Source organism: Phyllobates terribilis, unplaced genomic scaffold (assembly GCF_046119375.1).
Source record: "Phyllobates terribilis strain yellow unplaced genomic scaffold, ASM4611937v1 Scaffold_8__6_contigs__length_399053987, whole genome shotgun sequence".
NCBI lineage: Eukaryota > Metazoa > Chordata > Amphibia > Anura > Dendrobatidae > Phyllobates > Phyllobates terribilis.
Window position 1 is genome coordinate 353974469 of NW_027362768.1, and position 72089 is coordinate 354046557.

Here is a 72089-nt window from a genome sequence, read left to right on the forward strand (position 1 = left end):
CCCACAGTACAGTGAATGGAGCAGTGATGTTCAGATCTTCAAACTATTTACATCTGAGCGTTGCAAACTGATGCTGCCAGTGCCGCGTGTCGGAGCCCACCGATCTGATATTGATAACCCATCCCCAGGATGGCAGCTCAGTAGATACCATACCAGGATGGGGGACATTATGCTAGAATGGGTACATTATACCAGAATGGGGACATTATATCAGAATTAGGTCATTATGCCAGAATGTGAGACACTGTAACAGAATGGAGTGCATTGTACCAGGATGGGGGACATTAAAGCAGGACGAGGGACATTAAACCAGTATGATGGTCATTAAACCAGGATGGGGGGCATTATACCAGGATGGGGACATTATACCAGAATGGGGACACTATACTAGTATGTGGACATTTTACCAAGATGAAGGACACTATATCAGAATGGAGACAATATACCAGGAAGGGGGACATGAAATCAGAATGGGGACATTATATCAGAATTAGGTCATTATGCCAGAATGTGAGACACTGTAACAGAATGGAGTGCATTGTATCAGGATGGGGGGCATTAAACCAGGACGAGGGACATTAAACCAGTATGATGGTCATTAAACCAGGATGGGGGGCATTATACCAGGATGGGGACATTATACCAGAATGGGGACACTATACTAGTATGGGGACATTTTACCAAGATGAAGGACACTATATCAGAATGGGGACAATATATCAGAAAGGGGACAATATACCAGGAAGGGGGGCATTAAATCAGAATGGGGGCATTATATCAGAATGGGGAAATTATATCAGAATTGGGAACATTATACCAGAATAAGGGACACTATACCAGAATGGGGTACACCATAACCGAATGGGTGACTCTATATCAGAATGGGGACATTATATCGCAATGATGATGTTATACCAGGATGGGGGACATTATATCACAATGATGATATTATACCAGTATGGGGGATATTATGGCAGCATGGGGGACATTATGCCAGAACTGGAGATACTATACCAGGATGTGGGGCATTATACCAGCTTTGGGGACATTATAGCAGAATTGGGAGCATTACACCAGCATGGGGGATATTATACCAGGTTAGAGACATTATACCAAAATGGGGACATTATATCAGAATGGGGACACTATACCAGGATGGGGACATTAAACCAGAATGAAGGAAATGATGCCAGAATGGGGACATTACCAGAGAGGGGCACAGGTGGGGGAAAATGTTATAGCATAAGGCCCAGCATGTGGGAGATTATTACAAGAAGGAGCCAGGATGGGGGACATTACTACATAGGGAGAGAACACATATATCTTTATAGGATCCAGAACGCTACAAGGGCCCATACATCTGTCCAACATGCAGGTGGGGGCCTATCAGACTCTAGTTACTCCACTGTGTGGGACCAGATCATTTCCAGGACTCCTTGCTCTTTACATTGAAGATAATTCTTAATGACATTGGCTGTACGTTTGGGGTTGTTGTTCTGCTGAAGAAAACATTTGGATCCAATCAGACACCTCCCTGATGATATTGCATGATGGATAAGTATCTGCCTCTATATCTCAGCATTGAGGGAACCAATAATTCTGACCCAATTTCCACCTCCATTTGCTGAAATGCAGCCCCAAACTTACAGGACCCTTCACCGTGTTTATGCATCACTGTTGCCCACAGACACTCATTATTGTACTGCTCTCCAGCCCTTCAGTGAACAAAATCTCTTCTGTAATAACAACATTTTTCATATTTTGACTCAACCGTCCAGAGCACATCCTGCCAATTTTCTACACCCTGGTTCCTCTGTTTTAATGCATAGTTGAGTCACTTGGCCTTGTTTTGATGTGGAAGATATGGCTTTTTCGCCACAATTCTGCGATGAAGACCACTTCTGGCCTGTCTTCTCTGAACAGTAGATGAGTGAAGCTGAGTCCCACTGGTTGCTGCCAGTTCTGAGCTGATGGCACTGCTGGACATCTTCCGCTTTTGAAGGAAAGTAACCATAATGTGTCATACATCTGCTGCACTAAGTTTCCTTGGCCGACCACTGCATCTACTGACCTCAACGTTGCACATTTTCTTGTGCTTCTTCATAAGTGCTTGAATGACACATCTTGAACCCTCAATCTGCTTTGAAATTTGTACCTTAGAGACCTTGCTGATGTAGTATAACTTCCTTGTGTATTCTTGCTCAGTCTTGCCATGGTGTATGACCAGACACCTGACTGTATTATTACAAAATCCCTGACTTTGCGCAGGTGTACCTAGAAGAACTGATGCTGTTTTAAAGTGAAAAGTTGGTCACATGAAATATTGATTGGATCTAGATTTTTCGTTTGTTCATTCACTTGTATTTTGTTAATTGATTAAATAAATCATTAACATTTCTATTTTTGAAGCGTTTTTACTTTACAGCATTTTTTCTACACCTTTCTAAAAATTATTTTTATGTGATTGTGTCTTTTATTTGCTCATTAATATTCTGATATATCTTTTGGTATTTTGTGTATAGTTGTTTTTTTGCTGTTGGGGTAAATTGTAGGATATTGATTTCAGAGTGGTTTCCTGATCCTTTGATTGTAGGAATGAGTGGTATATATGTGCTAATAAATTAGGACAAAACATAGGAAATTTAGGAAAAAACTGAACATCTCAGCAGTAATAACATGCTGATTGTGATGTCATGAAGATGACTTGAATTTCCACCAATCAGAGATCAGCATGTTTCAGGTCACTCAGATAGAACAGTCCATGAAACATGAGTCACGGCCACTGTGAGGTCATAATGCTGATTAGAATTTCCACCAGTCAGAAAACAGAACCGCCCAGAAGAACCACCCAGGAGGTATGAGTCATCACCACTGTGAGGTCATAATGCTGACCAATCACAGAGCAGCCACACCCAGATTTTCCACCATTCAGAGAGTAGCCGCACCCAGATTTTCCACCAATCAGAGATCAGCAGTGGGTATAAATAGCCGCTGCAGCCTGCCCAGCTTAGCCTTGCATTGGTTGGGTCTCTCTTTTTTTCTCTCTCTTGGTATCTCCCGGTATCTCTCCCTCCTCTCTCTCTTCTCTCTCTCTCTCTCTTTGACCCAACGGCCCTCTTAAGGGCTACCCCAAATGTGTAAAAGATAGAACCAATATTTGTGTTGTTTGTCCGTTTTATGAGCCTGTGATTAACCCCTTCCCACTCTTTGCCATATATATATATTATATACATAGTATGTGTAGGTGGGCCTTAAAGGGAATTTCCAGGACAAACATATTGATGGCCTATCCCCTGGTTAGCTCATTAATATCAGATTTGTGGGGGTCTGGCACGTGCCACCCCCACTACTCAGTTGTTTGAAACTCTGGCAGAGGTCAGATGTAAACATTGTTGAGGAGCTGAACATCACAGCTCTGGTCACTGTGTAGTGGCTGCTACCTGGTGCTGCAGATCAGCTCCTATTACATGAATATTAGCTGACTTGCAGGACCCACAGTACAGTGAATGGAGCAGTGATGTTTAGATCTTCAAACTATTTACATCTGAGCGTTGCAAACAACTGATGGGTAAAGCCAGTGCCGCGTGTCGGAGCCCACCGACCTGATATTGATAACCCATCCCCAGGATGGCAGCTCAGTAGATACCATACCAGGATGGGGGACATTATGCCAGAATGGGTACATTATACCAGAATGGGGACATTATATCAGAATTAGGTCATTATGCCAGAATGTGAGACACTGTAACAGAATGGAGTGCATTGTACCAGGATGGGGGACATTAAACCAGTATGATGGTCATTAAACCAGGATGGGCGGCATTACACCAGGATGGGGGACATTAAACCAGGGCGAGGGACATTAGACCAGTATGATGGTCATTAAACCAGGATGGGGGGCATTATACCAGGATGGGGACATTATACCAGAATGGGGACACTATACTAGCATGGGGACATTTTACCAAGATGAAGGACACTATATCAAAATGGGGACAATATATCAGAATGGGGACAATATACTAGGAAGGGGGACATTAAATCAGACTGGGGACATTATATCGGAATGGGGAAATTATACCAGAATTGGGGACATTATACCAGAATAAGGGACACTATACCAGAATGGGGTACACCATACCCGGATGGGTGACACTATATCAGAATGGGGACATTATATCACAATGATGATGTTATACCAGGATGGGGACATTATATCACAATGATGATGTTATACCAGGATGGGGGACATTATATCCCAATGATGATATTATACCCGTTTGGGGGATATTATAGCAGCATGGGGGTCATTATGCCTGAACTGGAGATACTATACCAGGATGTGGGGCATTATACCAGCTTTGGGGACATTATAGCAGAATTGGGAGCATTACACCAGCATGGGGGATATTATACCAGGTTAGAGACATTATACCAAAATGGGGACATTATATCAGAATGGGGACACTATACCAGGATGGGGACATTAAACCAGAATGAAGGAAATGATGCCAGAATGGGGACATTACCAGACAGGGGCACAGGTGGGGGAAAATGTTATAGTATAAGGCCCAGCATGTGGGAGATTATTACAAGAAGGAGCCAGGATGGGGGACATTACTACATAGGGAGAGAACACATATATCTTTATAGGATCCAGAGCGCTACAAGGGCCCATACATCTGACCAACATGCAGGTGGGGGCCTATCAGACTCTAGTTACTCCACTGGGTGGGACCAGATCATTTCCAGGACTCCTTGTTCTTTACATTGAAGATAATTCTTAATGACATTGGCAGTACGTTTGGGGTTGTTGTTCTGCTGAAGAAAACATTTGGATCCAATCAGACACCTACCTGATGATATTGCATGATGGATAAGCATCTGCCTCTATATCTCAGCATTGAGGTGACCAATAATTCTGACCCAATTTCCACCTCCATTTGCTGAAATGCAGCCCCAAACTTACAGGACCCTCCACCGTGCTTATGCATCACTATTGCCCACAGACACTCATTATTGTACTGCTCTCCAGCCCTTCAGTGAACAAAGTCTCTTCTGTAATAACAACATTTTTCATATTTTGACTCAACCGTCCAGAGCACATCCTGCCAATTTTCTACACCCTGGTTCCTCTGTTTTAATGCATAGTTGAGTCACTTGGCCTTGTTTTGATGTGGAAGATATGGCTTTTTCGCCACAATTCTGCGATGAAGACCACTTCTGGCCTGTCTTCTCTGAACAGTAGATGAGTGAAGCTGAGTCCCACTGGTTGCTGCCAGTTCTGAGCTGATGGCACTGCTGGACATCTTCCGCTTTTGAAGGAAAGTAACTATAATGTGTCATACATCTGCTGCACTAAGTTTCCTTGGCCAACCACTGCATCTACTGACCTCAACGTTGCACATTTTCTTGTGCTTCTTCATAAGTGCTTGAATGACACATCTTGAACCCTCAATCTGCTTTGAAATTTGTGCCTTAGAGACCTTGCTGATGTAGTATTACTTCCTTGTGTATTCTTGCTCAGTCTTGCCATGGTGTATGACCAGACACCTGACTGTATTATTACAAAATCCCTGACTTTGCGCAGGTGTACCTAGAAGAACTGATGCTGTTTTAAAGTGAAAAGTTGGTCACACCAAATATTGATTGGATCTAGATTTTTCGTTTGTTCATTCTCTTGTATTTTGTTAATTGATTAAATAAATCATTAACATTTCTATTTTTGAAGCGTTCTTACTTTACAGCATTTTTTCTACACCTTTCTAAAAATTATTTTTATGTGATTGTGTCTTTTAGTTGCTCATTAATATCGGATATATCTTTTGGTATTTTGTGTATAGTTGTTTTTTTTGCTGTTGGGGTAAATTGTAGGATATTGATTTCAGAGTGGCTTCCTGATCCTTTGATTGTAGGAATGAGTGGTATATATGTGCTAATAAATTAGGACAAAACGTAGGAAATTTAGGAAAAAACTGAACATCTCAGCAGTAATAACATGCTGATTGTGATGTCATGAAGATGACTTGAATTTCCACCAATCAGAGATCAGCATGTTTCAGGTCACCCAGAGAGAACAGTCCATGAAACATGAGTCACGGCCACTGTGAGGTCATAATGCTGATTAGAATTTCCACCAGTCAGAAAACAGAACCGCCCAAAAGAACCACCCAGGAGGTATGAGTCATCACCACTGTGAGGTCATAATGCTGACCAATCACAGAGCAGCCACACCCAGATTTTCCACCAATCAGAGAGCAGCCGCACTCAGATTTTCCACCAATCAGAGATCAGCAGTGGGTATAAATAGCTGCTACCACCTGCCCGGCTTAGCCTTGCACTGGTTGGGTCTCTCTTTTTTTCTCTCTCTTGGTATCTCCCGGTATCTCTCCCTCCCCTCTCTCTTCTCTCTCTCTCTCTCTTTGACCCAACAGCCCTCTTAAGGGCTACCCCAAATGTGTAAAAGATAGAACCAATATTTGTGTTGTTTGTCCGTCTTGTAAGCCTGTGATTAACCCCTTTCACCCTGTGCTATATATATATATATATATGTTACACATAGTATGTGCAGATGGACCTTAAAGGGATTTTCCTGGACAAACATATTGATGGCCTATCCCCTGGTTAGCTCATTAATATCAGATTTCTGGGGGTCCAGCACACGGCACCTCCACTAATCAGCTGTTTGCAGCTTCGGCAGAGGTCAGATGTAAACAGTGTGGAGGAGCTGAACATCACTGATCTGTTCACTGTGTAGTGGCCGCTCCCTGGTGCTGCAGATCAGCTCCTATTACATGAATATTAGCTGATCTGCAGGACCCGCAGTACAGTGAATGGAGCGGTGATGTTCAATCTTCACACTATTTACACTTGATCGCTGCAATCAGCTGATGGGTAGAGGCGGTGCCACGTGTCGGAGCCCACCGATCTGATACTGATAACCCATCCCCAGGATAAATCATCATTATTATACTACTGGAAACTCCATTAATGGATTGTCTGGGATTAATAACACGAGCCCCTTCTTTAAGAAAAAACAGTCCCTAACTGGTCACAGGATAAATGTGGGATTTCAGGTCACCCATTTACTGCAGTGTAGCTGGCAATGCCACCCAGCGGAGCTAAGCAAGTCCCGGGACCGCAACAATATACAGCCAGTGCCCGAGTATAGGATGGAAGATTAAAAAAAATCTTCAAAAATATATTTTGTATGAGGCATACATCAAAAATACATGCAATGCTTTTCCTGACACTGAGTTTTATAATGTGGAAAAAAACATTAAAAAAAAACACTGTGTGAACACACCCCTAGCTGCATTGTGACTGTATATATACATATATAAGCTGCCCCTCCCTCACCATGTGAGCATTCTCAGCATGTACTGACCAATGCTGTCCACCAGGTGGCATCAGCAGGAAATTACAGCGATGAGACAAGCACTGCATGACAGCCCCGCCCCAATCTGCCCTATACCAGACACGCCCCCTACCAACGCCCCACCTCTGCTGCCATGACAACCAAATTATTTAATGGCAGAAAGAGAGACCTAATATGAGCAGAGAAGTAGCGGCCGGAGCGCGGGGTCCGCACAGGTGAGCGCCCCCATAACACAGTGTATGTACTGCACGTCAGCTCTATGGCAGACTGTCACCTGTGCTGGGTCCAGTACGTGTTACACTTATATCTGTACAGAGACACAGAGGACGCAGCGGGGCCCTGTAGCTATATATATGTGTGTGTGTATATACAGTATATATATATGTGTGTGTGTATATACAGTATATATATATGTGTGTGCGTGTATATATGTATACTGTATATGTGTGTATATATATATATATATGTGTGTGTGTGTATAAATACAGTATATATATGTGTATATATATGCTGTATTACTGTATATATGCGTGTATATACTCTACTAGCTATTGAACCCATTCTGCGCCCGGGTGGCGAGCATTTTTATTGGTATATGGTCTCCCATCCTGGTATTTGTGCTGCCCCATCCTATTGTGGTATGCATGTCACCCCTCACCCACAATCCTGGTATGCATGTCACCCCTCACCCACAATCCTGGTATGCATGGCACCCCTCACCCCCTAATCCTGGTATGCATGGTCCCCTCACCCCCAATCCTGGTATGCATGGTCCCCTCACCCCCTAATCCTGGTATGCATGGCACCCCTCATTCCCCAATCCTGGTATGCATGGCACCCCTCATCCCCTAATCCTGGTATGCATGGTCCCCTCTCCCCCCAATCCTGGTATGCATGGCACCCCTCACCCCCTAATCCTGGTATGCATGGCACCCCTCACCCCCAATCCTTGTATGCATGTCACCCCTCACCCCCTAATCCTGGTATGCATGGTCCCCTCACCCCCCAATCCTGGTATGCATGGTCCCCTCACCCCCCAATCCTGGTATGCATGGCACCCCTCATTCCCCAATCCTGGTATGCATGGTCCCCTCACCCCCTAATCCTGGTATGCATGGTCCCCTCACCCCCCAATCCTGGTATGCATGGTCCCCTCACCCCCCAATCCTGGTATGCATGGCACCCCTCATTCCCCAATCCTGGTATGCATGGTCCCCTCACCCCCCAATCCTGGTATGCATGACACCCCTCATTCCCCAATCCTGGTATGGATAGTCCCCTCACCCGCCAATCCTGGTATGTATGGTCCTCTCACCCCCCAATCCTGGTATGTATGGCACCCCTCACCCCCCAATCCTGGTATGGATAGTCCCCTCACCCCCCAATCCTGGTATGTATGGCACCCCTCATCCCTATCATGCTGCACACACATACAAGAAAATAAACACTTATACTCACCTTTCTTCCCTGTGCTCCAGCGCTGTTTCCCGTTCTGCTGGAGGCCGGGGGAGGAGTGCGGCGACGAAGTATTCTCGTGCCTATACCACGCTGTCCGACTCCATTTTGTTGAAGACACATTGCAAATGTGTCTTCAGTAAAATGGCGCCGGATAGCGCTATGCGCATGCGCCGATTCCGACGCCTCCCTCTTCCCCCAGCCTCCGGACCGAACAGAGGTGCCGCGGTAACGCTCATCCCGGTCAGGTAAGTAAGGCGCCGGAGATCGCGGTATGTGTTCAGTGTATATGCATACCTCGATCTCCAGCGCCATACACTCCTCTTACCTGTAACGGCTCCATGCGTTCTTCAGTCTGGAGCCAGACTGTGCAGGCGTGTCGCACTAGCGCAGACTATAAAGGCTTCAGACAGAGGGACGCTTGTAGCGTTATATTATAGATATTGTATATGTATGTATATATATGTATACTGTATGTGTGTATATATGTGTATACTGTATATGTGTGTATATACTGTATATGTATACTGTATATGGGTGTATATATATATATGTATACTGTATATGGGTGTATATATATATATGTATACTGTATATGGCTGTGTATATATGCATACTGTATATGTGTGTATATATGTATACTGTATATGTGTGTATATATGTATACTGTATGTGTATATATACAGTACAGACCAAAGGTTTGGACACACCTTCTCATTTAAAGATTTTTCTGTATTTTCATGACTATGAAAATTGTACATTCACACTGAAGGCATCAAAACTATGAATTAACACATGTGGAATTATATACTTAACAAAAAAGTGTGAAACAACTGAAAATATGTCTTATATTCTAGGTTCTTCAAAGTAGCCACCTTTTGCTTTGATGACTGCTTTGCACACTTTTGGCATTCTCTTGATGAGCTTCAAGAGGTAGTCACCGGAAATGGTTTTCCAACAATCTTGAAGGAGTTCCCAGAGATGCTTAGCACTTGTTGGCCCTTTTGCCTTCACTCTGCGGTCCAGCTCACCCCAAACCATCTCGATTGGGTTCAGGTCTGGTGACTGTGGAGGCCAGGTCATCTGGCGTAGCACCCCATCACTCTCCTTCTTGGTCAAATAGCCCTTACACAGTCTGGAGGTGTGTTTGGGGTCATTGTCCTGTTGAAAAATAAATGATGGTCCAACTAAACGCAAACTGGATGGAATAGCATGCCGCTGCGAAATGCTGTGGTAGCCATGCTGGTTCAGTATGCCTTCAATTTTGAATAAATCCCCAACAGTGTCACCAGCAAAGCACCCCCACACCATCACACCTCCTCCTTCATGCTTCACGGTGGGAACCAAGCATGTAGAGTCCGTCCGTTCACCTTTTCTGTGTCGCACAAAGACACTGTGGTTGGAACCAAAGATCTCAAATTTGGATTCATCAGACCAAAGCACAGATTTCCACTGGTCTAATGTCCATTCCTTGTGTTCTTTAGCCCAAACAAGTCTCTTCTGCTTGTCGCCTGTCCTTAGCAGTGGTTTCCTAGCAGCTATTTTACCATGAAGGCCTGCTGCACAAAGTCTCCTCTTAACAGTTGTTGTAGAGATGTGTCTGCTGCTAGAACTCTGTGTGGCATTGATCTGGTCTCTAATATGAGCTGCTGTTACCCTGTGATTTCTGAGGCTGGTGACTCGGATAAACTTATCCTCAGAAGCAGAGGTGACTCTTGGTCTTCCTTTCCTGGGGCGGTCCTCATGTGAGCCAGTTTCTTTGTAGCGCTTGATGGTTTTTGCAACTGCACTTGGGGACACTTTCAAAGTTTGCCCAATTTTTCGCACTGACTGACCTTCATTTCTTAAAGTAGTGATGGCCACTCGTTTTTCTTTACTTAGCTGCTTTTTTCTTGCCATAATACAAATTCTAACAGTCTATTCAGTAGGACTATCAGCTGTTTATCCACCAGACTTCTGCACAACACAACTGATGGTCCCAACCCCATTTATAAGGCAAGAAATCCCACTTATTAAACCTGACAGGGCACACCTGTGAAGTGAAAACCATTTCCGGTGACTGCCTCTTGAAGCTCATCAAGAGAATGCCAAGAGTGTGCAAAGCAGTCATCAAAGCAAAAGGTGGCTACTTTGAAGAACCTAGAATATAAGACATATTTTCAGTTGTTTCACACTTTTTTGTTAAGTATATAATTCCACATGTGTTAATTCATCGTCTTGATGCTTTCAGTGTGAATGTACAATTTTCATAGTCATGAAAATACAGAAAAATCTTTAAATGAGAAGGTGTGTCCAAACTTTTGGTCTGTACTGTGCGTATACTGTATATGGGTGTATATATGTATACTGTATATGTGTGTGTATATATGTATACTGTATATGTGTGTGTGTATATATATACAGTACAGACCAAAAGTTTGGACACACCTTCTCATTTAAAGATTTTTCTGTATTTTCTTGACTATGAAAATTGTACATTCACACTGAAGGCATCAAAACTATGAATTAACACATGTGGAATTATATACTTAACAAAAAAGTGTGAAACAACTGAAAATATGTCTTATATTCTAGGTTCTTCAAAGTAGCCACCTTTTGCTTTGATGACTGCTTTGCACACTCTTGGCATTCTCTTGATGAGCTTCGAGAGGAAGTCATCGGAAATGGTTTTCACTTCACAGGTGTGCCCTGTCAGGTTTAATAAGTGGGATTTCTTGCCTTATAAATGGGGTTGGGACCATCAGTTGTGTTGTGCCGAAGTCTAGTGGATACACAGCTGATAGTCCTACTGAATAGACTGTTAGAATTTGTATTATGGCAAGAAAAAAGCAGCTAAGTAAAGAAAAACGAGTGGCCATCATTACTTTAAGAAATGAAGGTCAGTCAGTCCGAAAAATTGGGCAAACTTTGAAAGTGTCCCCAAATGCAGTTGCAAAAACCATCAAGCGCTACAAAGAAACTTGCTCACATGAGGACCGCCCCAGGAAAGGAAGACCAAGAGTCACCTCTGCTTCTGAGCATAAGTTTATCCGAGTCACCAGCCTCAGAAATCGCAGGTTAACAGCAGCTCAGATTAGAGACCAGGTCAATGCCACACAGAGTTCTAGCAGCAGACACATCTCTGCAACAACTGTTAAGAGGAGACTTTGTGCAGCAGGCCTTCATGGTAAAATAGCTGCTAGGAAACCACTGCTAAGGACAGGCAACAAGCAGAAGAGACTTGATTTGGCTAAAGAACACAAGGAATGGACATTAGACCAGTGGAAATCTGTGCTTTGGTCTGATGAGTCCAAATTTGAGATCTTTGTTTCCAACCACCGTGTCTTTGTGCGACGCAAAAAAGGTGAACGGATGGACTCTACATGCCTGGTTCCCACCGTGAAGCATGGAGGAGGAAGTGTGATGGTGTGGGGGTGCATTGCTGGTGACATTGTTGGGGATTCATTCAAAATTGAAGGCATACTGAACCAGCATGGCTACCACGGCATCTTGCAGCGGCATGCTATTCCATCTGGTTTGCGTTTAGTTGGACCATCATTTATTTATCAACAGGACAATGACCCCAAACACACCTCCAGGCTGTGTAAGGGCTATTTGACCAAGGAGGAGAGTGATGGGGTGCTACGCCAGATGACCTGGCCTCCACAGTCACCAGACCTGAACCCAATCAAGATGGTTTGGGGTGAGCTGGACCGCAGAGTTGAAGGCAAAAGGGCCAACAAGTGCTAAGCATCTCTGGGAACTCCTTCAAGATTGTTGGAAGACCATTTCCGGTGACTACCTCTTGAAGCTCATCAAGAGAATGCCAAGAGTGTGCAAAGCAGTCATCAAAGCAAAAGGTGGCTACTTTGAAGAACCTAGAATATAAGACATATTTTCAGTTGTTTCACACTTTTTTGTTAAGTATATAATTCCACATGTGTTAATTCATAGTTTTGATGCCTTCAGTGTGAATGTACAATTTTCATAGTCATGAAAATACAGAAAAAGCTTTAAATGAGAAGGTGTGTCCAAACTTTTGGTCTGTACTGTATGTATACTGTATATGGGTGTATATATATGTATACTGTATATGGGTGTATATATATGTATACTGTATATATGTATACTGTATGTGTGTATATATATGTATACTGTATATGGGTGTATATATATGTATACTGTATATGGGTGTATATATATGTATACTGTATATATGTATATATGTATACTGTATATGTGTGTGTATATATATGTATACTGTATATGGGTGTATATATATGTATACTGTATATATGTATATATGTATACTGTATGTGTGTATATATATGTATACTGTATATGGGTGTATATATATGTATACTGTATATATGTATACTGTATGTGTGTATATATATGTATACTGTATATGTGTGTGTATATATTTATACTGTATATGTGTGTATATATGTATACTGTATATGGGCGTATATATGTATAGTGTATATGGGTGTGTATATATGTATACTGTATATGGGTGTATATATGTATTCTGTATATGTGTTTGTATATATGTATACTGTATATTGGTGTATATATGTATGCTGTATATGGGTGTATATATACAGTACAGACCAAAAGTTTGGACACACCTTCTCATTTAAAGATTTTTCTGTATTTTCATGACTATGAATATTGTACATTCACACTGAAGGCATCAAAACTATGAATTAACACATGTGGAACTATATACTTAACAAAAAAGTGTGAAACAACTGAAAATATGTCTTATATACTAGGTTCTTCAAAGTAGTCACCTTTTGCTTTGATGACTGCTTTGCACTCTCTTGGCATTATCTTGATGAGCTTCAAGAGGTAGTCACCGGAAATGGTTTTCACTTCACAGGTGTGCCCTGTCAGGTTTAATAAGTGGGATTTCTTGCCTTATAAATGGGGTTGGGACCATCAGTTGTGTTGTGCAGAAGTCTGGTGGATACACAGCTGATAGTCCTACTGAATAGACTGTTAGAATTTGTATTATGGCAAGAAAAAAGCAGCTAAGTAAAGAAAAACGAGTGGACATCATTACTTTAAGAAATGAAGGTCAATCAGTTCGAAAAATTGGGAAAACTTTGAAAGTGTCCCCAAGTGCAGTTGCAAAAACTATCAAGAGCTACAAAGAAACTGGTTTACATGAGGACTGCCCCAGGAAAGGAAGACCAAGAGTCACCTCTGCTTCTGAGGATAAGCTTATCCGAGTCATCAGCCTCAGAAATCGCAGGTTAACAGCAGCTCAGATTAGAGACCAGGTCAATGCCACACAGAGTTCTAGCAGCAGACACATCTCTACAACAACTGTTAAGAGGAGACTTTGTGCAGCTGGCCTTCGTGGTAAAATAGCTGCTAGGAAACCACTGCTAAGGACAGGCAACAAGCAGAAGAGACTTGTTTGGGCTAAAGAACACAAGGAATGGACTTTAGATCAGTGGAAATTTGTGCTTTGGTCTGATGAGTCCAAAGTTGAGATCTTTGGTTCCAACCACCGTGTCTTTGTGCGACACAGAAAAGGTGAACGGATGGACTCTACATGCCTGGTTCCCACCGTGAAGCATGGAGGAGGAGGTGTGATGGTGTGGGGGTGCTTTGCTGGTGACACTGTTGGGGATTTATTCAAAATTGAAGGCATACTGAACCAGCATGGCTACCACAACATCTTGCAGCGGAATGCTATTCCATCCGGTTTGCGTTTAGTTGGACCATCATTTATTTTTCAACAGGACAATGACCCCAAACACACCTCCAGGCTATGTAAGGGCTATTTGACCAATAAGGAGAGTGATGGGGTCCTACGCCAGATGACCTGGCCTCCACAGTCACCAGACCTGAACCCAATCGAGATGGTTTGGGGTGAGCTGGACTACAGAGTGAAGGCAAAAGGGCCAACAAGTGCTAAGCATCTCTGGGAACTCCTTCAAGATTGTTGGAAGACCATATCCGATGACTACCTCTTGAAGCTCATCAAGAGAATGCCAAGGAGTGTGCAAATCAGTCATCAAAGCAAAAGGTGGCTACTTTGAAGAACCTAGAATATAAGACATATTTTCAGTTGTTTCACACTTTTTTGTTAAGTATATAATTCCACATGTGTTACTTCATAGTTTTGATGCCTTCAGTGTGAATGTACAATTTTCATAGTTATGAAAATACAGAAAAATCTTTAAATGAGAAGGTGTGTCCAAACTTTTGGTCTGTACTGTATGTATACTCTATATGGGTGTGTTTATATTTATACTGTATATATGTGTGCATATATGTATACTGTATATGGGTGTATATATAGGTATACTGTATATGTGTGTATATATAGGAATACTGTATATGTGTGTATATATATTTATACTGTATATGTGTGTATATATATGTATACTGTATATGTGTATATATATGTATACTGTATATGTGTGTATATATGTATACTGTATATGTGTATATATATGTATACTGTATATGTGTGTATATATGTATACTGTATATGGGTGTGTATATATGTATACTGTATATGTGTGTATATATATGTGTACTGTATATGTGTGTGTATATATATGTATACTGTATATGTGTATATATATATACAGTATATATACTGTATATATGTGTATATATGTATATATGTGTATATATATATATGTATACTGTATATGTGTGTATATATGTATTCTGTATATGGGTGTGTATATATTTATCCTGTATATATGTATACTATATATATGTATGTATATATATATATGTATACTGTATATGGGTGTACATATATGTATACTGTATATGGGTGTGTATATATGTATACTGTATATGTGTGTATATGAATACTGTATATGGGTATGTATATGTATACTGTATATGTGTGTATATATGTATACTATATATGGGTGTATATATGTATACTGTATATGTGTGTATATATATATGTATACTGTATATGTGTGTATATATGTATTGTTATGTTCTGCTACCAGAGCTAAGGAAAGAGGGGAGATCTGTCCCTACGATAGAACTCAGCTTGATCCCTACGATGTAACAGGGAACCTGATCCTGCGATCAGACCTGCTAAAGTCCTCAGCTAGTCTGTACGGAGACCTATAGATGTGGGGAAGGAATCCCTACAAGTGCTAGGGACTGGGAGCAAAATGGACACCTCCTAACAGAAATAGTAGCAGACAGACGAACAAACAAAATATATAGAACACAGAGGTCCGAAGACCAAGCAAACTAACAGAGTTAGATACAGAGCACAGGCTAGCTAAAGAGTAGTAATACAATGAAGTCCAGCAAAGCCAGAAGGGCGGAGCAGGACTAAATAGGCCAACAAGGTCATGTGACCAGCAATAGAAAAAACCTAAGAGCAAGGTTCTAACAGTACCCCCCCCCCCTTCTAAGAGGATCCTCCGGATCCCCTAGGACCAGGCTTATCAGGAAATCTCCTGTGAAACGCTCTGATAAGTCTGGACGCGGAAACATCATCCGACCTCACCCATGAGTTATCCTCGGGTCCGAAACCTTTCCAGGCCACGAGATACTGCAAACTACCTCTATACCGTCTAGAATTAAGGATGCGAGAAATTTCATATTCCCCGTCCTCCACCACCGGAGGAACAGAGGCAGAGGCGTCACAATCCGACACAACAGCTTTTTTTTAACAGAGAGACATGAAACACCGGATTAATTCTCCAGGAGGTAGGAACCTCCAACCTAACAGCAGATTGGTTGACAACCTGAAGCACCTTAAAGGGCCCTACAAACTTGGGACCCAATTTCTTAGAAGGAATCCTCAACCGCAGATTCCTAGAGGACAACCAAATCATGTCACCAACAGCGAACAAAACCTCCTGTCGTTTCCTATCAAAGTAGTCTTTAGATTTTCTGTTAGCCTCCTGAAGATTACCACGCACATCCGTCCAAACTCTCTCCAAATCGCCGGAAAAATTCTCCTCCTCAGGCACGGCAGATACCAACTTGGAGAACGACCCAAACGACGGATGTCTCCCAGAACAACAAAAAAAAGGCGAACAACCAGCAGAAGAAGATGTATGATTGTTCAGAGCAAATTCAGCAAGTGGCAGAAACTCAGACCACCCCTCTTGATTGTCTGCCACAAAACAACGCAAGAACTGCTCAACATCCTGGTTTTTCCTTTCTGTCTGGCCATTAGATTCAGGATGATATCCGGATGAGAACGACAAATGAACACCCAACCTGTCACAAAAGGCGCGCCAAAAACGAGCCACGAACTGAGGTCCCCTATCAGAAACAATGTCAGTAGGAACGCCATGAAGTCTGACAATTTCTTTGACAAAGGCCTTAGCGAGAGTCTTAGCGCAGGGCAGTTTGACGAAGGGAACCAAGTGACACATCTTGCTAAAACGGTCCACGACCACCCAGATGACAGTAAAACCCTCAGAGGGGGGAAGGTCAGTTATAAAGTCCATAGTCAAATGTGTCCAAGGAGCACTGGGAACCTCCAGAGGGCAAAGTAACCCCGCAGCAGGAGTATGTGAGGACTTAGATCTAGCACATATAGTACATTGACGCACCCACTTAATGACTTCCTTCTGCCATCCAGGCCACCAAAAACTGCGACCCACCAGTCTCTTGGTCTCAGAGATTCCGGGATGACCTGCCAACCGAGATTCGTGACACTCAACAAACAAATCTCTCCTAAAGGTCCCAGGCACAAACAACCTCCCATGGGGAGTGTTAGATGGGGCATTCTCCTGTGCTTTAAGAATCTCATCTTCCAAAACGGAGTCCAAAGCAGCTATCACAACACCTTCTTGTAAAATGTTCTCCTCTTTCTCAGCACCGACTATGGGAGAAAAACTGCGAGACAAGGCATCCGCCTTAACATTCTTAGTACCTGGGATGTAAGTAACGGAAAAATTAAACCGCAAGAAAAACAGTGCCCACCTAGCCTGACGGGCATTCAGGCGCTTGGCAGCATCAAGATATATCAAATTTTTATGATCCGTAAAAACCTGAACGGGAAATTCAGCACCTTCCAAGAGGTGGCGCCAGTGTTCAAATGCGAGTTTAATAGCCAATAATTCCCGATTACCAATATCGTAATTCAGTTCAGTCTCCGAAAATTTTTTTGAAAAAAAGGCACAGGGATGTACTCCATCCCCGTTATCCTGAGACAATACTGCGCCAACCCCCACAGAGGAAGCATCAACCTCCACCAAAAACGGCTTAGTCACATCAGGCTGCATAAGGATGGGAGCAGAGGTGAACCTCTCCTTGAGATACACAAAAGCTTCAATGGCCTCAGCAGTCCACTGAACCGCATTAGCACCTTTCCTGGTGAGATCGGTCAGAGGTTTGACAATAATAGAAAAATTTTTAATGAATTTTCTATAATAATTGGCGAAACCCAAAAACCTCTGTATCGATTTCAAACCAATAGGCCTAGGCCATTCCTGCACAGCTTGAACTTTCACCGGGTCCATCTCAAAACCTTCGCTGGAGATAATGTAACCCAAAAAACTAATTCTCTGTACAGCGAACTCACATTTCTCCAGCTTAGCAAAAAGCGAACTGTCAATTAATAACTGTAATACTTCACGTACGCTCCGCCAATGAGATTCCAGATCCGGCGAATAAATCAAAATGTCATCCAAATACACAACCACATTTTTGCCGATCAAAGGTCTAAGGATGTCATTAATAAGATTCTGAAAAAATGCTGGAGCATTGGTGAGACCAAAAGGCATAACCAAATTCTCAAAATGACCCACAGGAGTGTTAAAAGCAGTCTTCCATTCGTCACCCTCCTTCATGCGCAACAGATTGTATGCCCCCCGAAGGTCAATTTTAGAGAACCACTTGGCCCCCACTAACTGGTTAAACAGATCAGGAATCAATGGCAGTGGGTAAGGATTGCGTACAGTAATTTTGTTAATCTCACGAAAATCCAGACAAGGACGTAAACCACCGTCCTTTTTTTTTACAAAAAAAAATCCAACCGCCACAGGAGACTTAGAGGGCCTAATGTGACCGGCGGCCAAACTTGTCTGTATGTATTCCTCCAAAGCCTTTCTCTCAGGAATAGTAAGGTTAAATAAACGACTTTTAGGAAGAGTCGCTCCAGGGACAAATTCAATAGTACAATCATAGTCTCTATGGGGAGGCAAAACCTGCGATTCCTTCTCAGAAAAAACTCTCCAAAAATCCTGAATAGGAACAGGCAATTCCCCCCTATCCACAGCTGCAATACGCCCGTTACAACACTTGTCATAACATTTATGGCTCCAGGATTTAATTTCATTGGTAGACCAATCCAGTACAGGATTGTGCAATTTTAACCAGGGCAATCCCAACACCACCGGAGAAGGCAAGTTATTCAAAACTACCAAATCCAATTTCTCATGGTGAACACCATTAATAGTGAGAGGAAATTCACAGACCTTGAGAGTAACATTCTTCAAAGGGGAGCCATCCACAGAAACCACAGCAATGGGGGATGACAAAGGTTCGGGTTTTAAATTGAGTTTTTCCAAGAATCCCCCATCAATTACATTCAGAGTAGACCCACAATCGACAAACACCCAAAATTCCATTAATTTTTCCTGAGCAATAGTGGAAGCAGCTAAAAATACACCCTTGGAATTTAAACAGGCAATACGGGCATGACTGACCATTTTTTTTTCTTTCTTCATACGAAGCACACAGCTTTTAATGAAATGACCAGAATTTCCGCAATAGAAACACAAACCTTCAGAAAATCTGCGGTCCTTTTCTTGAGAGCGAGGTGCCATCGCTCCAATCTCCATCGGCTCTCCCCTGTCAGTACACACATTCTCATGACCAGAAACTGACATAGTAGAGGATTTGCTCTCATTAACCCTTGCACGCAGTCTCCTATCCACCCGTATAGCTAATTGCATAGCCTGTTGCAAATCTTCAGGTGTGGGATAAGCAATTAGCAGGTCTTTAACCCTTTCACTAAGCCCAGCAAGAAACAGACTCTTCAGAGCAGAATCGTTCCACCCTATTTGAGTAGACCACCGACGGAAATGAGTACAATATTTTTCCACATTACCTGATCCCTGTCTCAAACGTCTCAACTCAGTCTCAGCAGATGAGACACGGTCAGGATCATCATATAATAGCCCTAAAGCAGAAAAAAAAACTATCCACTGATCTAAAGCATGTATCACTAGGTTGCAAAGAAAAGGCCCACTCCTGAGGCTCTTTGCGCAAAAGTGACATTATGAACCCTATGCGCTGGGATTCATCCCCAGAGGACCTGGGTCTCAAACGAAAATACAATAAGCAAGCATTTTTAAATGAAAAAAAATCTTGGTGTTCACCAAAAAATAAATCAGGCCAACGTACCTTAGGCTCCAAGAAATGTGCTCCAGGACAGTTACTCACGTGCTGATGGAGCTCGGCCACCTCCAGAGAGAGTCCCTGCAGGCGTTTAGCCAAATCCAGAACCGACACCATGATAGAACAGAAAATCTTTCCTTAGAGAATTTGCAGGCTGGACTTACTGTTATGTTCTGCTACCCGAGCTAAGGAAAGAGGGGAGATCTGTCCCTACGATAGAACTCAGCTTGATCCCTACGATGTAACAGGGAACCTGATCCTGCGATCAGACCTGCTAAAGTCCTCAGCTAGTCTGTACGGAGACCTATAGATGTGGGGAAGGAATCCCTACAAGTACTAGGGACTGGGAGCAAAATGGACACCTCCTAACAGAAATAGTAGCAGACAGACGAACAAACAAAATATATAGAACACAGAGGTCCGAAGACCAAGCAAACTAACAGAGTTAGATACAGAGCACAGGCTAGCTAAAGAGTAGTAATACAATGAAGTCCAGCAAAGCCAGAAGGGCGGAGCAGGACTAAATAGGCCAACAAGGTCATGTGACCAGCAATAGAAAAAACCTAAGAGCAAGGTTCTAACATGTATACTGTATATGTGTGTATATATATGACGCGCCCCCTGGGCCGCGTGGGGAACCCGGAACGGGGCCTCTGGTGGGATGCTGGGGGTGGTAGTCTCAGTGTGGCGGCGACCCGGTCTGTGGCTCAGGGTGGTCAAACCAGTGGCAGTCTTAGTGTAATAACAAATGTCCGACTACGCCACCCGTGGATTGCGGTCAGTGGGGACCGCCGCTGCGCTGCAGACCGCTGAGGCTGATGTTGTAAGCACAGTCAAGTATGGGATAACTCCCCACGGGAGAAGTATTGCCTCAGGGCAGCTAGTGTGGATGATGGGAGTGATGGTGTGAGCGTCCCAGTACTAATGGTGCTGGTGCGGCGATGAAACACAAACGTGTGGTGCAGTTCAGGGTCTTTACTGATGGTATAAAGCAGACCCTCCCGGGAGTACTGGTTAGCAGTAGAGGCCTGGTCAGTCTGTGAGCAAGCTGGATCTCCCCTGGCCAGGCGGAGTTGTAGGCCTCCCCGTCTATCTGCACTCTTTCCTGGCTACCTTGCTGTAAGCGGTTACAAATAGCCCACGTCCCTGAGTATACCGTGTGGTGCTCACCCGTATGGCTGGTGACTTGGGGCCTTCTGTTAGCCTCCGCTCCTGGATGGCGGCGCTGGCCCCTTTCTTGTGACTGAGCCTCCGGGCTTCTATGGCCAGAGGACCTGGAATCCCCTGCCGGCTGGTTTCTGCTGCTGGGTGTATATCAGTCCCCACAGCCTCGGACTCCGGTGTCCGGTTGTAGTGTCCTCAGCCAGGGCGAGCTCTGCTCAGCTCCAGCCCCTGGTCTTCAGCTACTGTTCCTACAGAGCTCCTGCTGTATCTTTCCCTCTCCAAGCTCTAACTAACCTAATCCCGCCCCAGACCTAGTTTATAAGGGCAGATTCCTCCCCTCCCAGGTCTGAGTGGGCAGTGTTGCATGCTTAGGGCTCCTGACCAGAGAAACCTCCCACTTGCTCTCAGACATAATATTTCTATTACTATGGCAACCAGACCCCTGGGGTGCCAGATTCCCCCCTAGTAAATTTTAGTACTCCGGGACTAAACATATTTTTAAAGAAACATGAAGACAAGGGTATAAACGATAATACAATAACATATTTACATGAAGCTTTAGTTCTTTAAAGGTCACGGCGTGTCCCCAACCGGGTGTCCATATCACCCAAGGTGAAGTTTTAAGCGAAGTAGGGGACCTGTCCAAAGCAAACCCCTTGCGTTGGCCTTGGGCGTGGCTGCAAGGCTGAAGCTAACTACTTTGGGCCGCAAGGAGGCCACGCCAGACAGGTTTTCTCTTCCGCGGCCATCTTCGCAAGAGGCACAATGTGCAACTATCTACAAGAATTGTTCCGGTTATCCAGCGTCCATAACCTGTTAGTCCAAAGAAATCTACAGGGTAACTGAGAAACATAATTAATAACAAGCAACAACAAAAACCGTAAACATTTTCAAGAAACAGGTACATTTACAGTGCATTAGTTTATATTTTCTAGCGAGCGGGCATCTGACCTCTAGTGACTCTAGTGGACCTACGGAGCTCACTAACTGGTTCTGCACTACAGGGTGTAGGGCATGTTGCGGGTAGGCTGGGCAGCTGTCTGCGCACTCTTTGGCTCACTAGGGGCACGACTGGCTCACTACTAGCAGAGGGTTGATTCTCCTGGTCTGCTGGTATGGATTCTTCTGCCTCCTGGGCCGGCTGCTCTTCCAGCTCTACCTGGTCTTCTGTAGGCACTTGAGGGGCTGGCTGGAGAAATGTGAGGACGGGCACCACGATAGCGTTGTTTACTTGTGTCCAGGACCGGGGAAAGTCTCCGAGTACGGTGCTGATCATTTCCTCCTTTTCCTCTACGGGTTGAGGGTCTTCCTGATCTTCATCCGTGCTTTGCAACTTCTCGGGGCACTTTTTCAGGTGGTCTCTGGAGACAGTGGCTGTGGTCTCTCCTCCATCCTTGCTGATGACGTACACCTTTGGATTATTATGGCTTGAGGGCAGTACGGTGTACGGGTCCTTTTCCCACTGGTCGTCCAACTTATAGAGCCGCCTTTTTCTTTTCAAGACCTGCTCTCCAGGTACCAGGGGAACAGTGAGAGCATGTTGGTTATAAGTCCTCTCCTGCCTTTCTCTTGATTGACAGAGACTTCGCTCGACGCTCTCCTGTACTTTCTGGTACTGCTGCTGCCGTTCTGTATCCCAGTCTGCCTCTGGCGAGGTGTCCTCAGGTGTCAGGACTCCCATATCCAGGTCAATAGGCAGCTTACCAGGTCTTGCTCTCATTAGGTAAGCCGGGGTACAGTTGGTGGAACCTACAGGGATGTGATTGTACAGGTCCACCAGATCGGGCAGTTTCTCAGGCCACAGGCTGCGTTCTTCCAGGGGCAATGTTTTTAGCAGATCTATCACCACCTGGTTCATCTTCTCGCAGAGTCCGTTGGTCTGCGGGTGATAGGGCGTTGTTCTTATCTTCTTGCAGCCATACAGGTTGCAGAACTCCTGGAAGACCTCTGCTTCGAAGGCTGGTCCTTGGTCTGTCAACACTTTCTCCGGGTACCCGTGTGGACGGCAGAAGTGCTGCTGGAAGGCTCTAGCTGCTGTTTGAGCCGTTAAGTCCTTGACGGGAACCACCACCAGGAACCGGGAGTAGTGATCTACGATTGTGAGGGCGTAGGCATACCCAGATCTGCTCGGAGCCAGTTTCACATGGTCCAGGGCTACCAGTTCCAGTGGCTGTCTGGTGATGATTGGCTGCAGGGGAGTCTTCTGGCTGGCACGGTCCTTTCTTCTTAGGTTGCACGGGCCACAGTCTCTGCACCACCTCTCGATGGCTCCTCTCATGCCTACCCAGTAGAACCGTTCACGCAACAAGTACTCCAGCTTCTTCCATCCAAAATGCCCTGCTCCATTGTGGTATGCCTCTAGCACCATAGCCGCGTCTCGTCTTGGGACCACTACCTGCCAGGTCAACTCATGTGTTCGAGAGTTAACCATTCTTCGGCATAGCTTCTCCCTGTAGAGGAACAGCTTACTTTTCTCCTTCCACAGTTGCTTGGTCTCCTCCGGAGCGTCTGGGTCAAGACGGGCATCGGCCTGTGTCAGCATTTCCTTTACCAGACTGACTGCGGGATCACTGTCTTGCGTTTCCGCCCAGCTGTAGTGGGGCAAGGGATTGAACGTCACAGAGCGCCTGTCCTTCACACGGTGGGAATACAGGGTAATCCCATGACTGTGGAATGCAAGGAGCTCGACTTCTTCCAGATCTTCTGGATCTTCCCCTACGTCCGGTAAGTTTGGCATTCTAGACAGGGCATCCGCGTTGGCATTTGAGCGTCCCGCCCGGTATTTGATGGTGTATTCATAGTTGGACAGGCGGGCCATCCATCTCTCTTCCAGGGCACCGAGCCTTGCAGTGTCCAGTGTGTCAACGGGTTGTTATCCGTGTACACGGTGAACTTGGAAGAGGCAAGGTAATGCTTAAAACGTTCGGTTACCGCCCACACCACTGCCAGGAATTAGAGCTTAAATGAGCTGTAATTCTCAGGGTTTCTTTCCGTGGCTCGCAGTTTTCGGCTGGCGTAAGCAATTACCCGTTCTCTCCCCTGCTGGATCTGGGACAGTACGGCTCCTAGCCCGATGTTGCTTGCGTCCTTGTGGAGGATAAAGGGCTGGCTGTAATCAGGGTATGCCAGGATTTCATCCCCCGTGAGGGCCATCTTCAGCTGGCAGAAGGACTCCTCTTCCAGCTTTTCCCACCTGAAGGGCGGCTTCTGGTTTTTGGCTTTCCGAGATTGACCTATCAGGAGGTCCTGCATAGGGGCTGCCATTTTGGTGAAACCGGGAATGAATCTTCAGTAGTAGCCTACCAACCCGAGGAACTGCCGCACTTCCTTTATGCTGGAGGGTCTTGGCCAGTCTTTAATCACGGTGATCTTATCGGGGTCCGGAGCCACTCCGTCAGCACTCACCACGTGTCCCAGGTATTGCACCTTTGGTTTCAGGAGGTGACACTTGGAGGGTTTCACCTTTAAGCCATAGTTTGCCAGAGCTTCAAACACTTCGGCCAGGTGTTTAAGGTGGTCCTCGTAGGTCTTGGAATAGACGATTACATCGTCCAGGTATAATAGGACCGTCTCGAAGTTCCGGTGTCCCAGACAGCATTCCATCAACCGTTGGAAGGTTCCTGGTGCGTTGCAGAGCCCGAACGGCATACAGTTAAATTCACTGAGACCCATCGGGGTGGTGAATGCGGTCTTCTCCCGGTCCGCCTCTGCTACAGGAACCTGCCAGTACCCGCTAGTGAGGTCCAAAGTAGAGAAGAAGTTAGCAGATTTTAATGCAGCTAAGGACTCTTCTATCCTTGGTAACGGGTACGCATCTTTGTGTGTGATACGGTTGACCTTCCTGTAGTCTACACACATTCTCATGGTGTTGTCTTTCTTTTTCACTAAGACTAGTGGAGCTGCCCAGGGGCTACAGCTGTCCCTAATTACCCCAGCCTCCTTCATGTCCTTTAACATACCCTTGGCGTGCTGATAGTGTGCAGGGGGTATGGGTCGGAATCTCTCCTTTATGGGAGGATGGTCTCCCGTGCGGATGTGATGTTCTACCCCCTTTACTCGCCTGAAGTCCAGCGGGTGTTTACTAAACACTCTCTCGTACTCTTGAACCACCCTGTAGACTCCCTGTTTTTGGTGTGAGGGAGTGGAGTCAGTACCCAAATGCAGTTGCTGACACCAGTCCTCCATTGGTTTCTTAGAGCCGTTACCTTCCTCTGGTTGAGATGGAGGCAAGGGTTCCACGGCCTGTACAGAGTTCTGGTTTATGGTGAACAATTTGGCTAGCGTGGCATACCGGGGCAGGTATACTTCTCTCTCCCCGATATTTATGATGCGGACGGGCACCCTCCCATGACGTACATCGACCACCCCCCGTGCTGTCAAAATGGTGGGCCTACTGTCTGAGTAGACGGGTTCTACCATTGCTTGGTAGTCTCTACCTCTCAGACCAATAGCTGCCCGACACCAAATCATCATCTCACTTTTTGGGGGCATGGCAATAGGGAACGGGTCACACATTCTCACGCTACCTATCTCACCACCAGATAGTTCCACTTGTTGCCGCTTCATCAGTGCCCGGATCTCTTTTTGGAGCACACGCTGCTGGCTGGAACTGGCGTTCTTGGCAACCTGCTGCAAAATAAGAATCACCTCTGCAAGACAGTTTTCAATTACGTTAGTACCTAGGGTTATTTTTGGGTGACTGTCGCAACGGTCAATGTCCACAATGATCAGTCCTTGTGCCGGCAGTTCAACTTTACCGACCTTGATGATCACCTCTTTAAATCCTATCTGGGGCACGGGCTGACCATTGCTGGCGATAATGCTCAGGTCGTCATCTGGGTAGCGGGTTATGTCCGAGTCATTCCAGTACCGCTTGAAGAGCACGTACGGGATGGTGGTGACCTGTGACCCGGTTTCCAGTAGGGCACTCATAGGAATGCCGTCCAGTACCACAGGCAAGACCGGACGTCCTCCTACGTATTTGTCACGCCAGTTCGATGGGCCTGATGATCTTAAGCCTGGGGGTTGGCCCTCTACCCCAGGTTGTGCCCGTTTAAATGACAGTACCTTGCCATATGTCCGGGTTGATTGCAGCGGCGGCAGATGGGTCGTCCGTCCTCGTTGTATCTGTCGCTGGGTCTTCCTCTGGCCGGTGGGGCCCTCCTCAGTCGGCGCCACGGGACGTCCTCTGGTCCGGATGCCAGCTGGATCTTTCCTGGAGAAGAGACCTGCAAAGACTGCACAGTTCTGGTTAGCGCGGCAACGCTCTTAGTCAGCTCTTGGACCTGATGGTGCAGGTCTGTAGCCGGGTTATTATTCAAAGCCTGCGCATCAGCTCCCACAGGCCCTGCAGACAAGGGCGCCACGTCCTGGTGATAAGTGATAGCAGGGCGCCTGTGGGTCACAGCGCCACCTGGTGCCGGCTCTCGGAGCACCCGGATGGCTCTGTCCTTGAACTGTGCAAAGTCCAGGTCAGGGTCCTGTAAAGCCATTGCCCGCAACTGGGTTCGGTGGGCATTGCACAGTAGACCCTCAATAAATTGTTCGGTCAACAGCTTGTCTTCATTTCCCACGCTGTCAGGGTCTGCCTGGTTAATGGCTCTCAGGGCCTCTTGTAGGTTTAGAGCATAGTCTCTTATACTTTCATGTGCCCGCTGTTTGCACCCGTAAAATCTGAGCTTTATTTCGGCTGAGGTTCGGGTATCAAATGTGTCTTTCAGCCGGGCTAGTATTTCTCTGACAGTCCTCTTCTTCCCAGGTGACCAGGACTTTACCTCCCTTTGGGCTGCCCAGATTAACTGGGCCACCAGGATGCTTACTTTTTGCTCTTCCGTGAGGGTGTATACCTGGAAGAGGCTATCCAATCTTTCCCTAAAGTCACTTAGGGTATGTGACTCCCCTGAGTACTGGGGTAGCCAGGTTGCCCCCGGGATATAGGGCATGGTAAATGGCATGACCGCTGCAGCGGTTGCGCTGGAGGCCGGTGGAGCTCCCCTCGGTATCCGACATCCTCCTTCCCCCCTAGTGGACCGTGGCCTACCTTGCGATGCTCTTCTTCCGTAGGCCGCGGCTCCGCAGTCACTTGTCGGGGTAGAGGACCTGGCGTCGCGCTCCGATGACGTCAGCGTCGCTCTTCCTCCCTTCCAGGACCTTGGCAAGCGTCAGTGCGTGGGGCGGAGCTTCGGATCTCGCGCGCTTTCGGCGTCCACGCCCCTCTTCTTCCCGTGCGGCTTCCCGAAGATGGCGTCCGATGGTGGGAAGTGGCTGCGGATGGCGGAAAGACGGCAGAAGATGGCGGGAAGCGACCCAAGATGGCGTCCGATGGCGGGAAACAACTCCGGACGGCGAGAAACTTCGCCACAGGTAAGTACAAAAGTCTTTTTTCAGACACGCAGTACCCGGTGGTTGCAGGCATGAAATCCTGCCGACTACGCCAAAATTGACGCGCCCCCTGGGCCGCGTGGGGAACCCGGAACCGGGCCTCTGGTGGGATGCTGGGGGTGGTAGTCTCAGTGTGGCGGCGACCCGGTCCGTGGCTCAGGGTGGTCAAACCAGTGGCAGTCTTAGTGTAATAACAAATGTCCGACTACGCCACCTGTGGATTGCGGTCAGTGGGGACCGCCGCTGCGCTGCAGACCGCTGAGGCTGATGTTGTAAGCGGAGCCAAGTATGGGATAACTCAGAAGTATTGCCTCAGGGCAGCTAGTGTGGATGATGGGAGTGATGGTGTGAGCGTCCCAGTACTAATGGTGCTGGTGCGGCGATGAAACACAGAGACGTGTGGTGCAGTTCAGGGTCTTTACTGATGGTATAAAGCAGACCCTCCCGGGAGTACTGGTTAGCAGTAGAGGCCTGGTCAGTCTGTGAGCAAGCAGGATCTCCCCTGGCCAGGCGGAGTTGTAGGCCTCCCCGTCTATCTGCACTCTTTCCTGGCTACCTTGCTGTAAGCGGTTACAAATAGCCCACGTCCCTGAGTATACCGTGTGGTGCTCACCCGTATGGCTGGTGACTTGGGGCCTTCTGTTAGCCTCCGCTCCTGGATGGCGGCGCTGGCCCCTTTCTTGTGACTGAGCCACCGGGCTTCTATGGCCAGAGGACCTGGAATCCCCTGCCGGCTGGTTTCTGCTGCTGGGTGTATATCAGTCCCCACAGCCTCGGACTCCGGTGTCCGGTTGTAGTGTCCTCAGCAGGGCGAGCTCCGCTCAGCTCCAGCCCCTGGTCTTCAGCTACTGTTCCTACAGAGCTCCTGCTGTATCTTTCCCTCTCCAAGCTCTAACTAACCTAATCCCGCCCCAGACCCAGTTTATAAGGGCAGATTCCTCCCCTCCCAGGTCTGGGCAGGAAGTGTTGCATGCTTAGGGCTCCTGACCAGAGAATCCTCCCACTTGCTCTCAGGCATAATATTTCTATTACTGTGGCAACCAGACCCCTGGGGTGCCACATATATGTATACTGTATATGGGTGTATATATATATGTATACTGTATATGGGTGTGTATATGTATACTGTATATGTGTGTGTATATATATATATATATGTATACTGTATATGTGTGTGTATATATGTATACTGTATATGTATATATATATATATATATATGTATATACAGTACAGACCAAAAGTTTGGACACACCTCATTTAAAGATTTTTCTGTATTTTCATGAGTATGAAAATTGTACATTCACACTGAAGGCATCAAAACTATGAATTAACACATGTGGAATTATATACTTAACAAAAAAGTGTGAAACAACTGAAAATATGTCTTATATTCTAGGTTCTTCAAAGTAGCCACCTTTTGCTTTGATGACTGCTTTGCACACTCTTGGCATTCTCTTGATGAGCTTCAAGAGGTAGTCACCGGAAATGGTCTTCACTTCACAGGTGTGCCCTGTCAGGTTTAATATGATAAAGTGCTTTATTCTTTGTCAGGTCCAGGGGTCCTGTAGAATGTGAATCCCTGAGGAACAGCGTATCCTTGGCTTGTGCCAAGACAGAAGATAAGTTGCTGAACACTTGGTACCCCAAAGTGATCAATCTATTTGCCAATCAAGATGCCCTGCAGTTGATTAAAGCGGACAAATTGGATTCCTTTTATAACTGCGTCTCGACACTTATGTCCAACCAGGCAAAGGCGGCTGCAAGATCCGTGATATATAAGGATTCATGTTCATTATTGTATCTCTGGGTCAAACATAGACTCAGAGTGGTATTCCCATCTCATATATTTATGGCACATCCACAGTCTGAGGACGCACATCCGGCTGAAGTATATTGCTGCGCAGGGACATGCCGGGTCCCTGAGCTGCAGTGCATGCCACCAGACAATCAAAGGCCGGTAGCTCATGTCGGCGTGCCAGTCACGAGTGACACATGGAAGTGACGTCATGCGCTGCCCGTGCCGGCACACTGAAATCAGCTACAGAAGAAGACGTCGCATGTCGTGGGAGCGGAAGAAGGTAAGAAGAATCATTTATTTTTGTTTATTTAATGTATTGGAAAAGAACGACAGAACATTATACCAGGAAAGGGCCAAGGATGGGGAGCATTATATAAGGAAGGGGCCCAGGATGGGGAGCATTATACAAGGAAAGGGCCAAGGATGGGGAGCATTATACAAGGAAGGGGCTCAGGGTGGGGAGAATTAGACAAGGAAGGGGCCCAGGATGGGGAGCATTATATAAGGAAGGGGCCCAGGATGGGGAGCATTATACAAGGAAAGGGCCCAGGATAGGGGGAATTAGAGAAGGAAGGGTCCCAGGATGGGGAGCATTATACAAGGAAGGTGCCCAGGATGGGGGGAATTAGACAAGGAAGGGTCCCAGGATGGGGAGCATTATACAAGGAAGTAGCCTAGGATGAGGAGCTTTACACAAGGAAGGGGCACAGGATGGGGAGCATTACACAAGGAAGGGGCGCAAGATGGAGAGAATTATACAAGGAAGGGGCGCAGGATGGGGAGCATTACACAAGGAAGGGGCGCAGGATGGGGAGCATTATACAAGGAAGGGGCGCATGATGGGGAGCATTATACAAGGAAGGGGCGCAGGATGGGGAGCATTATACAAGGAAGGGGCGCATGATGGGGAGCATTATACAAGGAAGGGGCGCAGGATGGGGAGCATTACACAAGGAAGGGGTGCAAGATGGGGAGCATTATACAAGGAAGTAGCCTAGGATGAGGTGCATTACACAAGGATGGAGCGCAGGATGGGGAGCATTACACAAGAAAGGGGCGCAAGATGGGGAGCATTATACAAGGAAGGGGCGCAAGATGTGGAGCATTACACAAGGAAGGGGCGCAGGATGGGGAGCACTATACAAGGAAGGGGCGCATGATGGGGAGCATTATACAAGGAAGGGGTTCATGATGGGGAGCATTTTACAAGGAAGGGGAGCATTATACAAGGGAGGGGTTCAGGATGGGGGGCATTGTACAAGGAAGCGGCCCAGGATAGGGAGCATTATACCAGAATGGGGGTCATTATACCATGACATGGGCCAGGATGAAGGACATTACACCAGGAAGGGCACAAGGATGGAGGTCATTATACCAGAATGGGGCCTAGGATGGGGGACATTGTTATAGGATGTGGGACATTATACCAGGATGGGGGACATTGTTACAGGAAGGGGCCAGGATGGGGGACATTATTACAGTAAGAGACCCAGGACCAAGAACATTATACCAGGAAGGAGCCCAGGATTTGGACATTATTGCTGAAAGGGGCTCAGGATGGGGGGTATTATACACAGAAGGTGGATATTATAACAGGAAGAGGCCCAGGATAGGGGATATTATAACAGGAAGGGGCGCAGGATGGGGAACATTATACCAGGAAGGGGCCTAGAATGAGAGACATTATTATAGGATGGGGCTACGATGGGAAACATCCAAGGCAGGGGCGAACACACGCATCATTATCGGATCTAGAACGCTACAAGGGCCCATACATCTGACCAACATGCGGTTGGGGGCCCAGGTCCAAATTTTGCACATCTACAGGAACATGACATATGGCATAACAGTATGTCATATGTTGGGAAGGGTTTAAGCTACAGCACATTACATAGCCTCTTGCAGCTATATCAATGGAAAAATTAAAAAATGTATGGCTTTTTGAAGAAGGGAAGGAAAAAATGCAAAACAAACAATTATCCGGTCCTGAAGGGATTAAGGAGTTCCCACCCACAGTAAATGTTGTCACTCAGCTTTCTTCTCTTATGGCCCAGTCCGTCTCCCTGTTTTCTGCACCACTCTCGTAGTCATGTATTTTTTCTCCTTATAAACACTAATATATACTTGCTGATTTCTCCCCCCACAGGTGAGAGACCTTCTGCAGGAAACTGTAGAAACTTATGTCCGTTTATTTGACCTGATAGACGTGCAATTTTTACCAGTCTTCAAAATGCAACTTACATTTGATGACGAGAAAATGGATTTCTATCCAAGCTTCCAGGACGTAGAAGAAGTTATACTATTTATATTAACTCCGATCTCCAAGACCCTTCAGGTATCAGGATTTTTTTTCAATGCTGACAACTTACTTTTTATAGTAGGTACATGTGTGGCTCACAGGTAAAAACTGCAGTAAAAAAAATTGGAAATTTGCTGCCACCATTTTGGAATATCACAGCAAAAAAAAATATTGTACCGGCTGATTTACAATTGCTATTGGCTGTCACCTAGTATATGAGCGTCCGCAGCAGTATCCTCCGGTGGGCCCCCATGCAGGGATAGGACAACGAGTATATTGACTCTGTAATACACATTGCAAAAATATATGAGAATTATAAGTAGAAGAGTTGGATAGCATGAACACTTTTACAGGCTTGGACTGGCCAACAGGAGAACTGGAGAATCCTCCGGTGGGCCCCCATGAAGGGATGGCTCTCCACTCCAGTCCCCTATTAAAGTGCACCTGTCAGCAGGAGTGTGTTCAGTAAACCACATACACTGTCAAGAGGGCGACATTACACAGAGTAAAATGATACCTTAGTTGATTAAATTCGTCCTGTGGTTCTTGTGTAATCTTTACTTTCAGTTTGGAAATAATGATACGCTTATGCTCCGGGGTGGCGTGTGGGGGCACTCTATCTGGTGCTCTGCTTACATATTCATGTGTATGCTCTTATGACAGCTCACTGATTGTCCACTGACCTGCCTCCTATTTTACCTAGCCCCGCACTACTAGATGCATTATGTAAAATAGGAGGCAGGTCAGTGAAGGCACAGTGAGCTGTCATAAGAGCATACAGATGAATATGTAAGCAGAGCACCAGATAGAGCGCCCCCCACAGGCCGCCCCGGAGCACAAGCATATCATTATCTCCAGACTGAAAGTAAAGGTTACACAAGAACCACAGGACGGATTTAATCAACTAAGGTATCATTTTAATCAGTGTAGTGGCACCCACTTGACATTGTATGTGTTTTACTGAGCTCAATCCTGCTGACAGGTGCGCTTTAAATGTATAAGTGGTTAAATCTGAATTTTTGGGGTGACAGATGCCCTTTAAGCTCCCATTAGTGGCCACTGAGGATACACAGCATGGCAGCTTTTATTCTATGTCTATGCTGAGGATATGGAGCTTTGTATGGAGTTTTTGATTTATTTATATCATAATAGGTGGCTGTTCAGGGGGTTTATATTAGAGACTTCTGCAGTATTCATGTCACTTTATAGAACGTTCTTCTTTGTCCAGAACATTCAGACGGTGCAGCCGTGGCTTTCTGGTAGTAACACGGTTCAGATCATCGAGGCCAAACTCCCTGATTACATCTTTGATTCTGCTGCGCTGAAGCTGAAGGAGGCCGTCAGCCACAATCTACACCAGCCATTCAGGCATTTCCAAACCTACGGTAAGCGGGACGTGAATCATTAAAGGGATGGTACATATGGTAAGCTGGACGTGAATCATTACAGGGATGGTACATACGGTAAGCTCGACGTGAGTTATTAAAGGGATGGTACATACGGTAAGCTGGCCGCGAATCATTAAAGGGATGGTACATACGGTAAGCTGGACATAAGTCATTACAGGGATGGTACATAGGGTAAGCAGGATGTGAGTCATTAAAGGGATGGTACATACGGTAAGCAGGATGTGAGTCATTACAGGGATGGTATATACGGTAAGCTCGACTTGAGATATTAAAGGGATGGTACATACGGTAAGCTCGACGTGAGTTATTAAAGGGATGGTACATACTGTAAGCTGGACGTGAATCATAGGGATGGTACATACAGTAAGCAGGACGTGAGTCTATAAAGGGATGGTACATACGGTAAGCTGGCCGCGAATCATTAAAGGCATGGTACATACGGTAAGCTGGACATAAGTCATTACAGGGATGGTACATAGGGTAAGCAGGATGTGAGTCATTAAAGGGATGGTACATACGGTAAGCAGGATGTGAGTCATTACAGAGATGGTACATATGGTAAGCTTGACTTGAGATATTAAAGGGATGGTACATATGGTAAGCTCGACGTGAGTTATTAAAGGGATGGTACATACGGTAAGCTCGACATGAGTTATTAAAGGGATGGTACATACTGTAAGCTGGACGTGAATCATTATAGGGATGGTACATACAGTAAGCAGGACGTGAGTCTTTAAAGGGATGGTACATACGGTAAGCTGGCCGCGAATCATTAAAGGCATGGTACATACGGTAAGCTGGACATAAGTCATTACAGGGATGGTACATACGGTAAGCAGGATGTGAGTCATTAAAGGGATGGTACATACGGTAAGCAGGATGTGAGTCATTACAGGGATGGTACATACGGTAAGCAGGATGTGAGTCATTACAGGGATGGTGCATACGGTAAGCTCGACTTGAGATATTAAAGGGAAGGTACATACGTAAGCTGGACGTAAATCATTAAAGGGATGGTACATATGGTAAGCTCGACGTGAGTTATTAAAGGGATGGTACATACTGTAAGCTGGACGTGAATCATTATAGGGATGGTACATACAGTAAGCAGGATTTGAGTCATTAAAGGGATGGTACATACGGTAAGCTGGCCGCGAATCATTAAAGGCATGGTACATACTGTAAGCTGGACATGAGTCATTACAGGGATGGTACATAGGGTAAGCAGGATGTGAGTCATTAAAGGGATGGTACATACGGTAAGCAGGATGTGAGTCATTAAAGGGATGGTACATACGGTAAGCAGGATGTGAGTCATTAAAGGGATGGTACATATGGTAAGCTGGACATGAGTCATTACAGGGATGGTACATACGGTAAGCAGGATGTGAGTCATTAAAGGGATGGTACATACGGTAAGCAGGATGTGAGTCATTAAAGGGATGGTACATACGGTAAGCAGGATGTGAGTCATTAAAGGGATGGTACATACGGTAAGCAGGATGTGAGTCATTAAAGGGATGGTACATATGGTAAGCTGGACATTAGTCATTACAGGGATGGTACATACGGTAAGCAGGATGTGAGTCATTAAAGGCATGGTACATATGATAAGCAGGATGTGAGTCATTAAAGGGATGGTACATACGGTAAACTGGACATGAATCATTAAAAGGATGGTACATACTGTAAGCTGGACATGAATCATTAAAGGGATGGTGCATACGGTAAGCTGGACATGAGTCATTACAGGGATGGTACATACGGTAAGCTGGATGTGAGTTATTAAAGGGATGGTACATATGGTAATCTGGATGTGAGTCATTAAAGGGATGGTACATAAGTAAAGCAGGATGTGAGTCATTAAAAGGATGGTACATATGGTAAGCTGGCCGCGAATCATTAAAAGGATGGTACATATGGTAAGCTGGCCGCGAATCATTAAAGGGATGGTACATACGGTAAGCTGGCCGCGAATAATTAAAAGAATGGTACATACAGTAAGCTGGACGTGAATCGTAAGTATTAAAGCGATGGAACATATGGGAAGCTGGACGTGAATCTAGTATTAAAGGGATGGAACAATCACAATCAGAAATCTCCTGCCGGCGCTTGCAGCGTGATCTTCCTGTGGACGCTTTGATCCTGATACCTTTCCAAAAGCCATTGAACTCAGTGTTAGGGGTTCCCAGGGGTGTGATCCTCATCTATCAGACATTATCATGCAGAAATACTATATATCATTGGTCTAACAAGCACTTCAAAGAGGATCTGTCTCTAGATTTCACCATATAAATGTAGATTATCAAATTGATCTCTTAGACCTGATGAAGCCAGAGTACTTGCTTTCAAAAATCCATGTCCGATCAGCTGTATAATCCTCTTTGAAAGTTTTCTCCGCTCGACATTAAGATGAGTCTAGATACAACTATAAATTCTGTGTTATATTATTTGATAGTTGAAAGCTTCAGCTGGCTGGTGGATGGTTCAGCCGCGGAGAAAGTAGAAACTTTCTTATCCGAGGAGCACAGTTTTGATGAATACACAGAGGTACGTATGTCTGATCATAATGTGTTTTTTTTTTACATATTGGACTTTCTTGCTTATTATCTCGAACCGTCATTATGTTAAATTGACTCATCCCTGCACAGCAACACTGGCTTTGATGTTTCTAGTAAAAATCGACTGCTTATGTGCCATTCATCATATGCAAGTTATCTAGGACTAGTCCAGCGGGACGTCACTTCCCACAAACAAATCCCACCTCAGATGCTGTGATCACACCCAAATCATGGCATCTTAGTCTCACCTGGTGAGGTGGATCTTCTAAGCCTCAGGTCCGGGTGGCCACACGGACCCCGGGTGTTGGTGTGGTAAGCAGGAAGGCACATGAGCAACAAGGAATTGGCACTCAGGAATCTTGGGAGCTGCAGGATGGATGTAGCGTAACCCAGTAGGAATGGAAGAAAGTTAACGCAGAAGGTGGAGCACACCAAACAAAAGTCTAAAAACTCAATCCTAAGACCGAGGTGTGTGTCCTAACTGTCCATAAATAGGATTTAGGAGATTATGTCACTGAGCTACACAGGATAACCTGTAAAACCTGACGTGGAGCACAGCACGGGGCAGCAGACCGAAGTGAAGGAAGCAGAGCTCGGATACCCAAGACAGGTGTATAATACTTAATTTCACATGCCCAATTTACATATGACGGCCGGCACATAAAAAGTTTAGTTTTTTAAGGTAGAAACATTTTTGCCAGATATATACCGTGGATGTCAATGCAGGAATTTGGCATGCCTGAAGAACCTGACAGGTTCACTTTATGGGGACCCCCTTTGGTTCATTTGAAGGGTCCCTTGACAATAAGCTGATCACAGCTGTAGTCGGGTGGACGCAGCAACGAGGACTAAGTTGCTGGAATCATTTTCTTACCATTCCCATTAGAATCAATACTGTCCTAAGTCCTACAGAGCGAGGGGTGCAACGTGTCCGATAATAATTGAGGGTCAAATCAGAAATCTCAAGGGTAAACGAGACTGATTTATATTTGTATTCCAGTTTATAGAACAATTTCACACCCTGGCCAGAGATATCATGGGACTGCCCACCCGCGCTTACTTCACCATGGTACACCTCGACTGCGATGACTTAAAGCAAGGCCTGGCTGACAAAGCAAAAAGCTTTGCAAATATATTACTAGATAGACTGGTGACAAATCACAGATTGGAGAATGAAGAGTGAGTAAAATCCTGGATTCAAAGAGGTTTCACAATAGAAAAAAATAATCTGTAATGGGCCTCTAGCTGCCATGTGCCGTTCAGGGGCCCTTGGGGTCGAGGTCAAGTGCTACTTCTGCTATGATTTCATACAGTGAGTTATAGATGCTGATGCTACAGTAAAAGTTAAGAATCTGACATTACTTTACTTATGATACTATAAAATATCATCACATTCCAGTATATAATATACAGGTGCATCTCACTAAATTAGAATATCATCAAAAAGTTAATTTATTTCAGTTCTTCAATACAAAAAGTGAAACTCCTATATTATATAGAGTCATTACACACAGAGGGATCTATTTCACGTGTTTATTTCTGTTAATGTTGATGATTATGGCTTACAGCCAATGAAAACACTAAAGTCATTATCTCAGTAAATTAGAATACTTTATAACAACAGCTTGAAAAATGTTTTTAAAATCTGAAATGTCTGTTCAGTAAATGCCTCAATACTTGGTCGTGGCTCCTTTTGCATCAATTACTGCATCAATGCTGTACGTACGTCCCTGGGTATAATTCGTGTAAAACATAATATATAGGATTATTCCGCTATTTCTTGTGTCCTGGTTAATATGTATTTTTCCATATATAGGTCATGTCATACTAGCTATACTTACCAGTCCCCCTCCAGGTTTCAGTGATGAGATCCCCAACATGATCATGTGATTGCTGCAGCCTATCAGTGACTACGGTGGTAACCTGCTACAGCCAGTGATTGGCTACAGAAATCACATGTCCACATAGAGCAGGAAGAACACAAACCGATGGAGGGAACTGTAGTTGTGGAGCATCAGTATCATTTTATAACCTAAGTTTTTGGAAAAAATATAATTGGTGCAACCCCTGTGATTGTAGATGCTAGATACATTAATACAGAGTGAGTTTCATTTTTTTAATTTTAGGAGTGTCAGCGGAGGATGAATTATCTTCTAGACGTTCATTTATTTGTACCTGAAGATATCATCCTGAACTCAACAGTGTTACTGTGGCCAAAAAATATCAACCCAGTGTTTGATGAAAATGACCAGGTATGTGGGCTAATTTCTGAAAATGGGGTCTCGGGTGCCAGCTCCAATGAAGCAGCAGCCCCCTGCAGTGTCCAGGTAATTAAACAGGGGGTGCTCTGGGAGCGTTTTTTGATAACTGTTCCTTTCTAAAAGCTGATTGAAAACGCCAAGCGTAAAGGAGAGGGCGAGCTGCTGGGGAAAAGAGAGAAGCTTATGCTGGAACTGGAGAAACTTTCGCGTCGGATGGAAGAATTTGCAGAGTGCTCTGAGCTGGATATGATGCAGCAGGTATGATAGTCACAGGCTGTGTTATAGTTTTCCCTCTTCTTATTTTCATTACTTTAAGACTCTGTTCATATTTGTACAAATCCTTTTTACCCAAAACGCATCATGGTTGTCGTGAACGATAATTTTTTTGTCCAACACAAAAGATCATTTCACCCGACGAACAAGTGTTTGGCCATTCGTCGGTGATTGGCAGCCTATTTATACTGCACAATTATCCTTAAACGAGCGTTCCTGGGAAGTAGTTATAAAATGCTCCCTAACTCCGGTTTGGAGCTGCATTAGGCCTTTTTTATGTTGTTTTTTTGGGGGGTTCTATCCCTTTTTAAAGGCAAGAATCAAGAATATTGAGACTACAGCCAATAGTGTAACCTGAAGCTTCAATGCAAAATCTCCATTAGGGCCCCCAACTATTGCAGGTCTTTAATAGTAGTGGTCTTCTCATATGAGTCAAAGAGACCTTTTGGGCCCCCCTTAGCTCCAGATGCGACTGCAACCCCTGCACGCACTGTAGTTACGCCCTTGACTGCAGCATTATTTTTGCTATACAAAAAAAACCTATGAAAAAAACATAAACCCGACTGACCACCATTATCATCCAGAACAGTCTTTATAGAGGCAGTCCCTAGTGCTTGACCAGAAGTGCAGTCAAACAAAGGCAGGTCAGTGGCAGTCGTCACACCTGAGCACTGGCGTATGAAAGCGTCCACTAGGCCTGAAACGCGTTGCGTCCAATAGGCCTGAAACGCATTGCGTCCAATAGGCCTGAAACTATTTGAGTCCAATAGGCCTGAAACGCGTTGTTCCAATAGGCCTGAAACGCGTTGCGTCCAATAGGCCTGAAATGCATTGCGTCCGATAGGCCTGAAACGCTTTGCGTCCAATAGGCCTAAAAATCGTTGCGTCCAATAGACCTGAAAATCGTTGCGTCCAATAGTCCTGAAATACATTGCGTCCAATAGGCCTGAAATGTATTGCGTCCAATAGGTCTGAAACGCGTTGCATCCAATAGGCCTGAAACGATTTGCGTCCAATAGGCCTGAAATACATTGCGTCCAATAGGTCTGAAACGCGTTGCATCCAATAGGCCTGAAACAATTTGCGTCCAATAGGCCTGAAACGCGTTGCGTCCAATAGGCCTGAAACTCATTGCGTCCAATAGGCCTGAAACGCGTTGCGTCCAAAAGGCCTGAAACGATTTGAGTCCAATAGGCCTGAAACGCGTTGTTCCAATAGGCCTGAAACGCGTTGCGTCCAATAGGCCTGAAATGCTTTGCGTCCGATAGGCCTGAAACGCGTTGCGTCCAATAGGCCTAAAAATCGTTGCGTCCAATAGGCCTGAAAATCGTTGCGTCCAATAGGCCTGAAATACATTGCGTCCAATAGGCCTGAAATGTATTGCGTCCAATAGGCCTGAAACGCGTTGCATCCAATAGGCCTGAAACGATTTGCGTCCAATAGGCCTGAAATACATTGCGTCCAATAGGCCTGAAACGTTGCGTCCAATAGGCCTGAAACTATTTGAGTCCAATAGGCCTGAAACGCATTGCGTCCAATAGGCCTGAAACTATTTGAGTCCAATAGGCCTGAAACGCGTTGCGTCCAATAGGCCTGAAACGCATTGCGTCCAATAGGCCTGAAACTCGTTGTTCCAATAGGCCTGAAATGCGTTGCGTCTAACTCATTTTCTTTAATGGAGGCAGTCCGGTTAACTCTTTACTTATCTGTGTTTATTGTGCCTGGTTTCAGTACGTGACAGATGTGAGGACTGTACAGAAGCGAATAGCAGACGCAGAGGAGGCGGTGGCTTATTTTAACAAAGAAGAAGCACTGTATAAATGGGACCTTACAACATACCCTCAGCTGGATTCTTCAAAAGTCAACATCGAACCTTACCAGAAACTTTTTGCACTGATTAACAAATGGCAAAAAACTGAAAAAAAGTATGTGCACCCCATTGGGGAATTCTGAGTTAACTCTTGGCATGCCGTTATTTATTAACACCATATGTGATCTGAAGTGGAGAGTAAATGGCGCATATAAACAAGCTGATGATCATTCCCAATTATCAGCCCGTGTAAATGTGCCAGTGATCACCCGATAAACAAGCAAAACACTAATTCGTCAGGAACGAATCATTTATGGCAGCAAAAATCATCTTTATCTACAGCACTTTGCCCCTTGTAACGTTATAGGGACAAAGTATATCTAATAACCAATCGTTCTGTCCCCATCACTGTTCTTCAGTCCTGGAAATAACCAAGCGCCAAAAGTCTTGCATATATTACAAGGGGATTATGTGTTATTAAAGGGCTGTCCGGCCTTGGGGCACAAGTCTGCAGTCACTCCATGTGACTGCAGACATGTGAATCCTCACAGCATGTGTACTGTGCGCGTTATAAGGATTCTCCAGCATCGGGAGCACAGGCGTGTGACAGCAAGTATGTGATTTGCATACATACGGTCACATCCCAACTAGACATATCCGGCCTTGCTCAATGCAAGCATATTGAGTGGAGCCAGACACGTCTAGTCGGAATGTGGTCAGAAGCATAGGCGGATTATAATGAGGGCAATCCGGGCGACCGCCCGGGGCCCCGAGCCTGCAGGGGGCCCGCGGCTCCAGGCGGGGTGTCTAATGCCGGATTGCCCTCATTATATGTGCGGGCCGCCGCGGCACATAGCAGTAGCAGTGGCGGGAGGGGGGCCCCGGACCGCTCCCTCAGCAGCGGCCGCCGCTACTTCTTCATCGGCCGGGCCAGCACTGCAGCAGTTAACTTCCCTGTGCTGGCCCGGCCGCGTCACTGCTAGGAGACACGGCCCTGTGCGCGGCTGTGTCTCCTAGCTGTGACTTCACGCCGTGCGCCCCGGCCTGCAGTGCTGCACCGGAAAAGAGAGAGAGCAGGCAGGAGGAATGGAGCCGGGGGATGGTGAGTGTGTGTGTGTGGGCAGATGTGTGTGTGTTTGTGGGCAGGTGTGTGTGTGTGGGCAGGTGTGTGTGTGTTTGTGGGCAGGTGTCTGTGTGGGCAGGTGTGTGTGTGTGTGTGTGGGCAGGTGTGTGTGTGTATATGTGTGTATGTGTGTGTGTGTGTGTGTGTGGGCAGGTGTGTGTGTGTGTGTGTGTGGGCAGGTGTGTGTGTGTGTGTGTGGGCAGGTGTGTGTGTGTGTGTGGACAGGTATGTGTGTGTGTGTGGGCAGGTGTGTGTGTGTGTGTGGGCAGGTGTGTGTGTGTGTGTGGGCAGGTGTGTGTGTGTGTGTGGGCAGGTGTGTGTGTGGGCAGGTGTGTGTGTGTGGGCAGGTGTGTGTGTGATGTCTGTCTGTGTGTGTGTGTGTGGGCTGATGTCATTGTGTGATGTCTGTTTGTATGTATTTTTGTGTTTCAAATGTGTTTATGCGTGTCTGTATATGTTTGTGTGTGTGTGTATGACTGTATGCGGCCTCCTGCTGAGTATAGTTGGCGCCGTGCGGCCTCCTGATGTCTCTGGGGGGGGCACCGTGCGGCCTCCCGCTGTGTATAGATGGCTACGTGCGGCCCCCCGCTGTGTATAGATGGCTACGTGCGGTCCCCCGCTGTGTATAGATGGCGCCGTGTGGCCCCCCGCTGTGTATAGATGGCTACGTGCTCCCCCCGCTGTGTATAGATGGCTACGTGCAGCCCCCCGCTGAGTATAGATGTCGCCGTGCGGCCTCCTGCTGTGTATAGATGGCTATGTGCGGGTTCCCGCTGAGTATAGATGGCGCTGTGCGGCCTCCTGCTGTCTCTGGGGGGAGCGCCGTGCGGCATCTATACTCAGCAGGAGGCCGCACATAGCCATCTATACACGTATACTCAGCAGGAGGCCGCACGTAGCCATCTATACGGCGCCATCTATACACAGCGGGAGGCCGCACGGCGCCATCTATACACAGCGGGAGGCCGCACGGCACCATCTATACACAGCGGGAGTCTCAGTGCTTGGCAAGAGCAGTCAATAAATTCTGCTTGACTAATTCTGAGCACCATAAAGTCTGGTTCGCTTCTAACCTACTGTCTTCATTTTCAGCTTGCTGAATTCTATCTCATTTACTGTCATTCGAGACGATGCCTTTGCTGGTCTCTTTCACCTTGAATACCTGTAAGTGCTCCACTTAATGTCAGATTTTTGATTCTGTCCTTCTTCATCTTTTGGCATGTGCAATTGTATGAGCAAGTATTCATATGAATTTATGACCTACTTAAACCTTGGAGGACCTTAAATTTTATTCAATCAAATTTTTTTCCAGTTTAAAACTATGGGACATATATGTGCCTTGGTCCTCAAAGGGTTTTTAAAGGGGCTGCAAACATAAATACGAAAAAAATAATTCAATTAGTGCTTTTTGTGTTCATTTAATTTTTATTTGAAGTCCATTTTTTTTATATACCTTGAAATTAAGCCCTACCCCATGGAATGAAGCCCTACCTACATGACATCTGAGAGCTACATGGATTCCGCTTGTGAGGTGCCTGTCCGTCACTACTATTCAGTTTTAGGGTCCACTCACTAAGCCATATATTCTCTCATGCAAGAGAATAGGGCCAATTATGCTAATGACACTCGGCTCAAACTCTGTCAGAGCTTCAACTGAGTGTGATCCGATTCTCTCGCAGCACAGATATGGAGAAGATGGAGAACTTAATTTCTCCATCTTCTCCATAGTCTCTGTGAGTGTTCATCGGACTGCACTTGGATGACATCCGAGTGCAGTCCAATGTTTTACGTGCACCCATAGACTTGTATGGGTGCACATGGTCCGAATATCGAATGAGATTATTTTCTCATGCCAATAATAGCAGATCTGCACTGTCCCATAGTATAACATAGGGCCGAGTTCTATCCGATAAAACATCACATAGCATTCGGCCGTGTTATACGACAGTGTGAGCGAGCCCTTAGAGTCAAGGAATATTTACATGCAGATGATGATATTACTCTCCAAGTGTATATTTTTTTAGGCGAGTTCATAGTAAATGCTTTGCCTTTTTGACATGAGATCAACTAAAGAACAAGAAAGATTTAGGACCTCCCCTATAGAGAAACGGAAAATAGTTTGGAGGACTTGCATGTCCTTTTTTATTTATTATGAGAAAATCATAAAAGATCCCATTTTTTAACCATGCTGTGACTTTCTGCTGAGGGAGAGGGAGAGAGCTGCCCTATTCAGAGTCTGTAATAAGACCTGCTGACAAAAGTGTTGAAGATACAGTCTAATGTGAATTAACAATGAAAAAAAGTTAATTTCACAAATGGCTTGTATTTTTTTTAATACAAACTTTTTTGTCTTTACAGCTCCTTTAAAGGGAATCTGTCATCAGGTTTTTGCCACCTAATCTGAGAGCAGCATAATGTAGGGTTAGAGCAGGGGTCTCAAACACGCGGCCCGCGGGCACAGACCCCTTGACGATCCCGACCTGGTCCAGGAGGAGCCGCCGACAGCAGCGCTGAATTGCCACACAGAGACTGTTTCCCAGCACTGCATTTCCAATGTCAGCCGCCGGCCAATCAGAGGCCAGCAGCTGATATCTGCGTGTCGGCGCAGCGAGTATGACGTCATTGCCATATGCAGATGTCAGCTGCTGGCCTCTGATTGGCCGGCGGCTGACATTGGAAATGCAGTGCTGGGAAACAGTCTCTGTGCGGCAATTCAGCGCTGCTGTCGGCGGCTCCTCCTGGACCAGGTCGGGATCGTCAAGGGGTCGGACTCTGTGGTGCCTGCGGGCCACATCTGCAGGAAGGCCGCCGAGGGAACGGAGGACAGGTGAGAATCATCTTTTTTTTTTTCTATTTTATGTGTGTGAAGAACAACACAGGGGGCACATAGCCACAAGAGGGGACCTGGATGGGGCACATAGCCACAAGAGGGGACCTGGATGGGGCACATAGCCACAAGAGGGGACCTGGATGGGGCACATAGCCACAAGAGGGGACCTGGATGGGGCACATAGCCACAAGAGGGGACCTGGATGGGGCACATAGCCACAAGAGGGGACCTGGATGGGGCACATAGCCAAAAGATGGGGACCTGGATGGGGCACATAGCCAAAAGATGGGGACCTGGATGGGGCACATAGCCAAAAGATGGGGACCTGGATGGGGCACAGAGCCAAAAGATGGGGACCTGGATGGGGCACAGAGCCAAAAGATGGGGACCTGGATGGGGCACATAGCCAAAAGATGGGGACCTGGATGGGGCACATAGCCACAAGATGGGGACCTGGATAGGGCACAGAGCCAAAAGATGGGGACCTGGATGGGGCACAGAGCCAAAAGATGGGGACCTGGATGGGGCACATAGCCACAGGATGGGGACCTGGATGGGGCACATAGCCCCAAGATGGGGACCTGGATGAGGCACATTAGTACAAGATGGGCGCCAGGATGGGGAACGTTGCTACAGGATGGGGACCTGGATGGGGCACATAGCCACAGGATGGGGACCTGGATGGGGCACATTAGTACAAGATGGGGACTTGGATGGGGAACATTACTACAAGATGTTTTCCATTATTACTATATGATGCTAATTGTAAGACAATATTACTGTATGTGGCCAATTGGGGGAAATAAAATTGTATAAAAAATAAAATAAAGCATGAAAAAATATTGGGCACTAAAAATGCTGTTTTATATGTAAACTAAAGTAAACACAAAAAAGTGCACGTTTATTATCGCCACATCCATAACGACCCAAGCCATAAAAAAATAAACACGGCAAAAATGTTCAAAAGGTGTATACAAAAAAAATGGTATCACTAAAAATGTCACATTGAACAAAGAATGCGGCCCCCCAAATTCAAATTTTTTTCATGTGCGGCCCATATACCCAGCCGAGTTTGAGACCCCTGGGTTAGAGGCACTGATTCCAGTAATGTGTCACTTACTGGGCTGCTTAGTGTTGTTTTGATAAAATCATTGATTTGTCAGAAGGTAATTATCACTAGATGACTAGTAAGTTCTGTAGGACCCCACCCCCATCACTGATCAGTAGATTTCTGTGTACACTGAGCATGGGCAGAAAGCTGCCAATCAGTGGTGTGGGCGGGGCTATACAGAGCGCAGCATTCAGAGAGCTGCTAGATCTGCAGCAGATAAAACGGTGATTTTCTCAAAATGACAACAAGCAGCTGAAAAAGTGACACATCGCTGGAATCAGGGTATCTGCCCCAATATTGTGCTGCTCTCAGATGAGGCAGCACAATTAATATTGTGCCAAATTAATTTCCTGTGAACTATCACATGATCTATCACAGGGGATCATGTGACATGTCACGTGATAAATCAGGTGGGGGGGGGGGGCGCGCCTTCTAAACTGCCCGGGGCCCTTGCTACTCTTAATCCACCCCTGGTCAGAAGTATGCAAATCACATACTTATGGTCACATAACAGCCCGTTCCCGGCACCGGAAAATCCTCGCAGTGCGTGCAATGTGAGGATTTACAAGTCTGCAGTTACATAGACTGTAGACTTGTACCCCAAGGCCGGACAATCCCTTCTGCAAAATAGGAGATAAATGTATGATCGGTAGGGGTGCTCTAACCACAGGGTCCTCCAGTAATCCTGAGGACAGAGGTTCCTAAGTCTGCTGTGTGAATGGAGTGATCGTGCGCATGCATAGCCAGCGCTCCATTTGACGCGCCCCCTGGGCCATATTCTTTTAGGGGGAATATCCGGAGCCGGATCAGATGGGGGTTGTAGTCTTCCGAGTGGCTGTGACCCGGTCCGTGCCCAGGGTGTCAAACTGAGTTGTATGTGGCAGTCCTACAGATGTTATAAGTTCTTTATTTGTCGACTACGCCACCCGTTGTGTTGCGGTCACTGTGGCCGCCGCTGCAGCAGGGTCCGCCGAGGCTGGTGGTGTTGGTGCAGCTTGATAGGATAACCCCCAACGGGAGGGGTATAGCCTCAGTGGGATCAGGTGCAGAGGATGGGAGTTGTGGTGATGCAGTGTAGACGGCAATCAGAGACAGAGTCGGGTTATGCAGTTTAGGATGTTTACTCACTGCTGATGTTCTGGTCACTCCAGCTTCGAGTGACCTCCCGAGCCGTGCTGCGTCCACCAGGTTCTGGATCCAACCAACTCCCAAATAAGTCCGGAGCGTGACCCTGAGCTCTACTTCAGTCCTTTCTCTGGCCGTCCCCACTATTGATCCACCCAGGTCCAGCTCCCTCGGGCCTTCTGTTGGGAGACCCTTGGCCTTGGGTTCCCTGACCCTCCTCGTGGTATGCCTTCGTGGTGGATGTGGTGGGTGACCGTGGCAAACGCTGCCCACGGTCTCCGGTCTCTGGCTGGGGAGTGTTTTTACCCCCACCAGCTTGGGTTCCGGTACCCTGATGCCGACTCTTCACCCGGGGATTTAAGTTGGGATCTTGGAGTCCTTTTCTGCTGTTTCCCCCTCTGGGTCTCTCTCTCTTCTCCTCTCTCACTCTGGGTCTCTCTTCTCCTCTGCTCCTGACTTTCTCTCTGCAACTGACCCTGTTCTTAGTTGGTGCCCACCTTATATACACCCTCTATGTGTGAGCTCAGGTGACCAGCACCCAATGAGCTCCTATCTTTACCCAGGCTGCTCCCCCTATCTGCCCCTACACTACTTGGGATGTTCCACCCCCCTCCCACTCCAGCCAGGAACAGACTCGGTCGTACCTGCACATTTCTAAGTGGGAGTACCGTCGGTCTGCTCCTCGGAAATGGGATGTGTGTAGTGCATGCAGCCTACCGAGCTCAGATCCACACTCCATCCTTACCCGGGAGTGGAATATCACACCTCTGGGTTGAGGTGCAATACCCCTGTAGCAGCCGAATCCTCAGGGTGCTACACATTCATGGGAGCAGTCATGCGCATGCATAGCCATCACTCCCATAGATGCACACATGCTTCATTCACAAAGCTGTATCTAGGACCACCGCTTTCAAAACTGCTGGGGGCTGCAGCAGTCAGACTCCCAGTGATCAGACATTTATCAACAACCTTGTGGATAGGTGATTAAACATTATTTATGGGACAACCATAGCCATAGATGTAGAAGAGAAAAAAAGCAGAATAAACAGTAATAGATGAGCTAAAAACATGAAATTTATCAAAATATGTCTTGAAAAATCTCACGCTTCCAGGTGGATCGACGGCGCTTTCCTTGACCTGAACGGAGAAAGCATGGAAGCCGAGGTGGACGAATTCTTCCAAGAGGTCTACAAGATGATGAAACTATTTCAGCAGAAGCAGAAGACGTTAGAAGAGGAGAAGAAAAAGGCGGCTCAACACCGGACACTGTCTGAAGATAAGGATTCGGTGGACGAGGAAAAGAAGGAAAGCCGCATAGTTCTCATGTGTTCTGCCATCACCGAGCAAATCAAGGCTTTTAAGGTAGATGCATCAAATAATGGATATATCAGTAATCTGGGCCAGGTTTGCTGGAGCGCGCTGTTACCTCCCAATCCCAGCCAACTTCAGCACAGTGGTTACTATCGAGACAGCAGCGGTGGTCGGTCTCCTAGGCAACGATCTGTAAACAAAAGAAAAGTGTTAATATCTCAAGAACGGCTGCAAATGTCAAGAAGCAGTAAATTGCCAAAGTGCAGGTTTTTACAATATCTATGAAGATGGGAATAACCCTTTGATTCATTTTTGTAGCCGTAATCCCGGGACACTGATTATGATTGACTCCTTTTTCAGGAATATATCCCTCTGGTGAGCATCCTTTGCAACCCAGGAATCAGAACCCGACATTGGCTCCAGATGTCTGAGATAGTTGGCTCTGAGCTCACTCCGAATTCTGGCAGCAGCCTGAGGAAGGTTCTGGAGCTGAGCTTGGATCCGTACTTACACCAGTGTGAACAGATTAGTGCGGCAGCTAGTAAGGTAAGCATCTCTGGCTAATAAATGTGTATCGGTGGTCGAGAATACTATCCTGTTATTGAAATGAATAACAAACAATGGAAAACCAAAAAAAAACTAAAGGAGAATTGAGTTAAAAGAAAGCCGATAGCTGTCAGGGGAAAGTGCTGGAGCTTTTTACATTTTAGAAAGCTGAACATTTAGTTCCCACAAGGAATAAATTGCTGCAAACTGTTTGTCAGGGACTTTTTCCCATCTCGCTGTTTAATTAAGCATGCATGCTCAGCCGAGCAGGGTGTGAATGTGTATTGGGAGAAATAGCTGTCTACCAAAGGGCAGTTTCGCCAGTGGCTATCTCAAGAGTGTGACAGTTTCTCCAGTGGCTATCTCAATAGTGTGACAGTTTCACCAGTGGATTTCTCAAGAGTGTGACAGTTTCTCCAGTGGCTATCTCAAGAGTGTGACAGTTTCTCCAGTGGCTATCTCAACAGTGTGACAGTTTCTCCAGTGGCTATCTCAAGAGTGTTACAGTTTTGCCCGTGGCTATCTCACCACTGTGACAGTTTCTCCAGTGGCTATCTCAACAGTGTGACAGTTTCGCCAGTGGCTATCTCAAGAGTGTGACAGTTTTGCCCGTGGATATCTCAAGAGTCTGACAGTTTCACCAGTGGCTTTCTTAAGGGTATAACAGTTTCACCAGTGGCTATCTCAAGGGTATAACAGTTTCACCAGTGGATTTTTTGCCTGTGGCTATCTCAAGAGTGTGATGGTTTCGACAGTGGCTATCTCAAGAGTGTGACAGTTTTGCCAGTGGCTATCTCAAGAGTGTGATGGTTTCGACAGTGGCTATCTGTTACGGATCCGGGTGGTGGAACCTCTGTGCTGCGGTGCAAGGAGGGACCCAGAAGGGCGTAACTAAGTATCAACTCGGACCGACCTAGGTCGTTCGGCGGCTAACGACACTGTGACCAGGGAGGGACCGAGCAGAGGGACCAGGTGCTACTCTGGGGACGACCTTGTAAGAGAGCAGGTAACTCCCACGGGTCAGATGGCAGAGACTGACCGATACTGCAGATGGGCACAGCAGGCAGGCTGACGAGAGGTCCGGGTAGATGAACTGGCAGAGACAGCAGGCGACAGGCAGGAGCCTCTAGGTAGGCTGTCAGGTGGTCACGGCAAGTGACGGGAAGGAGCCTCCGGGTAGGCTGACAGGTGGTCACGGCAAGTGACAGGCAGGAGCCTCTAGGTAGGCTGACAGGTGGTCACGGCAAGTGACGGGCAGGAGCCTCCAGGTAGGCAGACAGGTGGTCACGGCAAGTGACAGGCGGGAGCCTCCAGGTAGGCAGATAGGTGGTCACGGCAAGTGACAGGCGGGAGCCTCTAGGTAGGCTGTCAGGTGGTCACGGCAAGTGATGGGCAGGAGCCTCCAGGTAGGCAGACAGGTGGTCACGGCAAGTGACGGGCAGGAGCCTCCAGGTAGGCTGATAGGTAACAGGCAGGTGCTTCCAGGTAAGCAGGCGGACAAAGCCCATAGACAGACTGGCGGACTGAACGGAAGACAGACTGTCGGGCTGGAGAGTAGTCAGGTTGGCGGACTGGACTGATAGTCAGGCTGGTGGGCAGGACTAGTAGTCAGGCTAGCAGTGGGACCTGAGGGCTGAAGCAGAGGTAAGTACACTGTGCATCAACTATTGCTCGGGCACCTCCATATTGGAGGAGGTGCTTTAAATATGGGAGGACCTCCGGCAATTGGCCAGGGACTCCTTAGGGCGGCGCGCGTGGCCCCTTTAAGAGGGAGGGAGCGCGCTTGTACCCTTAGCACAGTGCCCGGAAGCTGTGCGCGCCGGCAGAAGCAGGAAGAGGAGCACTGGAGGACGCCGGGCGGGGAGCGCGGCGGTGAGAGGGGCGGCGTCTCTGCCTGGCAGGCGGCAGAGATGCCGATGCTACACTATCTCAAGAGTATGACAGTTTCGCCAGTGACTATCTCAAGAGTGTTACAGTTTTGCCACTGTCTATCTCAACAGTGTGACAGTTCCTTCAGTGTCTATCTCAACAGTGTGACAGTTTCGCCAGTAGCTATCTCAAGAGTGTGACAGTTTTGCCAGTGGCTATCTCAAGAGTGTGATGGTTTCGACAGTGGCTATCTCAAGAGTGTGGCAGTGTCGCCAGTGGCTATCTCAAGAGTATCACAGTTTCTCCAGTGGCTCTCTCAAGAGTGTGGCAGTTTCGCCAGTGGCTATCTCAAGAGTGTGACAGTTTTGCCAGTGGCTATCTGAAGAGTGTGGTAGTTTTGCCCGTGGCTATCTCAAGAGTGTGACAGTTTCACCAGTGGCTATCCTAAGGGTATAACAGATTCACCAGTGGCTATCTCAAGGGTATAACAGTTTCACCAGTGGATTTTTTGCCAGGGGCTATCTTAAGAGTGTGACAGTTTCGCCAGTGGCTATCTTAAGAGTGTGACAGTTTAGCCAGTGGCTATCTTAAGAGTGTGACAGTTTCGTCAGTGGCCATCTCGAGTGTGACAGTTTCACCAGTGGCTATCTCAAGGGTATAACAGTTTCACCAGTGGCTATCTCAAGGGTATAACAGTTTCACCAGTGGCTATCTCAAGGGTCTAACAGTTTTACCAGTGGATTTCTCAAGAGTATGACAGTTTCACCAGTGGCTTTCTCAAGAGTGTGACGGTTTTGCAGTGTCTATCTCAAGAGTGTGACGGTTTCGACAATGGCTATCTCAAGAGTGTGGCAGTTTTGCCAGTGGCTATCTGAAGAGTGTAACAGTTTTACCAGTGGCCATCTCGAGTGTGACAGTTTCGCCAGTAGCTATCTCAAGGGTATAACAGTTTCACCTGTGGCTATCTCAAGGGTATAACAGTTTCAACAGTGGCTATCTCAAGGGTATAACAGTTTCGCCAGTGGCCATCTCAAGGGTATAACAGTTTCACCAGTGGCTATCTCAAGAGTGTGACAGTTTTGCCAGTGGCTATCTCAAGAGTGTGATGGTTTTGCCAGTGGCTATCTCAAGGGTATAACAGTTTCACCTGTGGCTATCTCAAGGGTATAACAGATTAACCAGTGGCTATCTCAAGGGTATAACAGATTCACCAGTGGCTATCTCAAGGGTATAACAGTTTCGCCAGTGGCTATATCAAGGGTATAACAAGTTCACCTGTGGCTATCTCAAGGGTATAACAGTTTCACCAGTGGCTATCTCAAGGGTATAACAGATTCACCAGTGGCTATCTCAAGGGTATAACAGTTTCACCAGTGGCTATATCAAGGGTATAACAAGTTCACCTGTGACTATCTCAAGAGTATAACAGTTTCACCAGTGGCTATCTCAAGAGTGTGATGGTTTTGCCAGTGGCTATCTCAAGTGTGTGATGGTTTCGACAGTGGCTTTCTCAAGAGTGTGACGGTTTTGCAGTGTCTATCTCAAGAGTGTGACGGTTTCGACAATGGCTATCTCAAGAGTGTGGCAGTTTTGCCAGTGGCTATCTGAAGAATGTAACAGTTTCACCAGTGGCCATCTCGAGTGTGACAGTTTCGCCAGTAGCTATCTCAAGGGTATAACAGTTTCACCTGTGGCTATCTCAAGGGTATAACAGTTTCACCAGTGGCTATCTCAAGGGTATAACAGTTTCACCAGTGGCTATCTCAAGGGTATAACAAATTCGCCAGTGGCCATCTCAAGGGTATAACAGTTTCACCAGTGGCTATCTCAAGAGTGTGACAGTTTTGCCAGTGGCTATCTCAAGAGTGTGATGGTTTTGCCAGTGGCTATCTCAAGGGTATAACAGTTTCACCTGTGGCTATCTCAAGGGTATAACAGATTCACCAGTGGCTATCTCAAGGGTATAACAGATTCACCAGTGGCTATCTCAAGGGTATAACAGTTTCGCCAGTGGCTATATCAAGGGTATAACAAGTTCACCAGTGGCTATCTCAAGGGTATAACAGTTTCACCAGTGGCTATCTCAAGGGTATAACAGATTCACCAGTGGCTATCTCAAGGGTATAACAGTTTCACCAGTGGCTATATCAAGGGTATAACAAGTTCACCTGTGACTATCTCAAGGGTATAACAGTTTCACCAGTGGCTATCTCAAGAGTGTGACAGTTTTGCCAGTGGCTATCTCAAGAGTGTGATGGTTTTGCCAGTGGCTATCTCAAGGGTATAACAGTTTCACCTGTGGCTATCTCAAGGGTATAACAGATTCACCAGTGGCTATCTCAAGGGTATAACAGATTCACCAGTGGCTATCTCAAGGGTATAACAGTTTCGCCAGTGGCTATATCAAGGGTATAACAAGTTCACCAGTGGCTATCTCAAGGGTATAACAGTTTCACCAGTGGCTATCTCAAGGGTATAACAGATTCACCAGTGGCTATCTCAAGGGTATAACAGTTTCACCAGTGGCTATATCAAGGGTATAACAAGTTCACCTGTGACTATCTCAAGGGTATAACAGTTTCACCAGTGGCTATCTCAAGAGTGTGACAGTTTTGCCAGTGGCTATCTCAAGAGTGTGATGGTTTTGCCAGTGGCTATCTCAAGTGTGTGATGGTTTCGACAGTGGCTTTCTCAAGAGTGTGACGGTTTTGCAGTGTCTATCTCAAGAGTGTGACGGTTTCGACAATGGCTATCTCAAGAGTGTGGCAGTTTTGCCAGTGGCTATCTGAAGAATGTAACAGTTTCACCAGTGGCCATCTCGAGTGTGACAGTTTCGCCAGTAGCTATCTCAAGGGTATAACAGTTTCACCTGTGGCTATCTCAAGGGTATAACAGTTTCACCAGTGGCTATCTCAAGGGTATAACAGTTTCGCCAGTGGCTATCTCAAGGGTATAACAGTTTCACCAGTGGCTATCTCAAGAGTGTGACAGTTTTGCCAGTGGCTATCTCAAGAGTGTGATGGTTTTGCCAGTGGCTATCTCAAGGGTATAACAGTTTCACCTGTGGCTATCTCAAGGGTATAACAGATTCACCAGTGGCTATCTCAAGGGTATAACAGATTCACCAGTGGCTATCTCAAGGGTATAACAGTTTCGCCAGTGGCTATATCAAGGGTATAACAAGTTCACCTGTGGCTATCTCAAGGGTATAACAGTTTCACCAGTGGCTATCTCAAGGGTATAACAGATTCACCAGTGGCTATCTCAAGGGTATAACAGTTTCACCAGTGGCTATATCAAGGGTATAACAAGTTCACCTGTGACTATCTCCAGGGTATAACAGTTTCACCAGTGGCTATCTCAAGAGTGTGACAGTTTTGCCAGTGGCTACCTCAAGAGTGTGATGGTTTTGCCAGTGGCTATCTCAAGTGTGTGATGGTTTCGACAGTGGCTATCTCAAGAGTGTGGCAGTTTTACCAGTGGCTATCTGAAGAGTGTGGCAGTTTCACCAGTGGCTATCTCAAGAGTGTGACAATTTCACCAGTGGCTATCTTAAGGGTATAACAGTTTCACCAGTGGCTATCTCAAGGGTATAACAGTTTCACCAGTGGATTTTTTGCCAGTGGCTATCTCAAGAGTGTGACAGTTTCGCCAGTGGCTATCTTAAGAGTGTGACAGTTTCACCAGTGGCTATCTTAAGAGTGTAACAGTTTTGCCAGTGGCCATCTGGAGTGTGATAGTTTCGCCAGTGGCTATCTCAAGGGTATAACAGTTTCACCTGTGGCTATCTCAAGAGTATAACAGTTTCATCAGTGGCTATCTCAAGGGTATAACAGTTTCACCAGTGGATTTGTCAAGAGTATGACAGTTTCACCAGTGGCATTCTCAAGAGTGTGGCAGTTTCGCCAATGGGTATCTCAATAGTGCGACCAGATCAACTTTTTTTACAGTATGAAATTGGTCACTTACCCACTTAGTTTAGATATATTGGCCGAACCTACATTTTTGACAGGACTAACCATCCAGTGTGCTTGGGGTTGAGATGGGGGAATGACGATCACAAATGTGGAGGTGATAACTTGAATTTCAACTGTCAGACTGGCATCCGCTTACTCCCCTCTTCATGTACAGGATATATACCCGCTGAGATCAGATAGGCATGAATGTATATTCTGAGAGATGGGGTGGGATAGATAGCTGTTGGGTAGCCTTAATGACCAACCTAAAGCTCAACCTAAAAGTCAACTTGATCAGCCAACAATATAATGTGAATGAAGGCCGTCTCGCTATCCCCTGTTGGCCAATGTCAGAGCAAAGAGGAATCTGCTACTAGTGAAAAGTTTCTGTGTTTTCTTATTAGGAGTTTTCCTGGAGAAATCGATGCATACCATGGAAGAAATGTGGGACTCCATATCCTTTAATACCAGTCCCTATCGAGAATCTGGCGTTTCTATTCTATCAGCCGTGGATGAAATCCAAACCACTCTGGATGAGCAAATTGTGAAGACTCAGACAATGAGGGGATTGCCTTTCATCAAGCCCTATAAGAAAGAAATCAAGGTATAAAATCTTCACTTGCTTATTAGCAGAAGCTAAGGTTTCATTAGGATCTCCGAGGCTAAAGTTACATGCGGCTCCAGCTTACATGTAAAGGGGATGGTATCAAGGAGTCTCACCAAACTTTCCCTACAAATGTCCAACAATTCAGAATTCATATCCATTGATAATTTATCTTCTAAAATGATAGGATTTTTTTCTATCATTTTCATTTTATGTGTAATTAACTTTTTGCTCTCCTCCTTTAAGCAATGGGAGGAACGACTGATAAGGATCCAGGAAACCATTGATGAATGGCTGAAGGTGCCGGCCCAGTGGCTTTATCTAGACCCCATCTTCTCTTCTGAGGACATCATGCAGCAAATGCCTGAAGAAGGACACTTATTCCAGACTGTGGATAGAAACTGGAGAGAGATCATGAAACATTGCGTTAAAGACCCGAAGGTAAATGGATGCTTCATGGTGGACTGATACAAGAAAGCACGGTCATCTTGCATCCAGGATTGATGTTTTCCAAGAGTCCGTGTCCTGATGCTTCCATCACAAGGATCCCGGGTTATGGGGCTCCGCACTGCCTGGACTCCAGCCTCCCGCATCTTCTATTTTCTATCCAAATAGGTTCTAATTTTTTTTTTAATATGAACTATTGGCATAATAGTCAATGAATGTGACCTTTTTTCAGTCTCTATAACTATATAATGGAATCTTACTTATGGGCTATCTACTTTGTTTAAGGTTTTAAGCGCCACTTCTCTGACCGGACTTCTGGAGAAACTTCAGGACAGCAATGTGCTTCTGGATAAAATCATGAAAGGGCTGAATGCCTATCTGGAGAAGAAGAGACTTTTTTCCCACGGTATAGTCCTTTCACTTGTTGCAATGATTCTATATACTCCTTAAATAAATTTTTTTTTTCTTATTTAAACGCATTGAAATCATTTTTGTAATTGGATTTCATGAATCATTTTGCACTGTTTGCCTTCTATTGGCTCTGTGTTGCGCTGGCTATTGGACTTATTTTTAATCTGTCTTTTTCCAGCTCCTCTTAGCCGATTTATGACCACAGATCACATCAAAGCTGAATGTGCAGGAAACAAAAAGCCTAACGGTGCAACATTTTTAATGAAACTGAATTGTCGCAAATACTCGCAATTAAATGGGTATTCCCATCTCCAAGATCCTATCCCAATATGTAGTAGGTGTAGAAATAATAATAATATTAGCAAATACCTCCAATTAGAAGTGTAGTATAGTTCTCCTGATTCGATATGTCGGTTTCCCCATGTGCAGGGCATTGCAGTAGCTTCGGTATCCATGGTTACGACCACTCATATAGTAACAGTTATTTGCTAGTGGTCGTAACCTAAGCTACTGCAATGCCCTGCACATGGGGTAAGCGACAAAGCAAATCAGAAGAACTATTCTACACTTCTAATTGGAGCTATTTGCTAATATTATTATTATTATGCCTACTACATATTGGGGTAGAATCCTGGAAATGGGAATACCCATTTCAGTTAAATAAAAAAAGTTCCCAAAGCTGGATAGACACTTTAAGCTAGCCATACGCATGAGATATGAGATACCCGTGGTCTGAATGGTTATTTGGCTATTTCTCCTGACTCCCACATATTCTGCTGAACAGTCATGTGTTTTTAATGGGGAGAGAGGAGAAAGTCGGTACTGGACACCTCCGGCAGTGGGTTATCTCCCCTGAGAACCAAAAGACCGGGTATTGAAATCCCATCTGCCTGATCCTTCTGGCCCTGACATCCTCTATCGGGGGAGAGTCAGGAGACCCCCATACACATCAGTGGGTAGGCCGGTCCTGCTGCAATCGTCAGGTTTAAACTATTTTAGTCCAATGTGTATGGGGACTGAATCTTTACTTTGAAGCTTTGCTTTTCTATTTTCTCTCACATAGACACTAATACAAATGGCGCCTGACCCAATACTTTAATGACATTTTTATCATATTGTGCATTTTGGCTTTAGCTTTTTCTTCCTTTCCAACGACGAAATGCTAAAAATTCTCTCTGAGACTAAAGATCCTCTGCGGGTCCAACCACATCTAAAGAAGGGCTTGGAAGGCATCGCAAAGCTGGAGTTCCTTCCTAACCTAGACATCAAAGCCATGTACAGCACCGAGGGGGAACGCGTAGAGCTCATCCAGACCATCTCCACCTCCGAGGCTCGGGGGGCCGTGGAGAAGCGGCTCATCCAAGGGGAAGATGTCATGTTAAGGAGCATGCATGATGCTATTGCTCGGCCACGAATGGTACGGATCTACCTACAGACCAAAAGCATTAATTGGAACTAATCTAGTACTTTTATATTTGTATAAGATTATTTGGCAGCAGTGAATGATTTGTGGATGATGCATCTCTTGCAATAGAGCCAGGTAGCAGATCTTCTACCTGCAATCGGTAGAAATGAATTTGCTAGATAATACTAGTAAGGTTGTCCCTCTCTAAAATGTTTCTGTCAACGTAATTTAACTTTGTTTTTTAAAAGGCATACCCCGAAACTGCAAGAAAAGACTGGGTGAGGGAATGGCCGGGACAGGTCGTGCTCTGTGTGTCTCAGATGTTCTGGACAAGTGAAGTGCATGAAGCTATCGGCAGTGGCCCAGAGGTACGGCATAAGCTCCTTTACTCATCAAGGTTGCTTCACTAGAAACAGTCATGGCCGGAAGTGTTGGCACCCTTGAAGTTATTCTAGAAAATGAAGTATTTTTCCATAAAATTATTGCAATTGCATGTGTATTTTCTGTTATACACATGTTTATTTCCTTTATGTGTATTGGAACAACACAAAAAAAAACAGAGAAAAAAAAGGCAAATTGGATATAATTTCACACAAAACCCCAAAAATGGGCGGGACAAAATTGTTGGCATCTTTCCAAAATTGTGGGTAAACAATTTTGTTTCAAGCATGTGATGCTCGTTCAAACTCACCTGTGGCAAGTAAAAGGTGTGGGCAATATGAAAATCACACCTGAAACCCGATACAAAGGGGAAAAGTTGACTCAATCTTTGCGTTGTTACGTGCCTCACTAAGCAGGGAGAACAGAAATAGGAGAAGACAACTGTCTGAGGACTTGAGAACCAAAATTGTTGACCAATATCTTCTTTTCGTGTTGTTCCAATACACACAAATTAAATAAACATGTGAACAACAAAACATGTGTAATTGTAATAATTTTCTGGGAGAAATACATATATATACATTCATAGACAGACTTCATGAGTTCTCCTGCTAATAGACTGTCATACCTAGGGACGCAGCTTATAGGAGTTTCCAGGGGCGGATATACCATTGGTGCAACAGAGGTAAGGGGACCCACATTCACATCAAAAGATGCAAGCAGCTTCTTTCACAGTACGTTATTAGACTGCAAAGAGCCCATGTATTGTTCTTGCCCAGGGGTCTTCTCCTGGGGGTTGCAGTTGTACAGCGGCTCAATATCTTGAAGGCACCCAAAAGGCTCCACAGTATTGTTGGGATTTTGCATTGATTCATGCATCTTGTCTAGAGATGAGCAACTAAATTTGCAGGACCTTGGTCTAAGAGAGCAGGTTAGTAGTCTGTGGCTGTTGGATGGGAGCCTTGCTAACCACCTCTTACATGCCGGCATCCCTGGCTCCTCTTTTGATTAGCCGGCCAGGCGTGATGTCATTTGTGCCTCACGCCACAACTATGACATTGACATCAAAAGAGGAGCCGGAGATGCCGGTTCACGGGGCTCCGGTCCTGCGGCCGTGGAATACTGACCCGACTGTTGGACCAGAGTCCTGCAAATCCATTCGCTCATCTCTACTCTCGTCATATCTACCAATAAGGGAAGACATTGTATGGGATTTCCCATAATACCAGCATAAAATGAATCCATCTGCATTGAGTTTTCCATGCTGTTTGTGGCAGGGTTTTATAGAGGTACATCTGGGTATTTGGAGCTCTGGGTTCAATCCAGATCTCCAACTTCTATAAAGATATGTTGTAAAATTGTTGTGTACATTAAAAAGTGCCTGCATATTGTGGAGTTCTCAATCTAGTCTGCAGGCTTATAATCTGTAGATATTTCAGCCCCCTTGCAATATGTATGTTCTATGAATGTTTCTGCAGATGATTTCACCGTTACATCCTTCTTGTAGGGCCTGAAAAACTCCTATGATAATCTGCAGCTCCAGCTAAATGATATTGTGGAGCTTGTGCGAGGAGGCAAATTGTCCAAGCAGACTGGCAGCACATTGGGGGCTCTCGTCACCATAGAGGGGCACGCTCGTGACCAGGTCATGGAAATGATCCAAACAGGTTTGTGCAAACATCATGGCTGGCACCAAACTTTCCAATACCATGTTCTATTTATTATACACTACATGGAGAAAGGTATTGTGCCCCCTCCACATTACACCCACAGGAGCTTTTATGGCCTCCTATCCTAAATCTATATACCGGATGTTAATATGGAGTCAGTCCCTCTACAGATATCACAGCTCAATATGCCGAGCACCTTCATACATTTCACCACATTCCTATGCTCTTTCCATATCTATGTTATATTCCCCCCTCTTTTCTTTGTGTTTTCATAGGACACAATTGATCTTGTCACAGTAAAGCAATCTTGGGGTGTACTTACAATGACGTCTATGGGACAGTAGTCATTATGCATATTGAGATGGTGGTCACTATATAGGAATGTTTTGGCATCTGTAGGTGTCGGCATCCCCTGTATATGACTCATTGCCACAATTGATATTCTTTATAGTCAATGTTGTGGATGGCCTAGGTGCGGTTTGTAATATTTTCTATCAATGGTGTGTGTGCCCTCCTCTGTGCAGTGTCGTTCCATAACCATGGATGTACTAATAAAGGGTTTTTTATTTCAATTCCTTTAATGACCTTTTATTCGGTTTCTTTGTAGGTATTATGTAATTCTCCGAGTGGTCAGCCATTCTAAGCCTGAGCAGACATATGGCAATGTAATTGATGTGTGACTGACATTGTTCTTCCCTATGTTGCGGTGACATATTTATGCTGCCATTGTCCAGTATTTTTTCTAATTAATCATCCTAAAGGTGTTTAGTGGGGTTGAGGTTGAGAACGTGTGTGAAACAGTTCTGCTCTTCTATTCCCTTAGGGTTGGAAGCTACAATTGTTTAAAATGTCTTGTGCTGAAGCATTAAGATATCTTTTCACTGGAACTAAGGGGCCTAGACCAACCCCTAAAAACAAGGCCATACCTCCACCACCAAGCTGTACAGCGGGCACAATGCAGTTAATAGGGTAACGTTCTCCTGGCATTCACCAAATCCAGACTCGTCCATCAGATGCCAGATAGAGAACTGTGATCCGTCACTGCACAGAACTGGTCTCCTCCAGAGTCCTGTGGTGGCGGCTTCACACCACTCCATCCGACGCTCGGCATCGTGCTTGGTGATCCTTGGTGCGCCTCCTCACTATGCTCCGCACTATTGGCCTCAAGGACACTGTTCTCTCCTGGTTCTCCTCCTATCTCTCTGACCGCTCCTTCTCTGTGTCTTTCGCCAGCTCCTCCTCCTCTCTCCTTCCCCTTACTGTCGGGGTTCCTCAAGGATCAGTCCTAGGCCCCCTTCTTTTCTCCTTATACACCGCTCCCATTGGACAAACAATCAGTAGATTCGGTTTTCAGTACCATCTCTATGCTGATGACACCCAATTATACACCGCTGCTCCGGACATCACCCCTGCATTACTACAAAAGACCAGTGATTGTCTTTCTACTGTGTCTAACATTATGTCCTCCCTCTGTCTAAAACTGAATCTGTCAAAAACTGAACTACTCGTCTTTCCTCCCTCCACTAACCTACCTGTGCCCGATATTGCCATTTCCGTTTGTGGCTCAACCATTACTCCCCAGCAACAAGCCCGCTGTCTTGGGGTAATTTTTGACTCAGATCTTTCCTTCACTCCTCACATCAAATCACTCGCTCGTTCATATCATCTACACCTCAAAAACATCTCAAGAATCAGGACTTTTCTCACCTTTGACTTGGCAAAAACTCTTACTGTCACTCTTATTCATTCTCGTCTGGACTACTGCAACTCTCTACTTATCGGGCTCCCTCTTACTAAACTCTCCCCTCTCCAATCCGTCCTTAACGCAGCAGCCAGGATCATATTCCTCGCCAACCTCTACACCGATGCCTCTTCCCTGTGCCAGTCATTGCATTGGTTACCCATCCAATATAGAGTTCAATTTAAACTTATCACGCTTACCCACAAAGCGCTCCATGCTTCAGTACCCCCCTACATCTCCTCCCCTGTCTCAGTCTACCACCCTACCCATGCCCTCCGTTCTGCCAGTGACTTAAAACTTAAATCCTCCATAATCCGAACTTCCCACTCCCGTCTCCAAGATTCCTCGCGTGCTGCGCCAATTCTTTGGAATGCATTACCCAGGACAGTTCGATTAATTCCCAATACTCACAGTTTCAAAAGGACCCTAAAAACCCATTTCTTTAGACTGGCGTATCGCCTCCACACATTATCTGTCCATCCCAGTTGTCCGTCCCAGTTTTCCCTCATATTAAAATCTTCTTCAATTTCAGGTTCATACCAACCATGCACATAATAGCCTCGGTCAGGACTGCACACATACTGGCTGGCGACCAGTCCATGTATTATTTATCCTATATAGTATATCAAGGCTGCATTATACAATATATGTACATTCTACCTTTTGTGTCTCCCCCATTTCCTCATAGACTGTAAGCTTGCGAGCAGGGCCCTCACTCCTTTCGATATGAGTTATGTTTATTCTGTATTGTTTGTATATGTCCCCCCTAAAATTTGTAAAGTGCTGCGGAATATGTTGGCGCTATAAAAATAAAAATTCTTCTTCTTCTTATTATTATTATTATGTAAGGCTGCATGCAGCTGCTCGGCCATAAAGCTCCTGGCGGGGGCGCAGTATTTGTGGTGATGTTGTTACCAAAGGAGATCTGGACTCTGCAGTTATGGAGTCAGGAGAGCGTTCTGCCCTCTGCTCCTCAGCACTCAGTGACCCCGCTCTGTAATGTTCCGGGGTCTCCTGAGTTGCTGCAGTTCCTTCCACTCCTTAATAATATCACTCACATGTGATGGGGGAAGATTTAGGAGGGAAGAAATGTAATATCCAGACTTGTTACCCCGGTGGCTCCTATTACAGGACCGCGCTGGTATCAGAGAGCTCTGCACCACCAGCCGTTCTGTCATATGTTAGTAACAGCACACAGCATGGGAGGGCGGATGTTATACACCGGGGGGCGTGGGGATTGATGTTATACACTGGTGGGGGGCGAGAGTCTTAATGTTATACCAGGCCGAGGGGCCAGATGTTATACCCTAGGAGTACGAGGGGCTAGATGTTATACATGTCCGAGGGCTGGATGTGATACACTGAGGGGCGAGGGGACGGATATTATACACCAGGGGCGAGGGGATGGATGTTATACACCGGGGGGCGTGGGGATTGATGTTATACACTGGTGGGGGGTGAGAGTCTTAATGTTATACCAGGCCGAGGGGCCAGATGTTATACCCTAGGAGTACGAGGGGCTAGATGTTATACATGTCCGAGGGCTGGATGTGATACACTGAGGGGCGAGGGGACGGATATTATACACCAGGGGCGAGGGGATGGATGTTATACACCGGGGGGCGTGGGGATTGATGTTATACACTGGTGGGGGGCGAGAGTCTTAATGTTATACAAGGCCGAGGGGCCAGATGTTATACCCTAGGGGTACGAGGGGCTAGATGTTAAACATGTCCGAGGTCTGGATGTGATACACTGAGGGGCGAGGGGATGGATATTATACACCGGGGCGAGGGGACGGATATTATACACCGGGGCGAGGGGACGGATATTATACACCAGGGGCGAGGGGACGGATATTATACACCAGGGGCGAGGGGACGGATATTATACACCGGGGGGCGTGGGGATTGATGTTATAGACTGGTGGGGGGCAAGAGTCTTAATGTTATACAAGGCCGAGGGGCCAGATGTTATACACTGGGGGTACGAGGGGCTAGATGTTATACACTCAGGGGCGAGGGGACGGATATTATACACCAGGGGGCGAGAGGCCAGGGGGAGGGAGCTAGGGGACAGATGTTATACACCGGGGCTGGGGGCCGGATATTATACCCTGGGGGCCGGATGTTATGCAATGGAGGGCTTGAGGTTGGATGTTATACAGTGAGGTTGAGGGGATGGATTTTATGCACTGGCGGGGGGGCGAGGGGACGGATGTTATACTAAACTAGGGGCGAGGGGTGGATGTTATACACCGGGGGAGGCGAGAGGCCGGATTTTATAAACTGGGGGCTGAGAGTCCAGATGTTATACACCGTGGGTAATGGGACTAAATTAAAAAAGCAGAATTCGGTGACTCGGAGTTTTGTCCTATAATGTATGTGCATTTGCCTTCCCTTTAGAAACTCTCCCTTGTGATTCTGCAGTGTCTTAGAGGTTGACCATCTTTTCCTACATTGCTCAGGAGTTTCTCATGAGACAGACTTCCAGTGGCTTGCCCAACTCCGCTATTACTGGGAGAATGAGAATGCGAGAGTGCGAATCATCAACTGCAATGTGAAGTCCGCCTATGAGTACCTGGGCAACTCCCCACGCCTGGTCATCACTCCGCTCACTGACAGATGCTAGCGGACTCTGGTATGATGTGATGGGTTATGCTCAGAAATGACTTTTGTATGATGCATGAAACTTACAAGCAAGTTTATTGATATTTCATACCAGTTCTTTCATGTTTCATTGGTAGATCGGTGCTTTTTATCTAAATCTTGGTGGAGCTCCAGAAGGTCCGGCCGGCACAGGAAAAACTGAGACCACCAAAGATTTGGCCAAGGCGCTGGCCGTGCAGTGTGTGGTCTTTAACTGCTCTGATGGTTTGGACTACATAGCAATGTCAAAGGTACATACAATGTTAAGCTGCTCCATTGCAGATAATAAACTGACTCCAACCGATGTTCTGCTGACATCTTTTGATTATATAGTACAGACCAAAAGTTTGGACACACCTTCTCATTTAAAGATTTTTCTGTATTTTCATGACTTTGAAAATTGTACATTCACACTGAAGGCATCAAAACTATGAATTAACACATGTGGAATTATATACTTAACAAAAAAGTGTGAAACAACTGAAAATATGTCTTATATTCTAGGTTCTTCAAAGTAGCCACCTTTTGCCTTGATGACTGCTTTGCACACTCTTGGCATTCTCTTGATGAGCTTCAATAGGTAGTCACCGGAAATGGTCTTCCAACAATCTTGAAGGAGTTCCCAGAGATGCTTAGCACTTGTTGGCCCTTTTGCCTTCACTCTGCGGTCCAGCTCACCCCAAACCATCTTGATTGGGTTCAGGTTTGGTGACTGTGGAGGTCAGGTCATCTGGCATAGCACCCCATCACTCTCCTTCTTGGTCAAATAGCCCTTACACAGCCTGGAGGTGTGTTTGGGGTCATTGTCCTGTTGAAAAAGAAATAATGGTCCAACTAAACGCAAATCGGATAGAATACCATGCCGCTGCAAGATGCTGTGGAAGCCATGCTGGTTCAGTATGCCTTCAATTTTGAATAAATCCCCAACAGTGTCACCAGCAAAGCACCCCCACACCATCACACCTCCTCCTCCATGCTTCACGGTGGGAACCAGGCATGTAGAGTCCGTCCGTTCACCTTTTCTGCGTCGCACAAAGACACGGTGGTTGGAACCAAAGATCTCAAATTTGGACTCATCAGACCAAAGCACAATTTTCCACTGGTCTAATGTCCATTCCTTGTGTTCTTTAGCTCAAACAAGTCTCTTCTGCTTGTTGCCTGTCCTTAGCAGTGGTTTCCTAGCAGCTATTTTACCATGAAGGCCTGCTGCACAAAGTCTCCTCTTAACAGTTGTTGTAGAGATGTGTCTGCTGCTAGAACTCTGTGTGGCATTGACCTGGTCTCTAATCTGAGCTGCTGTTAACCTGCGATTTCTGACGCTGGTGACTCGGATAAACTTATCCTCAGAAGCAGAGGTGACTCTTGGTCTTCCTTTCCTGGGGCGGTCCTCATGTGAGCCAGTTTCTTTGTAGCGCTTGATGGTTTTTGCAACTGCACTTGGGGACACTTTCAAAGTTTTCCCAATTTTTCGGATTGACTGACCTTCATTTCTTAAAGTAATGATGGCCACTCGTTTTTCTTTACTTAGCTGCTTTTTTCTTGCCATAATACAAATTCTAACAGTCTATTCAGTAGGACTATCAGCTGTGTATCCACCTGACTTCTGCACAACACAACTGATGGTCCCAACCCTATTTATAAAGCAAGAAATCCCACTTATTAAACCTGACAGGGCACACCTGTGAAGTGAAAATCATTTCCGGTGACTACCTCTTGAAGCTCATCAAGAAAATGCCAAGAGTGTGCAAAGCAGTCATCAAAGCAACTTTGAAGAACCTAGAATATAAGACATATTTTCAGTTGTTTCACACTTTTTTGTTAAGTATATAATTCCACATGTGTTAATTCATAGTTTTGATGCTTTCAGTGTGAATGTACAATTTTCATGAAAATACAGAAAATTCTTTAAATGAGAAGGTGTGTCCAAACTTTTGGTCTGTACTGTATATATATTCAGTAGAAAGTGGCTGGATTGCTCCTCTGACGTGTTATATATTTATATTAAGTAGAAAGTGGCTGGATTGCTCCGCTGACGTATTTTGTGCGGGATTGCTCCGCTGACGTATTTTGTGCAGGATTGCTCCGCTGACGTATTTTGTGCGGGATTGCTCCGCTGACGTTTTTTGTGCGGGATTGCTCCGCTGACGTATTTTGTGCAGGATTGCTCCGCTGACGTATTTTGTGCGGGATTGCTCCGCTGACGTTTTTTGTGCGGGATTGCTCCGCTGACGTATTTTGTGCGGGATTGCTCCGCTGACGTATTTTGTGCGGGATTTCTCGCTGACGCATTTTGTGCGGGATTGCTCCGCTGACGTATTTTGTGCGGGATTGCTCCGCTGACTGTGTTGGAGTACTCTGATAACTATTCTATATAGTAGATATATATATGTATATTTGTATATAGTATCTTCTTTAGATATATATAGATATATGTGTAATATATATATCTATATATACTACAAAATGTTTTTTTAAGCTAGAGACTGGAGGCGCTGTGTGACACAGAAATCTTCTGTCTTTAAAACGGCAGCGAAGTGTGAGGGTACGTTACATATTTAAATTATTAGTGATGTCAGGAGAGGGCGAGGGAGGGCGGGGGAGAACACTGACGCCGGATCAGCGCCTGCGCAGACCTCGCTTTCCGGTTGCAGGGGTACATAACATATTTAAATTCTAAGTGATGTCATGATAGGGTGGGGGAGAACTGTGACTCCGGATCAGCGCCTGCTCAGTCTGCGCTTTCCGGCGCCATCTTGTTGAAGACACAATTGCAGTGTGTCTTCAATTAAACGGCGCTGGTAGCGCGCTATGCGCATGCATCGGTACCGATGGTGGATCCCGGCCTTCTGCCTGAAGAGACGCTGCGGCAACTGACCTCCTGGATAGGTAAGTTGTTATGGTGCCGGAAATCGCGGTATGCGTTCAGTGCTTACGCATACCGCGATCTCCGGCGCCACAATCCACATCCTCGTTTAGGATGGGGATGCATGCCTCTGTGGGGTCCAGACTATGCAGGCGCGTCGCGCTTGCGCAGTCTATCGAGGCTTCAGACAGAGGGACGCATACCCGGTTATATTATAGATTATATTGAATATCATTGGCTGTAGGGCTTGCAGGGCACATTCTAGAATGTTGTGACATCACAGGACCGGCGCCATGGTCACCTCTGCCTGGACATTATGACATCATGAAGGTTATATAAGCAATCGCTCGCCCGGAACTCCTTTGAGGGTTAAAGAAGAAGTTTTACAGTGAGTATCTGTATCTTACACTTCTGTCCTGTCCTGTTATTATTTCCCATTTCCTATCTATATAAGTTTCTGATTTCTTATCACAAGCTTCCTCTACTTCCCAATTCTCTTATCCCAAATATTTTTAATGAGAAAACTTTATATTTGTTCATTAGTTATGGCAATATGTACTACTAATAAAACTGGGATTTAAGATCAGGATATTTATAAGAAAACCTCTCTATTTGTCCATTTAGGTATTTGTGATTATTATAGCTACCAGAAAAAAATCGAGCAAACAACGGAGAGCAATTTATGTAAGTCCAAAATAAGAAAAGATCTAGATAAAAATGAATTTCTGTTGTCTCAAGTCCATTCTTTATGCACGGCCAAATGCCTGGACCAATCAGGTCAGCATGATTATGACGACACCAAACTTGACTTTGTTTTCTTTAAATGGGATATCCGGGACTTTGTAAAAAAAAAATGTGCCTACACACTAACAGGCGGCTAGTTGCTACCTACCTGCCTGTTGTGCCCAGCGCCATTCTTCACTGGCACATTCAACTGTCGGTCTCTGCTGACGTCACGCTGACAGATTGGCAGTTTCTTCTCTGCTCTGTTGAGGAGGTGTGACTGCCGGCATCATGCTGATTGACATCCGGCCCCCCAGTTAGGCAGCGGGCCCCTCTGTGTCGGTATAGAATGGAGACAGGGATGACAGAGAGATGGCCTGCCTGTTAGTATTTAGCCACATTTTTTTTTTATGAAAAAAATTCAGAAATTTGTAAAAAAATAAATAAATTAGCTTGAGTCGCCATTTTCAAATGCTCATAACATTTTTATTTTTTGGTCCCTGGAGCTGTGTGAGGGCAGGTTTTTGGTGTGGTGATCTGATGTATTTATTGATACTATTTTGGAGTAGTTATGCTGCTTTGATTGTTTCTTAATGCGTTTTTTGTTGAGTTGTAGCAACCAAAGAGCCACAATTTTCATTGTTGTAAAGTCACTAGCCTGTCCATTTACTATTTGCTTATTTCATTAATTGTTGTTACTCTCACCTGCTTTTATTATGAATGTAACCTAATAAAATCTTGTATTTTATGGTAAGCAGGTCATTTGATTTATTCTAGATTATCCTTATGTATTGATTATATTGAGCACTATGTGGGGCCATTATACCATATGGTTCACTACGTGGAGCCATTATACTTACTAGATGGTGGCCCGATTCTAACGCATCGGGTATTCTAGAATATGTATGCGGCCGACCGGGCGCAATCAGCAGAACGTTGTTTAAATTTGGCGCCAAAATCGCTGATTGGTCGCAGCCGGCAACCGCGACTAATCAGCAAAGCTGTGTTTAAATTTGGCGGCAATATCGGTGATTGGTCACGGGTGGCGGCCGCGACCAATCAGCGAACTGTGTTAGTGAGGACCGGAGAGCTTGTTTAAATTTGGCGATAAAATCGACCACTCAGCAGAGCGTTGTTTAAATTTGGCGGCAAAATCACTGATTGGTAGCGGTCGCCGGCGGCCGCGATCAATCAGCAGAGCGTTGTTTAAGTTTGGCGCCAATCTCGCTGATTGGTCACGGCTGGTGGCTGCGACCAATAAGCACAGCGGTGTTTACATTTGGCGCCAATCTCGCTGATTGGTCGCGGTCGGTCGGCGGCCGCGACCAATCAGCAGAGCGGCGTTTAAATTTGCAGCCTATATCGCTGATTGGTCGCGGCCGGCCACCGCGACCAATCAGCAGAGCGACGTTTAAATTTGCAGCCTATATCACGGATTGGTCGCGGTCGGCCACCGCGACCAATCAGCAGAGCGGCGTTTAAATTTGCAGCCTATATCGCTGATTGGTTGCGGCCGGCCACTGCGACCAATCAGCAGAGTGGCGTTTAGATTTGCCGCCCATCTCGCTGATTGGTCACGGCCAGCCACCGCGACCAATCAGCAGAGCGGCGTTTAAATGTGCCGGCCATCTCGCTGATTGGTCGCGGCCGACCACCGCGACCAATGAGCAGAGCGGCGTTTAAATTTGCCGGCCATCTCGCTGATTGGTCGCGGCCGGCCACCGCGACCAATCGGCAGAGCGGCGTTTAAATTTGACGCCCATCTCGCTGATTGGTCGCGGCCGGCCATCACGACCAATGAGCAGAGCGGCGTTTAAATTTGCCGTCCATCTCGCTCATTGGTCGCGGTGGCCGGCCACGATTAATCAGCAGAGCGGCGTTTAAATTTGCCGCCCATCTCGCTGATTGGTCGCGGCCGGCCACCGCGACCAATCAGCCGAGCGGCGTTTAAATTTGCCGCCCACCTCGCTGATTGGTCGCGGTCGGCCGGCCACCGCGACCAATCAGCAGAGCGGCGTTTAAATTTGCCGCCCATCTCGCTCATTGGTCGCGGTGGCCGGCCGCGATTAATCAGCAGAGCGGCGTTTAAATTTGCCGCCCATCTCGCTGATTGGTCACGGCCGGCCACCGCGACCAATCAGCACAGCGGCGTTTAAATTTGCCGCCCATCTCGCTGATTGGTCGCGGTCGGCCACCGGGACCAATCAGCACAGCGGCGTTTAAATTTGCCGCCCATCTCGCTGATTGGTCGCGGCCGGCCACCGCGACCAATCAGCAGAGCGGCTTTTAAATTTGCCGCCCATCTCGCTGATTGGTCGCTGTGGCCGGCCACGACCAATGAGCAGAGCGGCGTTTAAATTTGGCTCCCATCTCACTGATTGGTCGCGGCCGGCCACCGCGACCAATCAGCGTCGTATTAGTGTGGGCCCGGGAGCGGCGCTGCTTGTGCGGCTCCGTATTAGCGAGGACCGGGGAGCGGCGCTGTCTGTGTGGCTCCTTCTGCTGCGAGAAGCCGGGAGATGAGCGGCTGCTCGCAGCAGAAGCATCCCGACCGGCGGCTCCGCTCCCCGGTCCTCCGTTCACACTTGCTGTCAGGAGATCAGCGGGCCAAGCCGCTGATCTTCCGACGTTAGCCGCATGGAGGTCAGCGGCACCGGTCGGGGTAGTTGTGCAGCTAGCGCCGCTCATCTCCCCGCTGCATCGCCGCTGACCTCCGTCCGCCAGATGAGCCGCTAACGGCCGCCATCTTTTTTCAGAAATCCCGCGGCGCTGATTGGCCGCTGCCGGACCAATGAGCTACGCGGGATTTCCAGGACAGACAGACAGAAAGACAGACAGACAGACAGACGGGATAAGACGATTATATATATAGATGGTGCACTATATGGTGCACTATATAGTGCTCTTATACCATATTGAGCACTATATGGGGCCATTATACTGTATGGTGCACTATATGGTGCACTATATAGTGCCCTTATACCATGTTGAGCACTATATGGGGCCATTATACTGTATGGTGCAATCTGTGTTGCCATTATACCATAACCTTGCTTATGATACTTCCACCACCAGCCGCCTTGCTGATGATACCACCACCACCAGCCGCCTTGCTGATGATACCACCACCACCAGCCGCCTTGCTGATGATACCACCACCACCAGCCGTCTTATTGATGATACCACCATCACCAGCCTCCTTGCTGATGATACCACCACCACCAGCCACCTTGCTGATGATACCACCACCACCAGCCGCCTTGCTGATGATACCACCACCACCAGCCGTCTTGCTGATGATACCACCACCACCAGCCGCCTTGCTGATACCACCACCACCAGGCGCCTTGCTGATGATACCACCACCACCAGCTGCCTTGCTGATGCCACCACCACCAGCCGCCTTGCTGATACCACCACCACCAGCCGCCTTTCTGATACCACCACCACCAGCTGCCTTGTTGATGATACCACCATCACCAGCCGCCTTGCTGATGATACCACCACCACCAGCCGCCTTGCTGATGATACCCCCACCACCAGCCGCCTTGCTGATGACACCACCACCACCAGCCGCCTTGCTGATGATACCACCACGACCAGCCACCTTGCTGATGATACCACCACCACCAGCCGCCTTGCTAATGATACCACCACCACCAGCCGCCTTGCTGATGATACCACCACCACCAGCCGCCTTGCTGATATCACCACCAGCCGCCTTGCTGATACCACCACCACCAGCCGCCTTGCTAATGATACCACCACCACCAGCCGCCTTGCTGATGCCGCCACCACCACCAGCCACCTTGCTGATATCACCACCACCAGCCGCCTTGCTGATACCACCACCAGCACCAGCCGCCTTGCTGATACCACCAGCACCACCAGCCGCCTCGCTGATACCACCACCACCAGCCACCTTGCTGATACCACCACCACCAGCCGCCTTGTTGATGATACCAACATCACCAGCCGCCTTGCTGATGACACCACCATCACCAGCCGCCTTGCTGATGATACCACCAGCATCAGCCGCCTTGCTGATACCACCACCACCACCAGCCGCCTTGCTGATACCACCACCACCAGCCGCCTTGCTGATGATACCACCACCACCAGCCGCCTTATTGATGATACCACCATCACCAGCCTCCTTGCTGATGATACCACCACCACCACCAGCCACCTTGCTGATGATACCACCACCACCAGCCGCCTTGCTGATGATACCACCACCACCAGCCGCCTTGCTGATGATACCACCACCACCAGCCGCCTTGCTGATACCACCACCGCCAGCCGCCTTGCTGATGATACCACCACCACCAGCTGCCTTGCTGATGCCACCACCACCAGCTGCCTTGTTGATGATACCACCATCACCAGCCGCCTTGCTGATGATACCACCACCACCAGCCGCCTTGCTGATGATACCCCCACCACCAGCCGCCTTGCTGATGACACCACCACCACCAGCCGCCTTGCTGATGATACCACCACGACCAGCCACCTTGCTGATGATACCACCACCACCAGCCGCCTTGCTGATGATACCACCACCACCAGCCGCCTTGCTGATGATACCACCACCACCAGCCGCCTTGCTGATATCACCACCAGCCGCCTTGCTGATATCACCACCAGCCGCCTTGCTGATACCACCACCACCAGCCGCCTTGCTGATATCACCACCACCAGCCGCCTTGCTGATACCAGCACCAGCCGCCTTGCTGATACCACCAGCTCCACCAGCCGCCTTGCTGATACCACCACCACCAGCCACCTTGCTGATACCACCACCACCAGCCGCCTTGTTGATGATACCAACATCACCAGCCGCCTTGCTGATGATACCACCACCACCAGCCGCCTTGCTGATGATACCACCACGACCAGCCGCCTTGCTGATGATACCACAACCACCAGCCACCTTGCTGATGATACCACCACCACTAGCCGCCTTGCTGATGATACCACCACCACCAGCTGCCGTGCTGATGATACCACCACCAGCTGCCTTGCTGATGATACCACCACCACCAGCCGCCTTGCTGATGATACCACCACCACCAGCCGCCTTGCTGATGATACCACCACCAGCCGCCTTGCTGATTATACCACCACCACCAGCCGCCTTGCTGATATCACCACCAGCCGCCTTGCTGATGCCACCACCACCAGCCACCTTG

The 72089-nt window shown here is 46.5% G+C and overlaps 2 protein-coding genes across 2 annotated transcripts; both read left to right on the forward strand.

Moving 5' to 3' along the window:
- Positions 1 to 31351: 31351 nt before the first annotated feature.
- Positions 31352 to 36972, forward strand: LOC141157764 (dynein axonemal heavy chain 12-like). The gene is made up of 5 exons (XM_073645294.1): positions 31352 to 31369; positions 31667 to 31855; positions 33048 to 33204; positions 35687 to 35778; positions 36790 to 36972. The coding sequence occupies exons 1-5, from the start codon at positions 31352 to 31354 to the stop codon at positions 36970 to 36972; spliced, it is 639 nt and encodes a 212-aa protein (XP_073501395.1).
- Positions 36973 to 37893: 921 nt separating this feature from the next.
- Positions 37894 to 48427, forward strand: LOC141157766 (dynein axonemal heavy chain 12-like). The gene is made up of 6 exons (XM_073645295.1): positions 37894 to 38041; positions 38174 to 38308; positions 40055 to 40248; positions 47435 to 47684; positions 47994 to 48179; positions 48344 to 48427. The coding sequence occupies exons 1-6, from the start codon at positions 37931 to 37933 to the stop codon at positions 48425 to 48427; spliced, it is 960 nt and encodes a 319-aa protein (XP_073501396.1). The 5' UTR covers positions 37894 to 37930.
- The last annotated feature ends 23662 nt before the right edge of the window (positions 48428 to 72089 follow it).

What these genes read in the sequence shown, in the direction of transcription:
- LOC141157764 (XM_073645294.1), top strand. An exon ending in CGATCTCCAAGACCCTTCAG is followed by an intron (nt 31,856 to 33,047) that starts GTATCAGGATTT and finishes TTCTTTGTCCAG; the next exon opens with AACATTCAGACGGTGCAGCC. An exon ending in GTTTTGATGAATACACAGAG is followed by an intron (nt 35,779 to 36,789) that starts GTACGTATGTCT and finishes TTTGTATTCCAG; the next exon opens with TTTATAGAACAATTTCACAC.
- LOC141157766 (XM_073645295.1), top strand. Translation starts at nt 37,931, where the DNA reads ATGAATTATCTTCTAGACGTTCATTTATTTGTACCTGAAGATATCATC. An exon ending in TGTTTGATGAAAATGACCAG is followed by an intron (nt 38,042 to 38,173) that starts GTATGTGGGCTA and finishes CCTTTCTAAAAG; the next exon opens with CTGATTGAAAACGCCAAGCG. An exon ending in TTAGTGCGGCAGCTAGTAAG is followed by an intron (nt 48,180 to 48,343) that starts GTAAGCATCTCT and finishes TTTACATTTTAG; the next exon opens with AAAGCTGAACATTTAGTTCC.